Consider the following 72,089-nt stretch of genomic DNA (forward strand, 5'->3'; position numbering starts at 1 on the left):
CCTCTAGGGCCTACATGAGGTCAATATTTGGTGTGAATGGTTTTGATCAACTATTGGATAGATATATAGATATGTGTGTGTGTGTGTGTGTGTGTGTGTGTGTGTGTGTGTGTGTGTGTGTGTGTGTGTGTGTGTGTGTGTGTGTGTGTGTGTGTGTGTGTGTGTGTGTGTGTGTGTGTGTGTGTGTGTGTGTGTGTGTGTGACAGGGTGATGGAAAAGAGTGCCAGGGAGCACTGTATCTCATCTTCTGGACAAGTCCTTAATCTGTGTGACCCAGCAAGGGATTATGGGGGTTCTAGGAGAAAAAAACAGGACTTGAAACTCACCCTTCAAGCCTTAATAACTCACAGAGTGTTTTTGCGTGTTTATGTACGTGTGTAATTCATTGTTATAGTTCTTCCTGCAGATCCGGAATTATGCCATTTACACCTGCCTTATTCTTCTTTATCCACAAGGAAAGAGTCTCATTGTGTGGGCTTTCATTATAGTGGCACCAATCATGCAGCTATTTTGATAATTAAGTAATTAAGCCCTATACTTTCTGTCTTATGTGATAACAAATTTAATATCTTTAGTCTCAAAATGTTGGTCGAACAAAACATGCAAACTGATACCATGATCGTGGATTTTAGGAAATAGCCATGGCCATTTTTCACATTTTCTTTTTACATTTTATCAGTTAACTGAGAAAAAACTGGCAGTTCAACCGACAATTAAAGTAATCGTTAGTTGCAGTCCTAATGCCTATGATAACATGCCAAAACACCAGTTTGTTATATGGACAGTTTTTAAACTCTTAAACTGCCATTATATGTCCTTTCAGGTTCACACCTGGCTCCCCAGAACTGCACTCAAACTGTTTTCATAGAAGCAGACTTTAAACATTCATTTATGCAGCTGATCAGGTTTCCTCATAGCTCAATATCAGAAAACTATTCACATGTCAAAAAGTCAGTGTGATGGATGACCAAGCATATGGTGCAGACTGGGTGTTAATTTCAGCCCTCAGGGTAAATGGATCCACTAATTGTCATATATGTCATGTTAGCTGTTCTGGTGTGTTTTGTTGGATGAAAACCTCAGGGGTTGGTGGGGTCACCTTTGACTGCAGTCAGGGTGGGGGTGGTTCCTGGACTTTTGTTTGGGCTGAGCTTTGTCTAAAACAGGGCCACGTGGGCCAGAATTAAAACCTTATTTAAGAGGATTCAGGACAGATGGCATCCCATTGTTTCAGGATATTATAAGATAATGGGGTGAATGATGGAAACAACCCCCCCCCCACACACACACACACACACACACACACACACACACACACACACACCTCTGAATAAACACACTCCACCCACATTCAAGCATCTCACAGGGATTCAAGGACTCACCTTGCTAGATTTTTTTTATTGGATTGTGGCTTCTTGCACTCAGCCAATCAGCATCCTCGGAGGCAAACAAAGGGCCCCCTCTAATGAAGCCAGACACTGACTGTTTAGCAGTTAAGAAGCTCTGATTGGTCAAAGGTGATCCAATCAATCTGTTTTTAATCAAGCTGTTTTTCAATGGGAGACCAAGGAAAGTGTACTGAAGTTACACACACAATGTTAAAGTAGGAAACCGAGTATCTTTCTCTGACTGTGTTTTATGGGAATAATATCTTGACAGCGTTGGATCTTGCTGGCTTGTTGTGACTTAAACGTCATCATACACAACCACAACCACACCACTGTGCTTATTGGATGCTTAAGAAACACCCAAAAGTGTTAAATGAACTATGATGGGTGTTGCACAGGCCATTTTGATGTGTGAGAGAAAACCTAAAAACACAATCAGTCCTTTCCCCCACCTCTCACTTTTATAGTGCACTAGATCGTCTTATTTCCCTCCCATCCTCTCTTCCTCTCCTTCCTCCCGCCTGACTCTCTGACTTTCTTTCTCAACTCACCAGATGGAGAGGGGGTGGTTAGTGTGTGTGTGTGTGTGTGTGTGTGTGTGTGTGTGTGTGTGTGTGTATTCGTGTATTCATGCATGCATGGTTACTCATGAGTTTGCATGTTACATGTTGTGTATATCCTCCTCTGCTCCACTGAAGCAAAGAATATCAATATATATATTTGATATTCTTTACTTCAGTGATATATATATATATAAAAGATTAGTCAGTTTCACCTGCAGACCAAAAGATAGAGGAAACCATTGATGAAACAAAATTACATTTATTGAAAATAAATAAAGTGAATGAACATCATTTTATCCACAGTCGAGAGAGGTTTTATGGGCCAAACGCGTTATCTGGCATCATTTTGGGGCTGCTAATCCGCATGTGCGAGCAAAATCCAATCTGACAGCGCATTTGCATCTTGAGACTGGATTGTTAATATAGCCTACATAGAGACACAGTGCTACGCTTTAACAGAGGGAGAGAGAGAGAGAGAGAGAGAGAGAGAGAGAGAGAGAGAGAGAGAGAGAGAGAGAGAGAGAGAGAGCATCAAGTCACCAGGATAGGCTCCACCATCCACAGACTGTTAGGTACAAGTGACACAAGGAGACTATATTCCTCTAAAATAATGGATGGGACAAAGCCGGCCATGGAGTCCAACGCGGAGGAGACTCAAGACGAGGGACAAGAGAGCAAAGGTACGCTCAATCAGCCGCTGACATTTGCGCGTTTTTGTGTATTTTCTCTGGAGACATTTGCGTCTGCGCCAGCCAGAGCGGTTTAACCTACTTGCAATGGCTTCTCGTTTGTGCGCGAGACAATAGCGATGTTTTTTTTCTTCTTCTTCTTTGGCCTCTCACCTATTTATTTGATTGAGATTTGGAATGCTGCAGATGACCGATATTATTCCTACAATGCCGAGCGCAATTTGACGTTTTTTTGTGTGTGTCATTTGGCGCCTTTCAAAGAGATTTGGAGGCAGATGGAGGAGAATAAGAGGGATGGGCGGGTTGATGGGTTGTGAAAGGCGCACAGTCTGGTTTTATGGTGCATATATTAATGCCAATTTGCTTTTACATTGCTGCACTATTATGAGCTCATTTCTGCCTAATGAGCGGCTGATAAAGAGGCTGTGGAGGCGGTGCGCTGCGCTCTGTGCACGGCTGCATTGTCTCCCGTCAGGTGTGGAGCAGCAGCTTCATGATCCTCCCGCTGCAGCCGCTTCGATTATTATCTGCGATTCCCCCACAGAGGGTCGGTGTCTGATCTGTCAGCAGCAGCGTGATTAGTCGACGGCGCTGCAACATATGAAGAGTGTGTTCTGTATTAGACCGCAGTATTCGGTTCTTTTGGTGGAGGCGGAGCAGGAGGATGGCGCACCATTGATGGTTGTGTCCATCAGTTACACCGCTCAGCCATGTAAAGCCTCTTTAGGGTGCAGACCTTCAATTCTGGCTCTATAAAATATGCTCTATGTGACTCTGCAATAAGCACCTTACTATATCATTAGCAAAAAAAACCAACTCTTTAAGCCCATAATGATGAGTGTCTTTTCAATTTGCATGCAAAAAAGAAATTCAGATGTAAATCGTAGGGTAATATATTGTGTTTTACATGTACACCAAAGTCCAGCCATAAATTAGTGGATTTTGTCCAACCAAACTGTTGCTATTACTAATTATATGTGTTGGAATAGTGTAGGTGTGTCTTTGGGCATTGGAGGACTCAATGCCCTACAGAGTGGATGTGACTGATTTGTTTTCATTGTGGCTTGGTGGAAAAATCACATCCTTCAGTTTGGAGACAGCAGTGTTGTTAGTGAAGACACAACAGGCCATCTGGAATATGACTATACAGATTACCCACAGTTTTGTCTGACATGTAAATAAGGAGGATGGAAACATTAATGATGAGCTTTTTTATTTACAAATCAGTGCAGTCAGTGCTGCAGCTCATCTGGTGTGATGCCTCTTTGCCCTGTTGGCTGTTAGAGAGCAGGTTAGATGATACCAAGTCAGAGCGCATCGGCCTGAGGGGGTTTTACGCACACTCACCACACAGAAACATTCAGTGTTTCCCCTGTTTTATTCCCTCTTGTGCTTGCAGGTTATTTCCGTTTTCATGTGTGCAGATGCAAAATGAAGGGTTTGTGTTTGAAAAACATTTTTGAAGTGACTTATCTTCAGCACATACAAAATGGAATTCATTTTAACTATTATCTAAGCAAATATTCAGATTTTTAGCATCAGCGTTCCAAAATGTTCTTTTCTTGGAGTCAAAAAGTCAGATTTTAACATCAGCGTTAAAAAAATGTTCCTTTCTTGGAGTCAAATAGTCCGATTTTTAGCTTCAGCGTTACAACATTTTACTATTTTTAAATAGTCAGATTTTAAGCCTCAGCGTTACAAAAGGATACTATTTTGGAGTTAAATATTAAAATAACTTGCTTAACGTTACAAAATGGCATGAAATGTTACTATTTCGGAAGCAAATATTCAGATTTTTAACTTTGCCATACCATAACTACTTCTAGAGTTCTGGAAATTAAATTTTTTTTGTCACTTGAAAAAACTATATTTGTAGTTCCTGCAGCACTTCTTGGACCCTGCCACAGAAATATTGCTGGGTCACAGTCTCTCTCAATGACATATGGTGCAGAAGAGTGGGGTGTCCCTCAACAGTGATGTTTTAAAAAAAGACATCACATCATCCTCTCCTGAGGCATGCTACTACGCACGAGCCAGTGTCCAATGAGAGCCATGCCACTTCAGTTGATAGAGTGGGCGAGTCTGTTTAAAGACCCTGAGGAGAGTTGAGCAGAAGGGCGGCCATATTTATAGTTAGAAATTAACCCTCTGAATTCTTTAATCACCATTGTCAGTTGAAGCTGGGAAATAAGCAGCCAGTTCACCAGCCTGGACTGTTGTGCTCCAGGTGTGGTTGTGTTGCGCAACTGAGTCCACCCACACCCTCTTACCAAAATAGACTGGATTGCAGGATGGCCTATTTGTTGGTGTAATCATTTGTGTGTGCCTTTGACATCTGGAATGTTACCATAAGCTTAAAGCATCCGTTAAGAAGCTGGAGATTTACAGTTTGGGGCAAGAAGGCGAGAGCTGTCATGTAAGGAGCTTGTGTTTATGTGTGCCAGCGCTGCCTCTTCCTCTTCGGTTCAACACGTTGATAATTTGGACAGCAGATGTAGGAAGTTTTAATACTTATATTTTACAAAACTCCCAGATGTGTGACGTGACAGTCAAACGTTTTGTGTGAAACGATCCAATGGAGAATCATCTCGGATTTCCTGCAACATCTGAACCTTTTATCTGACAAGTCCTGAGTATATAAAGGTCAAAAACCAATCAAGCCAGATGTATTCGCTTCACATCTAACAAAAAACAATATCATGTTCATTTCAGTTAAAAATATTGGTAACAAAACTGTGACTTGAGTCCCCACCTCACACCACTTATGTAAGCTATCGTTACTAATCAATGGTCCGTCCCTATACATTGTCCATTATTAGCAAATTGGATAAATCTCCGAAAACAACATATGTGTAGGCCAATAAATAACTAGACATTTCAGGGAAAAAAATGGCTAAAAGATGTTTGAGTTCATTTAGAAACACTGTCTTCATTCCACAATTTGTCCACCAAAGAGCACTGATAAGTTTGTTAATTATTATTATTATAGTGGCGTTCAAATCCTTGTATCAGTCAGGCAATATTGTAATAATGTTACATTAAAAGTATAGTTTTGACACTTTTTTAGTTTCTATGAAGCTTAGCTTAGCATACAGACTTGAAACAGCTAGCTTTCACGTTACATGTTCAAGCCATAATTGTTAGCAAAATATTTTGTCTAAAATGTATTAAATAATATAAAAATGGAAACTGAAGACAAATTTAAACCACATACAACTTATTTTAGATGAACTGTCTTCACACCATGCATTAGCATCAGGTACCCTGTTCACAGTTGTAAAGAGCATGTTGATTAGCTGTGACTACCTTAATTATGGTAAACAGTTCATGTTCCTGATTGCACAACCATTGTGTCTATGCATTATATTGGGCTGAGAGTAATTACAAATAAACACAGGACACAGGCAAGGTTTATAATCCGTGGTGGTGTTTGTGCGTATGCATTGATCTTTTTGCTTGATTGCGTCCTATAATCTCTAATCTGTATGTCTGTGGAGGTACACTGTGCTCAGGACTCGGATAATGAGACATCAACCACGCTCTCTGAGGTATGATTATATCTGATTTCATTGGGTTGAGACAGTTTGATTAGAGAAAGCAGCTCCCATGTGACATTTTTATTTAATGTGGCTCCTAAAGCGGCCTAAAGTGGCTCTGAGTGCATTTCAAATTCCTCCTCGTCTGTCCGTCCTCCCCTTTGTTGCAAATGATTGGCCTATTCACACACCTTGCTTCCTTCCTGTGTGTGTGTGTGTGTGTGTGTGTGTGTGTGTGTGTGTGTGTGTGTGTGTGTGTGTGTGTGTGTGTGTGTGCGTGCCTGCTCTTGCATAACGCGTCGCTGGCTCGCCGCCTTTGGTTATGATGTTCAGATCAGAACCAAAAGAGATTACATCATCGTCTGGAGGGGTGCAGGTTTTGTTACATTTTCTGCATGGAAGGGCAGAGCTTTGATGCAGCATCTGAAGCACAAAGAGAGCTCCTTTTTTATCAGCCTTTCAAGTTCACAAATCTGTGATGTTTGACCCGAGCAGAGGAGGACATTAAGATTCTGAGCTGGAGAGGTAATGCAAGATGCTTTCAGACTGATTTAAAGTCCGGTAAAGGAGAGCAATGTTTGAAGGAATAGTTTGACGTCCTTGGGAATACGCATTTTGCCAAGCAACCAGCTTGAAACCCAACCAAGAGATAACGAATTGTCATTTTTACGCTTCAGCTTTTGTACGGATTAAACAGACAAGATATAATGTGTTAATTAGTGAGCTTTAGAGGTGCTGGTAGGTGGATTTTGTTACATTTGGACTGAGCCAGGCTTGCTGTTTCCCCCTGTTTCCAGCCTTTACGCTAAGCTAAGCTAACCGGCTGCTGGCTGTCACATTTAACATACAGACGTGAGATACGTGGTATCAATCTTCAATCTTATCTAACTCTGCAGAAAGCAAGCAAATAAGCATGTTTCCCAAAATGTCAAACAATTCTTTTAACTGCATCCCATTATCAAATTGAAAGTCAAACTGGTCACCTACTACTTACCATTTAAACCAGTATATGACTCTAAAATAGCGCTTGATCGCATTACTTTATATCATGTTTACATTACGGGAGTGGTTGGTTGATTGAGAGGACTTAATGACTGGTTTTCTTAAATTATTTGATTGGTTTTATTGCTATAACTCACATAGAGTTTAGTTGATTAATGGATTCATCCAGTAATACCCAAGCTCCAAATCTGGAGAGTCAAGATGGTGAAATGTACAAGAAATAAAATAAAACTGATTTCGCCATTTTCTTCTATTTGTTGCTCTTTTTTTGATGAAATACTGGATACATTTACCTCTTAAGGTTTTTGAAAATCCTTCAAATGAAACGATCTATAACAAAATAAGCCAAGCTAAAAATGATAGGATCCACTGAATAAGTCCATTGACAGGTGCAAGATTTTTCACAGCAAAAATGCCTAAATTATTCTCTGGATCCAGCTCCTCAAATGTGAAAATGTGCATATTTCTTAGCCTTCTATCAAGCGAATATCTGCTGTCAGATAAAATAAGAAAACCTGAAGGTGAAACTGTGATGGTCGTTTTTTTTTAACTATTTCCTGACATTTTTTGACCAACTCACCAGAACAAAACCTCCAATGAGTGACAATGATGTTACAAGATGAAAAATAATAAACCAGGAGAGCTTTCTGATATCGCCAGAGCCAGGAAGATACAACGGTCATTTGAGAAAAAAAAAAAAAAAACTAACTGCCAGCTGAGCCCAGGTTGAGGTTGAATCTAAAGGCCAACCCCTGTTTGATGATCGTGAGTCGGGCAAGGAGCTGGACTGTCCTCCCTGCTGGTGCTGACATTTTTAGTTTGTGTGTTGCCGGTAAATATTGAAAAGGTTCCTAACCCTGCTTTCTTGACCTTACACTAGATCAAACACACAATGTTACACAAAACATTTTAATCCTTCATGGATCATTGCTGCTGTTGTGATAAATTGTTAGATATTCAATTTTGATGAAAGTGTACATTGAATATTAGATTGTTGCCTGCGTTGTTATGCCTTGTAATCCACTTAACTAGCCGAGGCAAATCACTACTGCCACACACACACACACACACACACACACACAAATCCTAAGAAGCTTCTTCACACATTTTTTAAAGAGCGTGAGCAGAAAGTCAGTGTGATAACTTTAGGGCATAAAACGGGTAAAAATAATAGTGAGGCTACACACATTTGGCATGGCTGATGCTGATGTGATGTGAGAAGTAGATTTGACTCATAATAAAAGTCGATATATTGATACTTATATGACCTTTTGTAACCACATGGCGTGTTTGGGCCACGCTAACAAGCATCAATTGGGATATATTTGATAACTTGACAACTTGACTTGATGCCTAAACAATGTCCAACTAAGTAAAGTATCAGCCACCTGATTGTTTACCTGGTCACTATTTGCCATTTTGCATGTCAATCCAGGACCAATACTTTTGACCACCAGAATGAAAGCTGCCTGTGTAGTAGCTGATATGGACTACTATCCACAACTATCATTTTGCTGCTGCATCGGTCTCTCTCACACACCCACATACACTCTAATGTGTGCTTTTGCTGTTATTGGCATCCGTCTCCTACTTGTCTTTGTTACACATAACCACCTCTCACTTAGGCTCTCTCCAGTTTAAAAAAAAATCACTTTATGGCAGTTTTTCAATGACAATATCAAGAAGAAAAAAAGGCTTCCACACACGCCATTGATGCTTGTACAACTATGATGTTTCGACATTACGTCTTCATCAAGAAGGTCCATGTATAGACTTCACCTGATTAAACGCAGGTGTGAAGCCCAGGTGGAATCAAGTAACTCAATTAGTTTGGCATTGAAACCCATATTAAGTAGGTAGTAGGAGCAATTTCAAATATAAGCACACAGAGAAACATACTTTTTTTTTTTTACCACAAAGTCCTGACTGTTAAAACATTGATTACACTCATGATTATCTCCTTGCATGCTCTCAAAACAATCACAAATCTGCCTGTAGACAGATTGATTTGTTGCAATTTAACCACCACAATGCTCCTTTTTGTTTCCTCTGTTCTCTTATCTTGCCCTCCTTTCCTCCCTGTCTTGTCCTGATTCTCCTGCTTATCTCTCTCTCCCACCCACCCACACACACACACACACACACACACACACACACACACACACACACACACACACACACACACACACACACACACACACACACACATAGTGCGTTTCACTATCTTTGTGGGGACCCGTCATTGACAACATGCATTCCTTAGCCCCTTACCCTAACCTTAACCATCACAGCTAAATGCCTAACCTTAACCCTTACCCTCACCCTAACCATAAACTATTTCTAACCCTAATCCTAAAACCAAGTCTTAACCCTCAAACAGTCCTTTAAAGTTGTGGGGTCCAGCATTTTGGCCCCACAAAGCTGTCCGAACCCCACAAGTATACTGTATTCCCGTTTTTTGGACCCCACGAACATAGTTAAACAAGAACACACACACACACACACACACACCATTCACCTATTCCCTTCTCGCCCTGGAGGCGTGTGAGGTTGTGAAGCATGTGAGAGCCGTCACACAGGAAGAGGTTCATGTGTTCCTCATTTGAAGCCATTTGCCCAAAGCATGCTGTCAGCCTCCATCTGGATATGTGTGTGTATGTATGTCAGTGTGTGTGCTTGTATGTGTTTACGTGTCAATGACCAGGAGTGGTTTAGGGGAATGTCTGTGTCGGTGCTTTGCTTGCACTAAAAGAAAAGCTCTATTTTAGTGTGCACATACGTGGTCGAGACGTGTGGTACACCGTTGTTTTCCTATTCAGCCCTCTCAGTCCCCACACTGTGGTCACATTTATATCTAAGTGTTCTTTCTCGCTTGCATGTTCATAAAACAAGCAGTATTTAGTATGGATGTGTATTGTTGCCATTTCCTTTCTGCAGGAATGCTGGCATTGTTGGGGGAAATCACTTAAAAGTAGCTTTTTTTGGTTTGTTTCTTTTTTTTTTTTATCTCAAAAAGCTACTGCCTATTGTATATAAAGCAATAAGTCATACCATTTTGATTAATATGAAAAACATCAGAGCTGAAAGAAGTTGACTGGTTGACAGAAATTAATCCGCAACAATTTTAGTAATCTATCATTTCAAGTGAGTCTTCGTGCCTTTTGCTAGCTAGCAGTCCCTCAAAAAGATGAATGTGCTAATTCATATAGTTTCACTTAAAGTCACTAAAGCAAAAATGCCTCAACATTCACTAGTGTCAGCTTCTCAAATGTGAGGATTCGCTGCTTTTCCCTGTTTTACATGATTGTAAATGTAATAACTTGTTGGTAAGAAAAAACAAGACATTTGAAGAAGTCACCTTGGGCTTAGGGAAATTATTATATGCATTTTTCACTATTATCTGATGATTTATAGACTAAATGATTAAAAATGAAGAAAAAAAAAAGGAGCAAAAGATTACAAGAATTTGGAAACAAATGCACAAGCTAAACCACCATCACTCTCCAACACACTGCATCTATGTTTGAACCCCAGTCTGCAGTGGGTATAGGAATAGCAGCAAGTGGCAGGTTGGCACAGCATGCCTTGTTCCTGAGTGATGCCAACCTCCTCTGGCTTTCCTCCATCACCCACTGAAGCCCAATCTGCTCCTCTCATCCGCAGCCCATAAAGTGCCTGATGCCGCTTAAGCACCCGTCATGGTTAGCCATGACCGACATCGATAAGTGACAAGGGTCTGTATGATGTGTGGGGCATTCTGGGTCTCAGTTTCAGGCCATGGTCTGTGGTCTGTGGCCCTGCTTTAAGTGCCGAATTACTGTATATACATTCAGACGTTGGTCTCTTTTATCTTAATGTTCATGATAACTATGTGTCGTCAGCATTCACAGAAAGTGTATCTGTGTTACAGTAAATGTAGTCTATATTGACAACGTTCCACTTCTGGGGTTGTTCAGGTGCTGCCGGAAATTCCGTCGGATGTCCCTCTTTTTAGGCTGGATATCCGTTTCCTTCCGCTTTCTTTGTGGTGTAATTTTAAACTCCGGTGGATATATGAGGACTATGGTTTGCAGCGCTGTGGAAGAAGGTCTGGCAATGTGAGAATACAGTAATGAGACTCTTTAGTAATTTATATTTGAGAGTACATGCTAAGTTGGGCCCTTCTGCAACCCCCCCCCCCCCTTTCTCTCACACACACACATACCAGGCCACACACAGTGTGTGTGTAGCCCCTGAGGCTGCTGGAAAGTGAATCTTCATAATCACATCAGGGGAGGAGGGTGGAGTAGAGTGGAGTGGTGTAGAGTGGAGTTGAGGCGAAGGGGCCAGGGGAGGGCCACTGACTTCTTTGACATCTCAAAAGTGACATTAGCCAAGTTGGTTGCATAACCGCTGAGCCATTCAGTTCGATGGCACGCCACTTCTGGCCGGAGGGGCCATTTTACATTTTAGTGGAACAAGACATAAAATAATAGAGCTCACTCCGCTCGGCTGAGCCGCCACACGGCAGCTCGGGACAGGTAATCCTGCTTCTGCTATTCACAAGATTATAGACAAGAGAGAGCTGTTGGGAGAGTTTTCACATAGGCGGTCAGTGGACTATCTGCCATCTCTGTTCAGGTCCTACTGTCACTGCACCCTGCAGCCGGGCACTTTTAATAAACCCATATCATGATCTGCTTTTAATTGTACTTGCCTCATTACACAAAATAGCCCCCAAGGAAACAAGTACGGCTTTCTTGCATCATATTATGTGATAATACACTCCAAATTATGAGATTGCCTGAAGATAAACCAGGATTCCTAAACTTTCTTCGTAACTTGAGCACCTCATCTCATACAGACCTATGGAAACTAATTTGCACCAAAAAAAGACAAAAAGAATAGATAATAATAATCATAATAATTGTGAATTATTATATCATTTTTAATCACTTTCTCATTGTTTTGATCTAGTAAGTCAAATTTTGGGCTTATTATCTAATTATTTTGATTACCTCATTCTTAAAATTATAAGAAAGTCAAAAGTTTGACTTACTGTTCCATAGTTTTAACTGACATGTAGTCGATATCTTGACTTGCCATGATCATTTTTATTTTATCATGACTACATTTTTTCATCTTTTTTCCTTGTCCTTATTTTGGAAATGGGTGTCCATATTTCATGTGTGTATATATATATATATACACATTCATATGTATTTCATATCTCACTAAACATAGCAGGCTTTTCACTTTTCATTTTGGTCACCCCGGTGCTTTTTGAGCCTCAGTTTGTTCCAATTTTGTCCTGCATGGTTCTCTTCTTGCCTTAAAATTGCCACAGAAAAACAGTGAAAAAAACTACTACACTAACAAATATTTGATCCAGGTCTTAGTGGTGGAAGCAACTGGATTATACATTAAAAAAAACACTTTCACAGTACTTATCAGGAGGAAACTAAACGCGAGTGGGAAGGCACTCCAGCTGCAGCTCATTTCACAAGCAAGGGACAAACTTAAGCACCTTAACTGACCAGGAGAGCAGATGAATATTTGATGTTTAAGAGTGTGCGAGCACAATGTAGCTATATGTGACGTTAACATTCCTCTGGTGTGCTTGAACATGTGATTAATTCCTGTGTTTTTCTAATATTTAATTGCTTGTACATTTTGTTTTGTGTCAGTGCTAAACATGCTAGTTCTAACAAGCTGATTGTAATTTACACCAGATGATGATGACAAGATGATGTTTGTGTGCATCTGTGAGCATCCGCTCTCATGTGTGCCCCATCTGTGTATGACTTTCTGTACAGTATATATATATATTTATAAATTATTTTTTGTACATTGAACATGGGGGGTTTGTTGTGTGTCTTGGGAGTTTAGTCCCAGTCCTTTAGTCCCAGAAAGAGAGAAGTAGAAGGGCCCCAACACCCAGCAGATCAGCGGGATAAAAGTATTGATCACACAGCAGAGCGCCGACAACAGGATTTGAGAGTCCATCAAGCTCAATTACGCCCGGCCAGATGCTGACCTCGTGGCATTCATAATGCTGGCATAACCAGCCAAGGGTTTCTCACAAACAGAAGATTAGGGTCAGTTAATTACGTTTAGGAATGGTGATGGCAGCTGGCGTCCTCCTCTTACTGTACCTGGCTCAGAGCATATTGTGTCCTCTCGATCAACGCTGCAAACAAGCAGATTACTGAAAACATTTGCATTGATAATGTGTTGGTTATCAGATGAATGTGAGATGATTTTTAAAAATTTTAACAGCGAATGAAACAATTTGCATATTCTGAAGTTGTTGTTTTTACATAAATTACGGGCTGCAAAAGGTGAATCTACACATGCAACAACTGCTAGCTTTTGAAAGATAATTCCAGTTTATCACAACTTAGTTTGGCTCCTATTGGTAATAATAACACCACTAAGTTGATTGCTAACAATTAGTTGATCAGTCGATTGACAGAAAATTCATCTGCCGCTATTTTGATCATAGATTAGTCGTTTGATTTTTTCAGAATCTAAATTTTGAGGATTTTCTGCTCGCCTCATGCGTACACACTGATGCTGCTGCCCTGCTAATGTGCTGCGTTCACTACACTTCCTGCAGACAAGTTGTAATTCCGATAAAGCTATGGGAAAGTTCACTATTTTCTGAAATTTTATAGACAAAATTATTTTTGACAACTTTGTGCAATTAGGGCTCATTACCTTAGATTAACATTGAGTCTGAGTCCTGAGATATTTAAGCAATTACTTTGGTGTCTCAACGGATCGAAAACAATGACAAAAACTACAAGAATAAGACCCAAGTTGTAATTAAGTGTAATTAGGAGCTAAGCTTTGTTTTTGCCTCCATGACGATGTGGTTTTGATGTTCTCTTGTGGTTTTAGTCCTTCAACTCAAGTGGAAATACGGAAATCTCCCAAGCTGAATTTATGAGGTTAAAAGTGTATGTGTGTGTGTGTGTGTGTGTGTGTGTGTGTGTGTGTGTGTGTGTGTGTGTGTGTGTGTGTGTGTGTGTGTGTGTGTGTGTGTGTGTGTGTTGTGGCTGAAGTCTGCTGTCATCAAACAGATGGGGATCTTTTCCATCTCAACCAGAGGAGACAGCTTTACTGTCCCACACCTTCTCTCTCTCTCTCTCTCTCTCTCTCTCTCTCTCTCTCAGGTCCTCCTCATCTCTTGTGGGAATCTACCCATAATGCATTGTGAGAGAATAATGCCCCATAATGAATACAGCGCTTGTAAATTGGAGTACAGTCGCAGGCAGAGACCAGACCGGCCGCTGAAATATTCACAAAGCTTTATTAACGCTGTTATTCGTGGCAGATGCACTGTGCGTACCAACAGTTGGCGATAATCATGCAGTGCCACTGGTTTGTACAGTTTATGGCAAATTATTAGGAATGTGGATATAATCTGCTCTCAGTTCATATTTAAATCTGCTTTATTGTCATGGCAGCAAAAGACACTGTTGCCAGAGAAATACAGCACATAAATTCAGGCAATATTATCTGCAGATGGCAGATGAAAGCAGCTACTAAAAGAGAATAGTTATTTTGCATGCTGTATCTACATATTCTTTTTTTGTAATGCAAACGCTACAAATTTAAACCTAGTGATGATGTGACAATGACGTTTGTGGGGCGATGTATTTGAGGGATTATTTCACTTTTTCGTGTCGTGGGTGTCAAGTGATTGACAGGAAGCGGAGCATAATCACAAAGAACATCAGCAATCGGTGACAAGTTCTGTCTCCAACCGTGTCCACTCTGTGCCACGCCTCGTTCATCCAACCAAAGAGCCTGGAACGTTCTCTTGTCTAATGAGAAGACTGAGAATATGAATGTGATGAAAAAAAGGGCAAACCCAAATGAGGGTTCTGTATTGACTGTGTAGATTATCGGCTGCTGTGGAAGATGTTTTTTAGATGACACAAACTACTTTGTACAGAAAACCAGGAATAAAGACTGGTAAACTGGACAACTCATTAACTGCCTGCAGTCGTGTAATGTGGCATGTCACTGCAATTGCGTAATCACATCATCATCAAGTAGAGTAAAAAAAGATTTAAACCAAAAGAAGCAAGTGTGTCTTGGTGATTGTATCTTAAACTTAAAGCTGCTATAAATAATATTTTTTATATTAACAAGGGATGAAATGACTAACGTGAAAGAGATCATAGACTCTTTGGTTCACTCTCAGCGTACTACTGGCCCACTAGCGACAAGCTGGTGAACATAGTGGAACGTTTAAAAGATCAAGAGCCAGCTTTTTCCACTCGGGAGTTGGTAGAGACCAAAACAAAGCTAAAAACAGAGTGAATATTGGATTCACATTCATCGGGTGCACATAAACACAACTCAAATGAATGCTAATGTTGCTATGTGAAGGATGTCGGTGTCGTAGCTTGTTTCTGTCGCCGCCCAAGTGGCCCAAAGACAATCAATGAATGCAGGTTTACCACAGCAAATTAGTTGTACATCTGACACAGCATTCAAGCTTGATGAAATTCTATTATTGCGTATCGATGGTTTGTTGTATTAGCTAGTAGTTGCAGTAATTCTTTAAGTACATGCAGAGCTGATAAAATAAAGCAATCTTTTCTCTCCCCCATCTCTCTCTTTCATGTCAAACACTACAATATCTGTTTGACCTATTTCCCAAAACCTAACCAGTAAATTATTGAAGACGATATTTTGCATTTCTCTCCTTCCATATATCTTGTTCAGTTGCTGTAACATCCCTTGCTGTTTGTTATTTTTGGTTCAAATTTCACACCGTTGTCACTATTTAGCACCGATTTTTTTTTAATTGAGGTTACATCACTCTACATCGGTGCGTGTGTGGAGCGGCTGCGAAGGACTACCCTACCGCTGAACTGGGTCGTGGGTAACACGTTGCCATGGCAACTGCTATTTGCCAGCCTCAGGGCCTAGAACAGCTTTTTCGCTTACGCTTTCTCTCTCTCTCTCTCTCTCTCTCTCTCTCTCCATCTCTGTTTCTTTCTATGTTCTTCTTTGCTCGCTCTGCCTCTTTCTTCACCTCCTTCTCTCTTTTTCCTCTTCCCTTTGTTACTCTGCTCGCTCTCTATCGATTTCTCTGACTGGCTCTTCCTCTGCTTTCCTTTTCTCTCTTGCATACTCGTCGCTCATGCCACCATTGCTTCTCATTTTTCCTGTATCTCCTTCTCTCATCCCTTCCCTTTGTCTTTGGAAAATACAAACAAAGAGCGAGCATCTCTCTCTCTAACTGTCATTCTATGCTTCAAATTTTAAAATCGGAATTTAAGTACGGGTACTAGTACTAGGTACAGTTTCTAGTTTTGTCCTGCAGGCTGCAGCAGAGGAAGAACAAGTAAGATTTAACAGCAGGGGGTGTTATCCTTAATTGCCGCTCTAATCCGTTAAATTATTTGCTGTTATGTCGCTCGACAAAAGGAACAGAGAATACCAAATCTTACGTGCTTTCATATTGGCGAGCCAGGCGCCTTCACTGACAGCCTGTACAACGTTCCCACAAACTGATGCATCGTCCTTGGTCTGAGATTGTTGAAATGATATATGATACAGCATCGTAAGCAGGAGCGTAACATATTGTCTAAGCGATTAACTCCAGCTGGCTCACTGTAAGTACAGCGTGGGCATGCAGCCATATTTCAGAGACAGTGAGCAGAGAAGAAGACAAGCAGGGCAGAGACGAGAGGTAGCGAGATGCAGCGAGGTAGAAAATGAGAGCAATGAGGCGGCCTCGGTGTGTCACCTAAATTCTGATCTAATGAATAGTCCATTGATTTCCATTAGGGGTGGCTGGAGCTGACCACTCTGGCCTGTCTGTTTCCCATTAGCGCACTTTAAAACTGAGGCTGACAAACAGTCATAGCCACAGGCGGGCCGGATGAGGAGCCTGCTCAGTGTTTAAAAGAAACCTGTGAATTCATCCATGAAGCTGCATGGAGGCAGGGAGAAGATAGAGTTAACAGCAGGAATTATATGAGCCTAAAATACCGGTCATGCACTCTCAAACTTAAGGATTTTTCTTAAAAAAAGAGCAAAATCTGCAAATCGGCTCCTTTCCCCACCTTGAATGGAGGTATAGTCAAAGTCCATGAATATCGAGATAATAACACCTGGAAATAGTTCATTTGCATTTGAAAAAGCAGGATTATCATGTCTCACTGGCAGGGTTTATTCTCTTCTCTAAATAAAAAAGACAGGACTAATATTAAATTACCTGTTGAGATTGGCCTTTTATAGCAGGGTGGAGTGTCAGTGCAGAGCAGCTTTTAAACAGCCTCCAGGTCCTCATCGTATCGACCAGTGAGTCCATTGCAGCCCCCCCCTCGAGGCCTGGCCTGTTTGTCGGCTCAGGATTTTAGAGCCATCCAGCCTTATCAGCTCCACCTCTCCATCAGCCCGCTTCCTTCATTAACATTAATAGGATTTGGATCTATTATGCAACGAGCCTCCGCTTCGTTACGCAACACAGGCAGCAGCACACTTTGGAGGGGGGCCGTCGCATCTTAGATTCATGGCTTGGTTTTTTTTCATTCACTACATTTACACGTGGCCGGCTATTTTCATAAACGGACATTTCACCCTCTCCGTTTTCAAAAATAACATGGTGCACACCTGTCAGTTTTCAGAAAAGTGTTCATTTACATGAACCCGTGTATATATGCCGTCAAGAGCATGCTAAACCTGTAGGCGGCAGTGTAACGAGAAGCTCAAGCCCACGTTAGCCAATCACAATCCCGAAAATAGCAACAACAGCAACAAATCACTTCCTCTTTCTCTTTTGAACAAAGATGAAACCTCCACTTTCTGGATTAAGACTGATAAAAAAAAAAGTATGATAGTACCAAATGGAAGCACATTAGCTTCACAAATCATTTATTAAAGTTTATGTAAATTACCAGCTGTTTGTTAATCATAAGATGGTTAATCATAAATCATAAAATCTGGTGACTGGTTCTACAAGTTAAGTTACAAACGTTAGTTTGTGAAGTTGCTAAAATGATCTAATTTTGTGAAAACAAATTCAAAAATTATAAGTTTCTTTATAGAGTAGTGTCATATATTTTATCTTGTTTTGTCCGTTTTATGAAATTTTGCAAAACTGTCCAGTTGAGCCGAAAAAGTTTTCCCAAAATCCACTTACCTTTTCCTTTGATGCACAAGAAACCACAGCTCTGTGAGACTGGACTTCAGTCTGCGTGCTTACATGATGCTGATCAACAGGTATAATGTTTACCATGCTAACATTTGCTAATTAGCACTAAACACAATGCACAGCTAAGACTGATAGAAATGCCACTAGTTTTGCAGGTAGTTTTAAACCAAAGTATTGTACAGAGTATATTTGGATCAGATGATATCACTAGGGTTAGGGTTAGGGTTAGAAAATCACCACAGTCATTAGGATTCATCCTCTGGGAACCATGATCTTTACCAATATTTATGATAATCCATTTAATAGTTTTTGAGACACTGCATTCTGGAGTGGTGAGTCAACCAACTTTTCCCAGCGGTGATGCTATCGCTGATTCCTCCTCTCAGTGGGGCTGAAATCAATCTGCTCTTTTAAGCTAATCAATAACAACTTGTAACACTACCTGGCCTGAATGAAGTACAGTGTTTTTGGTGCAGTTTCACAGATGTAATACAGTCAATCATAGATTTAAAGGTCCAATGTGTGGGAATTTCTCCCATCTAGCGTTGAGATCATATATCACAATCAACTCGCTCGCGCCACAAAGTTCGAAGTACGTTTTACATCTACGGTAGACTTCACGCTTTTTTCTGATGACACCGGTCTCTTGCTCTTTTCAATATCCTTTTTCTTTTTCTGGGCAAAGAAGACTCCTGCTCATGAAATTTGGATTTTGAATATGTGTGGTCCTCCATGTTTCCTTCTTCAAACTTGCCGGGGGCCGGGAAGCTACGATACCCATTAGCAGCATTAGCAGCACCTGTGAGTTTGTCATGTGACAGCGAAAACATGAAAGGCGGAGCAGTGTGTCCTGTATGTCCCTTACCGGCTAACATATTTCAAGATGGAGCATGAATATGGAGCGTCTACCCCAGTTCATGCAAATGCAAATGTCAAATTTCAAGCCAATAGGGATACTTGGAATTGATGGTGGTGGTAAATATTCATGAAAAAGGACAAGTTTGTGAACGTTACACACTGGACCTTTAAGGCTTTACAAACAGAAATGTCTGAACATAAAATAATGATGCTTCAGAGTTGTCAATTGGAGCAGGTTGTCATGGAAACAGCAAAGTGGCACACACAAGACAGTTCATTTTGTCTCTCCTTTTTTTCTCTCAGAGTAACTTCCTGCTTTGCTGAAAGAGCTATTTTTAACGGGTGTTATATAAGATGCGACTCTTGTGCTCAATGCAATGTGTTATTGTCCCTTCTTTTTATTCCTCTTTATCCTCTTGACTGTGATGGGAGCAGAAAGCACCGCATTTCCCGTACCTGTATCTCCTGAGTGAGTTATGAGCTTCACGCTCTGCTACAGTTAATGGAAAACAAATGTACTAATTTGTCATCATCATCATTCTGTAGAAACTGCACGAGCACAAGGGATAATTGTCCATCATTCATCATCATTTAGGAGTTGTGAAAAATGAGAAAAATGCCGGAGAAAGATGAAAATATATGCAAGGTGTGCAGGCCAATTTTAGCATCGTTCAGTTTCTCATGTCATATTTGTCGTTTGCATTGGATTTGTAACTGCATTGAAACCAAAAGTAAATGAAGCAAAACATCAGCGTTATTTTCACTTTCCTCTGCAAGAGTATCACCATCTGAAAGCAAAGCCACCTTTAGTATTTTTGAGGTACGACTCGAAACAAGTACCACTTAAATGTCACCTCTCTGATGCCCTTTTATTTTGAAATAATTTATTTAGGTCGTAAGTTATTCATGCATAAGAAAGAAAAAAAAAAATTTTTTTTTAAATGTTTCTTTAAAGACAAAAGGGAGATGAAGTTGTTTTTTTTTAGCAGTGTAGGTTGTGAGCATGTAGCACAGCATACTTGTAATATTTAGCTCTCCCAGCTGAGCTGTAGTGTAAGTGAACTATGCTCAACGTGCCTTACAGGGGATAGGGTTTGTTCTTTTCTTTTGACACTCATGCAGCACACACATTGTTGATTCATCCCCAACAGTATGAACGTCCACGTAGGTCTCTGCACATGAGTAATGTCTAAAAAGCAGCGGGCAAAAGGCCGTCGAGTGTTGCTGTGAGTGTCATCACCGGAGCCGATTGAGCCACTTTATGAAGTGTCGTGTTGCAGCAGCTTACTCTGTTTGCTCGTGTTTGGTTTAAAGCACTGGTTTGGTTTTGCACATTTAAATCCGTCAGATGAGAAAGCCTCAGAGGCAATTTTCTTACAGCTAACTTCAACAAGAAAGCTTTGTATCAATGCATTAATCCTGCTCGCTCTTTCTCCCTCCGCAGGATGTTTCGAGTGCTGCATCAAGTGTCTGGGCGGGGTGCCCTACGCCTCCCTGGTGGCCACCATCCTCTGCTTCTCAGGCGTGGCTCTGTTCTGTGGCTGCGGCCACGTGGCTCTGACCGGCACCCTGACCATGCTGGAGAACCACTTCTCCAGGGTCACCACGGACCACGCCACCCTTGCATTGGTGTAAGTCCTCAGTGTGGTTCAGTTGGCAGACAACAGCTGTCACTACGCTATCCATAATCTTTCTTTATCAGTGAAATCAGGCACCATAGCACTATAACACATACTGGAATAAGGTGTTCTGCTAACAGGCTTCACACTAAGTTTTCATGAAGACTAAATGAGCATGATGAATCATTGATGAGCTCTTGGCACCATTAATGCTTTCAGTAGAAAGTCTTGAAACAACAGTGAATATAGGCTACTGGTACTACTAAATCTGCCAAGGAGAGCCACCCACATTATCTGCCATGATTCAGAATTTCAATACCCTGAAACTTGTAAATGTAAATGTCTCTTAACCCAAGTGAGTTAGCATTAACAGAAAGAGTATAGATATTCTGAATGGAGATGTTTACATTTCATTTGTCACAGTGTTTACGAAAAGTATATTTAATGATACACTGTTAAAGGGTTACTTTGCCGATATAAAACCAACGTTGTAACATAATAATGTTGAAAGTATGTGTAAATGAACTATGGTAAACTTCCCTCCATTTTACCAGTGCACAGATCTCCCTACTCACAGGCCAGAAGAAAAACCTACAAGTGACTGCTGCTGGCCCTAGGGCCTGTTGTTTGAACTACAGGTGTACCTCCGCATGTGGACACAAAGAGTATAGAGAGAGACAGCCAACCCCCTCCTCTTTCTCAAACTCAGACCAAACTCAGAAAAAAAACTAGGCATTGCTGATTAAATACAGAGCAAGATTCTGTTACTGCATTAACTATTTCCCACCTAAGATGTTTTCAGAAACATATTTCAGCTTACCGTTTAACATTATATGAGATTGTTTGTTACCAGCCGGTCGCCATTCTGAACTAGTCTCGCATTGCCAGACCTTGCGGAGGAGGGTCTGGTCCACATAGCATTCGGGGATAGGAGAAAAACATGCTCTGGTTTATTGGCATTTCTTTAAACCAATCACAATCATCTTGGGCGGTGCTAAGCCCCGGACACAATGGCGGTGCTTCTGCAAAATCGCCCCGGGAAGGAACTTGTTTTGGTGGAACGTGTGTACGTTCAAAAGTTGGTTTAGTCGTGCAACAGAAAACTCAGATTGGACAGATAGTCTAGCTAGCTGTCTGGATTTACCCTGCAGAGATCTGAGGAGCAGTTAACCATAGTCCTCAGAAATCCACCGGAGTTTAAAACACAACACAAAGAAAGAGGAAGGTAACGGACATCCGGCCTAAAATGAGGGACATCCGGTGGAATTTCCGGCTGCTCCTGAATAATCCCGGAAGTGGAATGTGGTTCGATATAGACTACCTCCACACATACATTCAAGGCTAGGAGGGGAAAAAAAACAAAAAACGCTCTGGGTTGTTTGCATTTCTGTAACCAATCACAATCGTCTTGGTCGGTGCTAAGCTCCGGACACAGCGACGGTGGCTCTGCAAAATGGTCTCGGAAGGGAACTTGTTTTGGTGGAACATTTGCACCCCGCAAAAGAAAATGCCACATACAATATTAAATGAAGTTAAATGTTCATACATTACAGTAACGTGAGTTATATAAATTAGCTGGATAATCGTAATTAGTAATTTGCTCTTACCGGTGTATCGCTGTGTGTATTTTGGCCATAACAAATCCCCGCCAATTGGTCCCAAAATGTCCCAGTTAGATACTAAACACCGTAAACATATTCTTTGTAAATCTTTACAATCATTCCCCCAAAGAACCATTATTGCACGGTCCAAATTTTCCTTAAAACTTTCAATGGATGTTCCGGCGATTATCCTGGAAATGAACTGTCGTTGATCCATACTAATACAAACAAGCCCAACAAGCTCGCGTTATGTCACCCACCAGTGGGAGCATTTATTGGTCTGGTGTGGGTGCATTGCATTCTACCTCTTTAGTGAAAGGGAATATCACAGCTTTTTCTCTATGGCCATGTTTCCAGCACCAATTTCAAAAATGATTGCGCCATTCTACTGCATACTATACCATAAGCTATTGGTCATATCTCTAAACATAGCTAACATAAGCTATAGTACTGATCATACCAGAACATGTAAGGTTATTGCAGTAAATTGATTGAGTGTATTGAATTGAGCACTTAGTCTTGCTTTGATTAATTTAATATTACACCTATTATATCAACCTAAACACACACAAAAAATGGGATTACAATTACTGATTGTGTGTGTTCAGGATCCAGATCTTTCAGTACATCATCTACGGCATCGCCTCCTTCTTCTTCGTCTACGCCATCATCCTGCTGGCTGAGGGCTTTTACACCACCAGCGCCGTCAAGAAGGAGCTGCAGAGCGACTTTAAGACCACCGTCTGTGGACGCTGCATCACTGCCTTCGTATGTCAAGACACACACACACACACACACACACACACACACACACACACACCTTCTGCAAATCATCACACCCACTGACCCAGATACACTCCAAATAAAAGCCTCTAAATAAGATTGAATTGCTCTGATGTGTATCTTATAATGTATTTTTATATAGAAATAAATCGTGTTTACAGGCTTATAAAAATGAACACAAAACAGTCATTAATTTTGTCAGTCACGAAAGTCTTGCGGAGGCATAATCACACACACTGACACATGGGAAAGACAGACATGCAAACACTTGTGCGCAAGAACACATGCACACACACACACAATCTCACTTGAGGGTAACTCTGGCACAGTTTGTCCTTTCTAGCCTGATTACTCTAATTGCTGCAGATGTCAAGTAACATTAGCTGAAACACTGACTCTGAATGTGTGTGTGTGGTGGGTGGAGGTGTTCAGGGAATAATATTACCCCAGTTCTCCTAATGCAAACTTTGGGGGGGAAAAAAATCATACCGGAAAGAAATTAATCTCTTGTTTCTTTTCTCCTCTCCTCAGTTCATGTTCCTGACCTACATCCTCGCTCTGGCCTTCTTCGCCATCTTCGGCTTCACGGCAATACCCGTTTTCCTCTTCTTCAATATGTGGAATACCTGCGCTGCCATGAAGTCTCCTGACGCCAACATCACCTCACCTGACTCCATCTGTGTGGACGTCAGGCAGTACGGTAAGTTGTCCCACCTTCATCCCACTACAGTAATTGACATGGTTTGTGGCTTTTAGTGCATGCTTACATTACTTCCTCTGACTACCATGTTTCCTCAACCCGTCTCATTTAATTTAGTTAGTGATTTCCCAGGGTAACGTTTGACAAAAACATCAGTTGTGGCTTATGTCAGCAGGTGGATTTAGTCCATCTGCTTCTAATACAAGTGGTTTCCTGATATAAAAAAGCTGACAATTATCATTGTCAGGTTCAAGAGCTGTTTCTGAAACAATGATGAAGTAGTAGAGGGTGGGTTTTCCCCTCAGTGCCATTAAATGTTTTTTTTATTCTATTCTAATAAATACCACAAGCCACTGTTAGGAAGATTGGCAGCCTCTAAGCTGTGTTTCTCAGCTCATCCTCGAGTCATCCAGGCCAGCCTGTCCTTTATATTTCTGCTCCTGCTCTGTTTCTGCACACCTGATCTAATTAGGGATGGCACATTTTCATTACAGTTTAATTGGATCAGGTGTGCAGGAGAGGAACTTGTAGGACAGGTGGGCTTTGATAACTGGGTTTATAAACCCAGTTTTACTGTTCTCTGGAAATGTTTTCTCTTTAAAATGTTTTCAGAAACACGTTTTGGTGAACTATTTTAGTACAATATGAGATCGTATTCTGAACAAGCCGCCATGACAGTCTTTGAATTTCCGGAGAAACCAGACCCACGTGATGTGTTCGTCCAGTCAGCTGCCGGTTTTCATTTTTGGACGACAATACAGATTAGCGCCGCCTGCGGTTATGGAGACGTGTTACGTCTCGTCGCTTTGGTGTGTTCCGAGGGACTTTTTTGACCAATTTGGGGAGACTGATCAGCCCAACTGCCTTTTCTGCCGACGTTTGGCCGTCGGCTCTGTGTGTCTGGGCCAGAGACCTGCTAAAGAGATTTTCCTGTCTCAAATTGTGTAATTTGAATCATTGAGTCCTAAAGTGGTAAATTTATTTCACACTAGCTATTTATTTTTTAAATTGTCTGCCAAAACATAATTATAGAAGCAATCCCCCCAGGTATTTTGATTTGCAGCTGAAGTAAAAACAAAAAAAATAGATCAGATTGCATGCTGTATTACATGTCTTCAAAGTTCAAGAGAAATTCCCCTGTTCAAGGCAAGTGAGCTCAAAACATGCCGGCCAGCCTCGGCAATAAGAGCTTTTAACTTTGCACATAAGAGAACATCACAATAATATAGAAACATTTTTCAAACTAATCCAAAAGGCTTACACTATAAACATCACATATTTATCTCCTAGTCCGGTTTGCTTTAAATGTCATTTTCTATATAGGAAGAGGTCAAAAAATACATTTAGATTATTGAGAGCCTGATTGGATCTCTATGAAACTCCACCTTCCTGCAGTATTACAGCACAGTAACGCTCTCCTATGATTGCATATCTGTCTGACGGCCTAATGTACAGTATGTGACCCACATCTGAAGGACAGCTGGCCCGCTTGAAGATTAAGATGAGGATCACATATGCTTCATTGGCAGTCGTACTTTACTACAATGTATAAAATATTTACCCCAATTACTGTCAGTCATCAAATTTTCAAGTTTTTTAATAAAGCTCTTGTTTGATCTTATTTATAATGATAGTATTAATGCAAACAATTCAAAGTAAAGGAAGAATATATAGCCTATAATATTAGCCAGTTTTCAGAAGGAAGGAAGGAAGTCAAATAAATGGCCCATATTATTCCTGTAAGAGACAGCAGCAGCCCTGTTTCCTTTAATCTTTATCCGAGCCTGATTCATAATGCCTTCAATCACGGGGGGGGGGGGAGCTTCTCGTCTCAGATGAGAAAGCGGCAGTCCTGTGATGTTTTATCTCTCTGATCCTGCAGGTATTATTCCCTGGAACGCCACTCCGGGAAAAGCTTGTGGAGCCACACTGGGAGACATCTGTAACACCAGCGAGGTGAGAGGACACTGACCTACCTGTTCTTTTCTATTGGATCTTTCCTCCACTCTAACTCTCTCTTTCCATCCACAGTTCTACCTGTCCTACCACCTCTACATCGTTGCGTTCGCCGGCGCCGGTGCCACCGTCATCGCATTGGTAAGCCGCTCATGATCCCATTGATAATGAGCCTCTCAAAATATGCACGTTGTCATGGCGTGCCTATCTGTTGCCATAGCAACCCCCCCTCTCACACGTTTTGTCAGTATGTCATCCTATCGGTTGGAATCCAACCCCTCAGCCTGCCTCTGCTGCGTGAGTGTGTGTGTGTGTGTGTGTGTGTGTGTGTGTGTGTGTGTGTGTGTGTGTGTGTGGGGGGTCAGTGTTTCACTCTGCTGCGGAGGCGGACTGCTTTGTTTTATGTCCAGGGAAATGGAGATACTAAAAAAGAAAATGTTCATCATGTTTTCCAGCCAACCTTTTTGTGGAGGTAGGAAGAGATACAAAATATTCAAAGACAAGAAAAAAGCATCTGAGCAAAAAAAAAAGTGCCAGGAGTACCATTAAATGTGTATTTAAACCTTTTAAGATTCTTTTCTTTCTGTTTTAATTACTATTTTGCTAAACCTGACTTGTATTTTCATCCTGCCACGTGATTTCACTAACGACTACCACTTATTGAAATCACCTGTTGTCTTTTGGCTGTAATTAAAATCTGTCTTACTGACGCTCAGTCAGTAAGACAATGCTGTACCATTAAGCATTTATTTTAACCTTTTTCTTCTCATTGGAAAAAGTGTCAAAATGACGTTTACACAAAAAAACATTAGATTTTTGTACACGATTGTCCCACGATTCACACAGCTGCAGATATGTTTTGTTTCTGTTTTTCTGGAGTACTTCTGGAGCTGTCTCACTACCATCCACAGACAGTCTTCCGTTTCCTTTGTGCACTGCATTGCGGGAGAACAGTTTCCAACAACAGCATAAACAAAAGAGTCAAGCATTTTTCAAGTATAAATACTGTTTTTTAGAATGCTTAATTTTGTCTGAACACACATACTTGATACTTGCCTAAAATGAGTATGTCGATGTCAATTTTATTTATATAGCACCATTCATTACAAGTAAACCTAAAGTGCTTTACATTAAAAACACCATACAGGTTAAAACAAAGCATGAATAGAAATAAGAATGCAATAAACACAACAGGATAATCAACAAAACAAACAGAACATACATGTGCGACTATGCACACACACACACACACACGCCGGACCCTACGCTGTAGCCCGACGTGCATCCTCTCGAAAAAATGCAACTACACCTCGCGGCCGTGGCTCGGTAGCGTTGCATTTCCCCCCCTACTCATTTCCGAGTTCTCCTTCTTCATAAACAACATGGAATCACTTTTTCCTGCTACGGATTTCCGACCATAGTCAGAAAGCACGGGGAGAGACTTTTTGTTTCTCCCACTACGCCTCTAGAGTCGGTACTCCCTCCGAAGCTAATCACCGTCACTCTCTCACTCGCTCTACCACACACATCCCACGGGCACACGCATTCCGGCCCTGCTATTCTCTTAAAGAGATCGTCGCACACACCAATGCACGAATATAAACTTCAGGCCACTTACGTAGGTTTCGGCGAAAGCTCTGCGTGGAGCCTTCGGAGAACCATATGTCACGCTTAATTCTGGGCACAGCTAGAAGACCTCTCCCTGGTCACCTGAGAGGCCTGATAGGGTTGTGATCAATGAGCAAGTCAGAGATGTATTGAGGAGCTAAACCGTTTAGTGCTTTGTAGACTGTGTAGTATATGTAGTAAATGAAGAAAACATGTCTGCTTCTCTTTAGATCCATTATCTGATGATTTTGGCGGCCAACTGGGCCTACCTGAGGAGCGCCGTCTCCACGCATGAGTACCAGGACATCAAGACCAAGGACGACCAGGATGTGGAGGCCGAGGCGCGCTCCAAGGAGGGCCAGAACTCCTACTCATAAGGACAAGCGATCCTCTCCCGCCGCCAACCATCTCCTCTCCACACCTCAACACCCCCCCCCCCCACCCTGTAACACCCAGCGCCCACCCCTCCCTCCGTTAAAACAAACCACCTCTGTCATGTTCGATAGTCCCCCAACCTCCTGATTCTCCATCCTCTTCCTGTCCATGATGCTTATTGCTTATATGCTTATTATAAGAGTTGTGAGCTCACACCAAAAGGGAAGAGAATTAAGGATCAGGAGAAGTGGCAGGCCCAGATGGAGGCAGATGCTTCAGAACGGGGAGAGCTCGCCCGCCGGGTTCGAGCTCAGGTAGGCTACGTTACATCAGTTCAGAAGTGTCTCCTCCCCCCCTGCTTGTGGGCGGCGGCTCGTGAACGTGGCCCGGCTGTGATGGCTTCGCGCCCTGAGCCAGCACAGCCTCTCAACACACAGTTCCTAACAGCCTAAAAAGAAAAACATTGCTCACTGTCAGCTTCAGCCACAGGGAAGCCAGGCAGCGACCAACTTCCTCTGTTTTTTGGTGTTTTATATGCATATATATATGAATATGAATATATTGTGCGAATGTGTACGAATGTTGGTGTTTTTTTTAATACTCTCTGAACAGTATGCCAGGTACTATTACGATCTTTCTTCTTCTTCTTTACGTTTTTTGGGCTCATAGGTTTTTTTCTCCTTCCATTTTAGACTTTTTATTGCTAATGTTCGATACGTTGTTGCACTATTACGAAACAAAAAAATAAGGGGGAATGAGAATCCCGTAAAAACACACAAAGCATCCCAGCCCCCCCCCCTCTTTCATAGAAACACCTAAAAGAATCAAATCATAAAAAGGTATCTCAAGGATTGTTTTGCATTTACATGATCATAGCTTATTTATCTGCCAAGGTATTAGCCGTTTATTTAAGACCAGAGGTGTAGCAAAGTTTTATTGAAGGAATAGTTTTGGGAAAAACGCTTATTTCTTGACAAGGGTTAGATGAGAAGATGGAGACCAACAGCCAGCTAGCTCAGGCTAGCATAGAGACTGTAGCCTTGCTCTGTTTAGACGCAACAAAATCTGCCTACCAGCACTTCTAAAGCTCACTAATTAACATGGTCTATCTCGGGGGAGGGAGGGGGGTTTATTCACACAAACAAAAAAAGTGTAGAAACAAGTTGTGGTTTTACGAGGCCAGACCAATCCCTCTTTGGCTGGTGCAGCGACTTCCTAGAGGCTCCTCTAACCATAACCACCACATAAAATCAGAACTTGTTGTTTTTACACTTTGGTTTTTGTGTGAATTAAACAAACAAGATATTCCGTATTAATGAATGAGCTTGGTACGCTGATTTTGTTTCTTTCAGGACAAAGCCAGAGGCTGTTGCTAGCTGTTTAGTCTAAACTACTGTGAGCTAACCCGGCTCCTGGCGTTAGCTTGATATTTACCATACGAACATGAAAGTGGTATCAATGCTCCTATCTAACTTTTGGCAAGAAAGCAAATAAGCATATTAAGACCTTTACAGTTTTGCTACACTCACTAGCGGCAGCTGAAATCACAGATAAATCCATCTGGGTCTTTTAACACAAAAAAGACACACACCTCAGGTATCAAACCAAAAATCGATTTTGGCCAGTTGTGTTCTTTTCCAAAGCTTCACCGTTTAAAACCTAACCCTTACCAGACTGGTACGCTATCCTGTGTGAATTATACAGGAAGAACTGGTTCTATCATTTTCTAAAATTCCTCCTTTTGTGAATGAAGTTCACCTGTAAATAGCTGAACCACCCTAAAAGATCTCGATTTACACTTCTCTAGAAAACAGGGAGAACACAATCAGTGTTTTGCCATGCTCTTCTATTAATGTTTTCCACACATATATGTAAATGTACCCTTTGGAATATGTGTTTAGCACTCAAATACTAGTTCTGCATTTGATATAATAATTGTAATTTGACATCTTAAATGATATGTCGTGAGACGGATACAGTGCAGTTATGATATGATGGATTGAGGTGCTTGTGACGTATACATTTTAAAATGTGAAGAAAAAAAATATATGGAAATTGATTTTTAATGTTTTATCAGTTTAAGGCAGCTGAGTTCTTCTTCTGTTTTCAGTATTAATGATTTTATGGAACTTGTTTGTGCTTATTCTTTTCCGATAGCCAGCCAAACGAGTGACTCATCAACATGTGAGTTGAGGAAAAAGTCACTTGTTCTTTTCTTTTTCTTTTTTTAACGTCATGCCTCTCAGATGAGCCACAAAGACTGTTTTGGATGTTTACACTCTGAATTAAACAAGTCAGGAATTTTCATACATTCATTTTATAATCAGATATTGTTTAACAATCATGGACTATATTCTACATCAGTCATAACTGGTTAGTTTACCCTAAAAAATAAAATAAAATAAAAAACACTGAAGAAGACAAATAATTGAACTTTGATGAGATGAAGCATGTCAGTATCGTCCATGTGTGCAGCTGTCTATTCTGTATAAAAAAGGACTATATTGCCATGTGTGTTATGTTTGATAAATATACGTGCTTTGCCACCAGGTTGATGTAAAGGCAAACTTCAATTTCCTATAAGACGATGCGTGTCAGGGTGTTGTTGTTTCCTCGTTATTTGCATGAAGGAGACATGACTGTGTCTTCGCAGTTTTTTCAGGTGATGTGTAGTCATTTGTACTGACAACTATGGTAGGCGGCGTTTGCCCCCCCCCCACCCTCTACACTCCCCCTTCCCTTTCCACCTACTCTTTTCTAAAGAAAACTCCATTGTACTTTGATGGCATTGTAGTCCCTGTAGGTGTTTCATTATGGTTTTATTTTTTAAGTTGGAAATAGTTCTACGACTCCTATATAGTGATGATTTTTGTAACCTTCTCTAGTAAAACCGATATTTTTTATTATCGTGACACCATCGCCTCCTGTCTCGTTCTTGTGTCAGGGTCTCCCTTTTTGTTTTGTTTTTGCACTTCCTGTTTATGGTAACGAACTCATATCTAATGCATTTGTTTATCGTATCTAATGCAAAAAACCCATCTTAAAAATAGTGATAAATACCAATGAAAATTCCCCAGAGGTGACTTCGTCAAATTGATTTTCTTTTGCTCAACCAACAGTCCAAATATATTCACTTTACCATCGTGAACAATAGTGTAAGGCAGCAAAACATTACATGCAAGAGGAACATTGACAAATATTTGCAAATTAAATATTTTTGCCAAATGCATCAATGTATTTAAACCTTATTTGTAATTATACTACAGTATTAGTTGACAAATGTTTAAATTGTAACACTAGTAAATAAAAAAGCTAGAGAAATCCTACCTTTCTAAGGTTGGAAGGGTTTGTGTGCTGTAATCAAGAAGTAACTCCTGCAACAGGTGAAGTTAATCTTTTAACTAATAGATATCAGCATGAAACTTCCCTAGTTGATTACTGACATTAAGACAAATATTTTTTTGTATTATAAGTTTTTAGAATATTTATGTTTAAATATGCAAATTAGGTATTATCTCATTAAATATGCACTATTTTGCATATATTTCCAGAAGAGAAATCTGAACATTGGATAAAGCCAGATTCAAAAATCTTGTTTCATTTTGTTGACATATTAGAGTCAAAGATTTTTACAGAGGGGATCTCTTTTTATCACTCCATTAATCTGAAAAAAACAGCCATAAAAACAAAAATCCATTTTTGCCCCGTTTTTAGGTATGAAATGGTGTATAAATCAGACTCTGAATAATATATGAACAAACCCCTCTGTAAAAACCTTAAAAATATAAATAGGAATACAACTGGAAAGTTTGGTGTATGTAAGTAGCCTCCTGCTGAAGTGGAGTTCACCAATGTTACTGTGACGCCACAAACTTCTGATATATGGGCGCCACCTTGCGGGCAAAGAGGGCACTGCTCTTAAAAAAAAAAGACGTGAAGAACGCACACAAGTTTAATTGCCGGCTGTTGTTTTATTTCCAGTGTAAAAAAAAATTAAAATTTAAAAAAAAATTAATAAAATGATGGGAGTCATGTGATCTGAAGAAGGCATTGCTAATAAAGATTACATAGGCCACAGTGTTACATAGAGTCATTTTAATCTTATCTAACATTTTAAGATTCAGCAGTGTGCTCCACTTTCCATAGTGACAGGAGGGGTAGTGATCAATACATACTTAAATACAGGATATTATAACTCCAGCAATAACTACAGGTATCTTATGTTCTTCCTTAGGGAGACACTAAATTCCATCATAGCATCACTGGTACTACCAAAAGCCTGGATTTTCAAAACAACAACATATTTAATATCATCCGGACAGAACAGCAAATATTGTATCTGGAAAAGATGATTAAATCAACTATTGAATCTAGTTCAACATGTGATTAACTCTATAATAATCTGTAAAAAAAAAATCATTTTGATTAACCACATCCATTTGAATTACTTGCAATGCTGTATGTCAAGAGTTTGAGTTGTAGATGGGAAATTAGAATGTTGGTTTATCTGTTTTCTAAATGGTAGTTTGTTTATCAAAAGATATATTCGGGAGTATAGGTTACTGAGCCGTTTAAGAACAATCAGGGCTATGTCGCCATATATTTTAGCTGTAAATGTGGTTGTCTCTGCTTCTAGAGGCAGATAATGATCTCTGGACTTCTCTTTTTGTGGGCTAAAACTTGCAGCCACAGGTCCATCAGTGACATCAAAACATTAGTTTAGAGAACTGCTTGTACTTTAGAGGTGATGTAGTTCAGCTTTTATCACAGAAACGCAGCTCAAGTTACAATCACTCCCTATAGGCCCTTTAAAATTTGGGTATGAGCCAGTTATGTCCACCTCTGATACAATTGAGGTTCATCACTGACCACAAATAAATCTATAAAACATGCCCCAGAGTTGAGAAATGGTGGGTGGAGAGGTTATGTCTCTTGTGTGGTGAAAATGTTGAATATTGGCACAATATGTTCAGTTTTTGGTCCAAAAGAATATCAGTATTTGCTTACAAATGCGTGATCCTGGTCCCAAGTTTATCTGAGGGCATCACATACAGTACAACAGCTACTGAGCAAACACCAGTTCCTCTTTGTGCAGAGTCACATGAAGGTTTGCTGCATTCAGCATTCCGCTCAGCAACAGCTGGGGTCAGGGTGACTCTTCCTCTGCAGGTCCACTGTGTTGTTGTGAATGAGGTGATCAGCTCGATCGTCCAACGCCAGAATGCGACGTACCGCCTCCTCAAAGGCCGATGCTACATTTGTAGCATCCTTAGCACTTGTCTCAAAGTACGGGTGACCGCCGTTCTCGCGGCACCACTGCCGTGCATCCTCTCCTGACACCTGGCGCTCGGGCACATCCAGTTTGTTGCCCAGCACCACAAAGGGGAAGTTGTCAGGGTCCTTTACGTCAGCGTAATAAGTGAACTCCTTCTTCCAGTTGGACAGGTTTCGGAAGCTCTGTCCGTCGTCCACGCTGAAGGTGAGCAGGCAGCAGTCGGAGCCGCGGTAGAAAGGCGTGCGGAGGCTGCGGAAACGCTCCTGACCCGCCGTGTCCCAGATCTGCAGAGTGGCGTGGTGGCCGTCCACCTCCAGCTCTTTGTTGAGGAACTCCACGCCTATAGTGTGGAATAGGTGAGAGTCAAACTTGTTGGTGACGTAGCGGTTCATGAGGGATGACTTGCCGACACCGCCGTCACCCAGAAGGATCACCTTCAGCATGGCTGACTTGGATATCATGGCTGCAGAGAGCCGGCTCAGGACGATCTTGGTTCTCACAAGTCCGCGCCAAGCGAACTGCACGGGAGGTTTGGAGACACCAACGATAGAAAAAGCAGCTCCACCTGAGTAGCACGAAAACATTATCTTAACTTAGAAAGCAGAGAGCATAACAACAGCCACACTTTACAGTAGCTGTGTTCACACTGCTATCAGGTTCTAGTGTGTAATACTGAGGAACAGTGCAGTGTGTAGCCTACTGTAGTAGGGCTGCAGTAAGCTGTGAGAAATATTCTTTTTTTTTTTAAGATTCTTTTTGGACCATTTTTAGTCTTTATTTTGATAGGACAGCAGAAGACTTGAAAGGGGAAAGAGAGGGGGGAATGACATGCAGCAAAGGGCCGCAGGTCGGAGTCGAACCCTGGCCCACTGCGTCAAGGAGTAAACCTCTATATATGGGCACCCGCTCTACCAACTGAGCTATCCGGGCACCCCAAGCCGTGAGAAATACTTGTGAACTTTTCACTATTTTCTGACCTTTTATAGACCAAATGATGAATCGATTAATGGAAAAAAATAATTGATAATGAAAATTATAGTTAGTTGCAGCCCCACCATTGTCACGCTACAAAAAGTACCAGAGATGACTTTAGTTATTTCTATCCTTTGTCACTTGAAATTGTTAAAAGATGAACCTAAATAGTTTTAATAAACAATTCGACCATGACAGGCCTAAATCAGTCAGTGTCGATATTCCTTCAGGAAAGACTTTATTGATTTCTACCTTTGGCCTCACAGATAAAGTTGTGCTTGAGATAAGAACAAACTGCTCGTTAATCAGCTTTCACTTAATCACACACACAGCCTGTAAGGAAGTACCCTCACAGAGAAGAACTGATTGAAGTCAATCGACTAGCTAATCCTATTAAAAACAGCCGCAGCCTACACATTACACTACGCGACTAATCAACTTCCTACACTGTTTGTAACATGTTATGCATGAAATGACCCATGCTGTTAATCACATTCACACTGATCACAGGACCATTGAGTCATCCACGATTTAATTAACAACCGAAAAACAAGTTTAAAACTCACTTTTATATCAGCACAAATGCATGTTCTCAACAATCTGTAAGAAAGAGTACTACTACTAAACAGATCACCAAGTGGCCAAGTTTGGCCGAGTTTTACCCAGTCACAGGCTCGACTGTAGAGAGAAGTGACTAATAAGGGTTTAAGCACACATTTAATCACACAGTTTAAGCTAAAGTGCAATCATTCCACCCACATACCAGGACAAATCTGTGAGATTAAAAGGGGGAAATCTCAGCAAGAGCAGGTTTAAATGGGAGCGAGAAGGAGCTCTGTGACGCAAACAAGATCACCTCCTCCATCCCAGTTAAGATTGAGCTGGCTGGCTGTCACAGTATCAACAAGTGGGTTTGAGTACTTAGGTTAGTATCTGGATGACAAATAACTTTCATATAGTATTTGTGTTCTGTCAAGTTTACAGCAACCAGTGTGCAGACAAAGCCTTTAAAATGAATACTCCACCAAATATCTATCTAGTGAGTATAAAATCCCCTTAGATGTGGCATTAATTCAATAATTTGTCCATAAAACTTCCCATTACAATTTCCCGCAGCTCAAGTAAATGATTTGTTTTGTTATTCGAAACAACAGTCCCAAACCCAAAGATTATTCCGTTTCTTGTCATAGAATGACAAAGAAATTCGCATTTGAGAAGCTGGAACCAGTGAACACTTTGCACTTTAGCTTAAGAACTAACTGATCAATTAACCTAACAATTATTGGACAATCAAAATAGTAGGCGATCCATTTTCTAACATAATACAATACAAGCCTATATTACAATATCTACAGTACTACCGCTACTACTGTCGCAACATCCAACAGGAGTGGACATGCAGCCAATTCCAGCAGGACAAAATTGGCCAAATCCCCTGCTTGTTAGGCGAAGTTAGCCTACTTTGCAGAGTTTAAATGCAGGAATAAAGCCAGGAGATAAACTCTATGGTCTACACTGTCACATGAACTGGCACCAATAAGCATATTCAGCCCAATAACCAAAATTGGGTCAATAATGTCTTTGTCCTGGGACCTTTAAACACAGACTGCAGTGCTGCTCCTGCTATTTCTTCTGGAGAAACATTAACATTTTATAAAAATAAAAAAAAAATTAAAAAAAAAGCAGCAATGCAATAGGAGCAGGAATGAATGGACACAGTCACACACACACAGGAGTCATGTGCTTCATTCAGCAGAATGTTACTATTTAAAATGAAGGCTGCTCTTTAGATTATTTCCAATAAAGTCATGAATATTTCCGAGTACTGATATTTCCTCCAGGCAACCATCCACATTTTTTTTTTTTTTTTCCAGAGCCAATATGCTCAATCAGCAGGGTAATAGCCTACTTCCCCCATTCATTCAGAGACCTGCCGAGAGAGCAGCTGGGTGTGAGCGAATTACATATTTACTATCAATAAACCAGATTTATAACACTAACAACACGGGAATAAACAACTGTCAGAGGTGGTAGGCCTATATAGCAGTCGAAAACAGCATTTTACAGTCCACAGTCCACTCTGCAAACATACAGTGATGAGTAGCCTACAGAGCATGTTTACACTTTTAAAATGATTAAATAATAATGAATGGAGATACTCGTACAAAACCGGAAGATTCGCCTCGCCGATTCCAGTCATCTAGTAGCCTAAAACATATAAAAACATATGTTTATCACTTGGAAACGAGCGTACAATATTGGAAACTGCTTACTTGTACGGGTGATACGTGCTGTGCCGAGGCTTCGGAGCGTGTGCCAACTCTAATCCATCAAGTTTTCCGTGCAAGCGCGTATCGACCTTTTATATGCTATCAAGGCTTGTAGGCTATCGTTTGAGACCAATGACGTCATTGACGAGGCCCGAAGCCCTATATCACAGTTGAGAAATGATAGTTTCTCAGTAACACGAATCGAGTCTCCCCTCTACATCATTTTCCTAGTTACGGACGCACATTCACTGTCCTCCAACTGCCACTTTCCAGTTTTAGACACTATTCCTCATGCCAGTAATACAACCATTATTTAAAGGATTGATTAAATCCATTTCATGCATTACTCACATAATATACAGTTATGTTATGTTGTGTTATACAATCATAGGCCTAATCAGAAAATAGACATTATGATAGGATATGGATTAGGCTACATCGTAATTAATCCACCCACCATTATAAAAAAAACAAAAAAAACAGTAGGCCTAGATCACAGATGGTTCAGATCATCTGTAATATATATATATATATATATATATATATATATATATATATATATATATATATATAGGATATATACATATATATATATACATATATATATATATATATAGGATATATACATATATATATATACATATACATATATATATATATATATATATATATATATATATATATATATATGCCTGTTTTACACTCTTTGGCCAACAGGTTGTTTTGTGTGCACATGCAGCCTCGAGAAATGAACCGTTTTTGCGAACAAATTAGTTGGGAAGCCTCAATGCTTCCCGAAGCGTCATCTCGCCGTCACTACTTGTGTTTAGTCGCCGTCAATATTTCCAGAAACTTAATGGAGAGCAGAAGCAAAGGTGTGTCCGATAACGGAAGCTTTGCCATAAACTGCGACGGTAGCCGTGTCCGCAGTTTCACACTCACGCGACTTTAATGAGCGATTTAAACGACCGAAAGTGACCAATTTTTCAAACTAGAATTTTCAAGTTTTGACATCTCAGTAACTGTGGGCTACCTGTCGGTGTGTGTCGGTCACAGCCCGGCTTCTGCGTTTAAATCCCCCTCCTCCATTCCGGGCAGGGTGCTGCTGTCGGCCGGTGACATGGCGCTGGTGTCCCCGTTGCTCTGCTCTCTTGGCCCCGGCTGGAGCAGCTGATGACGCTCACATGACCCGGGAGTGTCACGCCTCCTCATCATGCGCTCTCCTGGATGTCAGTGCATCCACGTTTCATTGTAGGCCTTTCTTTCCATCTTTTTGTCTGTCCTTTATCGCATAATGTGAGATCTGTTTTCTGTAACATTTAACATGAAAAATACTTTAACCCTCTTCTCAGAACCAACCCAGCAAAAAAAACAAAAAAAAAACACATTCATTCCCATGGCAATAACCCAATTAAATAAGATGTGGGGAGGGGTATGACTGGGGGAGGAATATATGTGAAGTATTGTGCAGTAGTTTCATTTATTTATGACATTAGGCCTTTTAGGGAAGTGCAACATACTCTTTTTTAATGTATTCTATTTGTTGATGTGTGTACCAGTAGTAGGCCTACTGTAGATGTCTGGTTCAATGTTTGCGATGTGGATTATGTGTCAATATGCCTGTACTGTACAACAAATTGCCTCTCGGAGACATTAAAGCTTTCTAAGTCTAAGTCTCCGAAGGGAACATAAATAGAGGGGTCCCAAGATGATTAAAGTTATAAGAAAGACGTATTATTGTATTATGTTGATTTCTTTCCTGCCTTTTGTATTTTTTCTAAAAACACAGGATGACCTACTTTCCCCCACTTCAGACACACAAATGTGTTTAAGGGGAAGTAACAAGTGGGACAAAAATGTTGGAAACCACTGGGATAAAGGACCCGACAGCCTACTGCAACCTAGGAAATATAACCTGCTGCATATTGTCATACCCACTGCACACATAAATGAGCAAATGTCAGGATTTATGCATTTCTGCAGGGTTGCAAGCACTTTTACAGTTGGATTGTGATTTCCAAAAGAAGCCCAAACAAGTCTCACCCCTGTCTGCAGTGCGTTTGTCTGTTTGTATCTGCATGTGTGTGTGACGGAGAGAAAATATATAAATGGCTACTGAGCACTGATTTAACAGGCCACCCACGACTGAAAGGGTGGAATCCATCACCAAACACAACACGCCAAAGATAGGGAGCATCTGAAAGGAGACAGCCACACTCCTTCTGTATCTGCCTGACAAGAGACTGCACCACCAATATCTATGATATCTAATGAGAAGCATGAGAAGAGGCATGTTTATCTCTGGACATCCCAGATATTTCTTTTTAAAACCAAGTGAGCCTGCCGCAAAGAACAGAAAGGTTGTGTTGAGCCAGGAAATGTACATCTCGCTCACTTTCGGCTCAGACATTTAAAGGGTTTTTAATAAAAACAAAAAGAAGATATTAACAGTTTTCTGAAGCCTTCAGCCTGTACAGTAAAGGCCCGTGGATGTGATGTCACGATGATGTGTAAACGAGTCATTGTGCCACGTCGACTGAGTCAAGGACCATGGGATATCCACCCCTGAGGCTGATCGGGAGGGCAGATTACGGACTCACATGCTCACCGTGCTCACGTCTCATGCACTGAAGCTCTAGATGAATGGGATATTGTAGGAAGCTATAGGGGCATGTTTTCCCCTTCTACTTTTGAGCATTCATATCAAGTGTGACTTACAATAACTGCAACAGAATACACTTTTCTTTTCAAGAAAATTACATTAATGAGGCCACCATGGTCAAGGCCATGGTGGCTTTACATCATTCCTTTGACCAGAAAATGTTCAAGTAAGAAAGAGGAGCCAGGAAAAGCAGTTACATGAGTTACTGGAAGTATGTAATAACTGGAGGAGACAGTAAAGGATTCAGCGGGAAGAAGATGACGAGAGCTACTTCTTTAAAAGTTGTGGTTTTAGTCTGTAATAGGCCTGGCTTTCTTAGCCTGTAGTAGAGGTAGAAAGGTAATTGCACAGTGTTGGGCTTTTAGTTATGGATTTTACTGGTGAATGCACATGCAAATTAAAGGATACATCCTCAAAATATCTTGTTCAGACCACGAGTATGCGCTCCATCTTGCGAGAACGCTCTCTATCCATTGTTTCAACTCTGCATTCCTCTGACCATTCCTTCCCATTTCAGTGTTAAAGAAAAAAAAATCTTGAGGCATTTAACGAATGCGGGAAAATGTTTTGTCTCATTATGGTGTTTTCGCATTTGGCAAATCTTTCAGCTTTTTCAAGAGACAAGACGACGGAACCACAACACAATGTTTTCAACTCGTTCCAACTTGTTTTGAAAAGTTAGAAAAGTTTCCCAATCCATACGGAATCAAGAAATCATTCAAGTGAGGCGAAAAACAGGAAAACCAACATGAGGGCGGGTTCACGCAATGACACACAACAGCGGAGCTAACATGATCAAATCAATGGCAGTTTATGACATTTTATCAAGTGATACTATTTCAGTTCCTCAAAAATTCAGTGTTGAATGATAGTAAACTGAATCTTTTTGTGGTTTTGGACTGTTGGTCAAACACAACGAGCAATATTCAAAAGGCTTATGTGAACTTGGGCTCTGAGAAATGGTCTGGCAATGCGAGACTATCTAGGGCTTAACCAACAAGTATTTTAATGACTGAGTCATCTGTTTATCATTTTCTCAATTAATCATGCACGTATGTTTGGACCAAAAAAAAAAATCCTCAGGCAGTATTGAAAACTAATTTTCCAAGAACCCAAATATCTTGTTTTGTCCAACTCACACTCCACAACCCAAAGGTATTTTGTTTACAATCACAGAAAACAAAAACCCAGCAAATATTCTCATACAAACAAGCACATTCTTGTTATTCTTGCTCAAAAAATGATGCATTCATATTATTATCAAAATTGTTGCGGATTCATTGACTGTGACTGATTCATCGTCAGACTGAATGATTCATCTGATACTTGTTCATCAGAGGCAGACCCAGCTGCTGTGGTACCACTGCTGCCCACACTCGCTGCAGGTCACAAAAGTCATTGCGTCTTCATCGGGGCCGCTCTGCCTCACCCACGCAGGCAAGAAGAGGGCACCCCTGGACACCTGCGTCACCCGACAGTCTGACCCCCCACATCGTTTGCATCTTATCTTCTGCGTCTGCGTTCCTTCTATCCCTTGAGGAAGCTGCCTTTCGCTCACACCCCGGGACGAGTACTCCTCTCTCAGTTTACGGAGCTCTGCGCTGGCCATCTCCTCTGGAGACATCCGGGCGAAGGCCTCGGATGACAGCGAGCCGCTCAGGAGGCCCTGGCGTAGATGCCTGTTTTTAGGATTTCTCAAGTTGGCCACCTTGCTCCTCACGCAGGCTTTGTATTTGCCCTGGCTGGATTTGTGGAGCTCATGGACGTGCTGCTCGATATGTGCAGCCAGCTCTGTAGCCTTGTCTTGATCAGGAAGTTCGGGGCAGAGGGCAGCAAGAAGGAGCTGAACACATTTAGATCGTACAGATGAGAAACTACAGGATGCGGATGTGCTCTCTGCAGTGAAAGAAAGGCCATCGCTTGCCTCGGAGGATGAGGCTTCCTGCTCTGCACACTTCACCTTACTGCCACATGTGTGTGCAGAACCAGTGTGGGAATCCCCGTGCTTGGAAACTCCTCCATCGCCTGCCTCATCTGGTAGAGGAGCGCTGCGAGAGAGCTCAGGATCCCCCGTGCATTTCACACCTCGTGTATCTTTGCAGTACTGCCTCTTCCACTTAGACAACAGGCTCTTCGCTGTCTTCTTCACGCTGACATCAGAGCAGCTCTTCAGGAGCCTGTAGAGTACTCGAACAATGTCTGTCGTTTCCAGCTGCTCTGCTGTGATGTGCAACTTATCAAGGTCACCAAGGAGGGTCAAGATGTTCCCATAGCTTCTGTCTGCAAGGGATCTCTCTATCTGCACAGCACAGTGGACTATTTCTTTTGCATCCATGGTGGCTGCAGAGAGAGAGAGAGAGAGAGAGAGAGAGAGAGAGAGAGAGAGAGAGGTAGTAGTAAAATAACACCTAACAGTACCAATAACGATACATAACTTCATACACAAGCCTCTGCAGTATGCACCATTCAACATATTGAAATATTACTTTCTGTGTGTTTGTGTTGGTTTACCTGAAAATCCCTCATGGTTTGCAGCTACTTCACACAAGCAGTTCGCCTTGAAAACGTCTACAAAGGAGCAGCCATGTTGGATCGGTCTTTAAAACAGGAAGTTGCCTGAATTCACCTCTAGATGGTGCTGTAGCCTCACAGAATTAGATACTCAAGACACTGAGCATGTAATGACACCTTCAAATCGATTTCAACCCCCCCTGTTGTCCTCTGGTCAAATTTGACGTGCCCAAATATGACATGAATGGTTCCAAAAAACCAGTAACGATATACTGACTACACTTTGACATACAGTAAACCCGTCCTGGATTATCCACTCCACATCCTCTGAGTTTAACAATTAGTCAAAATCATTCATAATTTCCGTTTTTTTTTAACTCAGAAATTGGGTATAAGTTCATATAAATGAGGTTTGTTGACTTTGATTTCCAACAAGAAGTGTAAAACTAGTGGAATGAAGTTGGCTCAGAAGATGTAGGCCTAATGCAGAATTGGGAGATAAGCAGGTGAAACAGACGGAGGACAACATAAGGGTTAAAGATGTTTTGATCTAGACATCATTTTCCTAGAAAATGGAGGTTATTGCAATTTTTCAAATGTGAGCCTGAGTGAAAGGAGTGTGTTCCTGAATTCTCTGACTTTGTGGCATGTTGAATCTGTTATTGTATCACAATAATGTTTTTTTTTATTAGGCCTTTATAGGCCTATAGGCAGTTGTGCTGTGGTTTGTCTGAAATGGATTCAATCTTTCGGATTTAGGTGTGTGCATTTGGCTTTTCAGGTCATTCCCTACATTCAGAAACCAGGTTAGATTTCTGTGCATGATTTTCACAACTCTTTTCTATGCGCTGACAATAACAACAAAGCTGGGTCAAGAATGTTCATTATAACTATACTTTTTTTCTGGATGGTTGCGATGCTGATGGAGGATTTGCACAAGCTTGGATTATAGTGTGCAGAAACATGCAGTCCTTACATACAAACAGCCACCAGACAAGAATTAAGGATTTAAAATCTCACAACAAGATGAGGCACGCCTTTTTAGCTGTTGTGCAATTATAGGTAATGAAGGAAGAAGATGAATGAGTGTATAGGATAATTCATGGTTGTGGGGCTAAGACAAGAAATGCTTCCGTGCGTCAAAACCACCCCAGTGGACAGACGAGTGTGCAGGTAGTTGTTATTATGTTACTATTCAGAGCCAAGGATAGACAGTTTTATATAATCACACACTTAAGAGTGACGTAAGTGGATGAAAATATAGAAACTCTGGGTGGTTGAAAAGTTACACATGTATTAATTTAACATTATTTGAATGGAAAAAGTAATGTGACTGAATATGGCAGCAAAACTGAGTGCAATTTAGGAACTGTTTGAAAGTATTGGAGTGGGGAGGGAGGCTGAAATGAGGGGTTAATGTTTGACTTTTTAAAAATGTGAGACCCTCCTCAGTAATCATTTGTAATGTTTTACCTCTACTCTCTATACACCCTCCTTTTTTCTGACCCCTCCACCTGCCCTGAACACTTTTCTGTCCCTTAGGAGAGATTTGACTCTAAAAGACCCTTTAATTGAATTCTTCTGCCTTCATAGGATGCATTATCTTCACATCTAGTCATTAAGTTTTTGATGGATTTGACAAGAAGAGTTGGAGTCTTAAGAAGAGTTAATCTGTGATACAAATGTCTCTCGGGCATAGCTCCACTGACTGTGAATGGAAAGACGGCATGTCATTGTTTACATGAATCACACATAAACTGGACTAGAGAGTTTTTATATGAAAATGACCTTTTAATTCACATTTGATAGCCTCGCATGAATCAAAGTACTCCCCTGTCAAATTATATTATTCGCACACAAATAGCTCCATGACATATAAATAGATGAGCAGGGTGCCATTAGTATCCTGAGGTATGACATCACCCTCTTAATCTCATATTAAAAATTTGCTTTCAAAATTGATGCAGCTGATGCTAATAGCGGATGGAGGCCCTGAGGGAAAATTGATACGGTGTCTCTTCGCATAATAGCTTTCTGGCTCTCAAAGTCTTCAAACTGCAGCTTTTAAAAAACCCCCAAATGGAAGTGGATGCTTCCAGGAGGCTTTTAGCAGCGTTAATGTTTAACTTTTGTTTCAGAAGACAAGTGTGCTGGTTTAAGGATTTTTCTTTCCGTGAACCCTGCAATGTGCAGCGTTGGACATTCAAGTTTTTGTTTGCGTTGTTGTCATTTCTGGTTGTTGTTTACGTGGATTTTGTGGGCTTAGGGACTCTCAACCGAGTGTTTCTTTTATATATATATATACACGTGTGTGTGTGTGTGTGTGTGTGTGTTGAGATGGGTGGGGTCCGGCAGGGCCTTCAGGAAAGAGACAAAAAAAGAAAGAAGGATCCCCCTTTAGCAGTCGACACGCTGCCGGCTCCCTGGCCTTTCGTTTCTCCAGCCACACATGGCTGAAATTACCGGGGGGGGGGAACACACCCTCGGATCTAATCAAGTAATGTCTCTGCAGCAGCCTTTCTGGACTTGTGTGCTACTTATCTGTGGGAATGGAATTTTACCAGCACGCCGCCACTGTGATGCCCATTCGTCAACAGGTGGCGCTCTCTGCATTTGTGCTGATTTTATTGGAGCTGTGAGAAGAAGTGGAGTCCTGCTGTATCACATCCTGCTTTTGTTGTCTCCGCCTCTCCGTACGCTTGAGCACACACACACACACACACACACACACACACACACACACACACACACACACACACACACACACACACACACACACACACACACACACACACACACACACACACACACACACACACACACACACACAAGCTTGATAAATCCTGAAGAGGAGGAGGAGGGCCTTTCTTGTTAAAGTGATCATTTTCTTCATGGTCAGACATTCATGGCAACATTTGTGTCTCATTCTCAGTGCAACATTCAACCGACTGAGGGACTGTACACAAATTATCAGGGGGGGGGGTTGATGTTAGAAAAGCGGGAGTGTGGTATGTTTTTGCTGAGGGAAGGGTAGAGTAGAACATTTTGTCATTGCACAAAATGGTATTTCTTCATTTCCTCCTTCACTTTCTTTGGACTTCTTTGGAGAACATGAAGTAACAGTAAAAGTTGGCCTTTTGTGGTTTGCGAAAATTGATATGTATAATTTTCACATTGGTGGCCATTGTGAAACATGTTATTCCATAAATATAGTAAGATTTGAATTAGATTAAACCATATTAAATTCTTCATGCGTTGCACTTATAAATGGTGGAAGGAATCGCACAGATGAAATTGTATTGAATTGTTTTCACCAAGTTGTACCAATTAAATATTATTGTTGTATTATTTTGACTTACTGGGCGGAGGGTGTTGTAGTTTTAACAAAGTCAAGGGTGGATCCAAATAAAATATGAATAAATAAAAATGTAACCCCAGTAATTGTAGGTTGGATGCTATTAGATATGATGTTGGTGAGGCTTCTGTGTATGTCGCTGCAAAAACACATCCGTGAGACTGTTAAAGGCTGTCTTTTTGAGAGCAAAGTTGACCTCTTTTTTTGAATCTGTGCCTAATGCTCTTGACAGGGTGTGTGTGTGTGCTCGAGTGAGTTTATGTATGACGGGGAGGGGGGGGGGGGAGGGCTGCCCCTTACCTATCACACCCACCCATCATGACCTTGGGGATGATAACACATGACTGGGGTGGACGTATTTCTCTCTCTTTGTGCTCCCTTTCTCTCTGTTTCTGCCACAGGGTTCATTATGTTTTGACTGACACTGAAAGGTTTCTGTTTCTATTTCAGGGGCTATGAACCAGACAAAGTGCCCCTGTCTTTAGCTTGTTCTTATTAACAGTCAAGCACCGCCTCAGGCAGGAAATGAGACTCCCCCAACATGTAACCAAAAAAAATAAAAACTCAGTGACTGTTATGTCTTCTCTGGTTCATCATAATATTGTCCTTTTCTGCTCAAACTTCTTGTCAAAACCAGAAACAATAAGGAAGTGCAACTGATATCAGCGTGTCTGTGATCTGCTCTACAGGGGACGAATGAGTCAAAACAGAATGACAAGTAGCACAGACGTTTATGTTGCTTCTGGCGTTTCATAACACTTCTTATGATGTGATGCAACACTTTTCTTTGCAAAAGTTCAAAGGATAGTTGCATCCTCCAGCGGTAACTTTATTCCCAACTTAACGAGCTCTGTTAACCCGTGATACTAAAAGCAGTGACCTGAAACCAAATAAATATGAGTATTGATTTTTTTAACACTCAACTCACTCTCATGACTTTGCTCTGAAGGATGTAATGTATACCAATCCTCTGTGGTTACAGCCATGTGTTCCCTCCCATGAAAACACTTTTATCCACATTGAGTCACCACATTTGTTTTTCCCATGAAATCCCCTCATCCACCCACACACACACACATCAACTGGATGCATGCTTTGGCCTTATGGGAAATCCGCCACCCGGGTTACATCCTCCCACGGTGCTCACAGTTGTGCAGCATCTACTGGACAAACATTTGTAATGTGATCACAGCGGAGGGGCGAGGCTCCAAGTGCAAACTGTGCACAGGTGTGAGGGGGCTCTCTAGTTTGGTTCAGCTGTGACAGTAACGGCAATCAAGTGGCACCAAATCACTCCAACTGGAGTCCTTCCAAGTGAGCATTTCTGATCCCATGATGCAAGGATTTATGGGTAAAAATAGACAGTTACAGTATGTTTGGAGAGTAAAGGCATGAGGAAATTAAAGGAAAGCAAACACATTATACAAATATTAATCTATAACATTTGCTTACATTAGCCACAATAAGCTACTGGGCATACCAGTGAGGCTGTAGCAATTTAAAAGAAGTGGCCAGGTTAGCTCAGTTGGTAGAGCAGGTGCACATATAGAGGTTTACTCCTCAACACAGCGGCCATGGGTTTGATTCCAACTTGTGACAGTGAAAAGGCAGAGCAGTACGTCCTGTATGTCCCTTACCGGCTTATGTATTTTAAGATGGCGCATGAATATGGAGTGTCTACCCCAGTTCATGTGAATGCAAATGTAAAATTTCAAGCCAAAAGGAATACTTGGAATTGATGGTGGTGGTAAATATTCATGAAAAAGGACAAGTTTGTGAACAGGCAACACAGATTTTGATAATGAACAACTAAACACGTTACACACTGGACCTTAAACCAAATATTTGGAATCTGAAGCCTAAATCCCAACCTTCAGGCGAGGTGGACCAATCACTGCATTTCTTCTCTGATACCATCCACATATATGCATACAGTATCATCACATGTGCAGTTCATATAAAGTCCAACATAACTTCGCCCCTACCTCAGAAAGTGCTATCTCCACACAGGCAGTGTGCACACACAGTTAAATATCTACCTGTATGATGACATTCAAACAGGTGTGTTCAAGCACGCTGAAGATAAGAGCTCAAGGTGCTTTTGTCTTGAAGGGCGGCACCTTGTGTGTGCAAATGACCACCGTAACAGAAGGCTTTTGTCTAATGTGTCCTCTTATCAACATCACTCTCTCTCTCTCTCTCAGATATGAAGCAGCAGCAGCAATATATCACAGTTTTTGGATTAACTTCCTCTGAAACATAATGTCTGAGATGATTGTGTTGCTCTTCAACATGAGAAAGTCTCCCTGCATGAGATAATGATTCATCTCTCTTCTTTTTTTTTGCATTTTTAAGTTTGAGATGTGAGAATTAGGACTAAGAGGATTCGTCACTGTACAATACAACGACCAACTTGTGGGTTACATTACATTTTCAGCCTGCAATCTCCCCCTTCTCTCCCCCTCACTTCTCTGGTAATTTCCGTTGGGTGATCGGGTCTGAATTCCAGATATCCCACAGTTATGATTCATGGGCCTGCAGTGTTTGAGGACAGGACACTTCTTTATCTCTTCCACCTTTCATTCTTCTCTTCTACCCTCTTCTTTTTTTCACCATCTTCTCTTTCTCCTTCATTTCCTGCTCATTCACCTTTCACTCCTCTCTTTCTCCTCCTCCTACATTCCTCCCCTCCCTCCAACATCCTCCATTTCTCCTCTCGGCGCCTGTCCTCTACTTTCAGCCGTCTGATGGATGCACACTTATGGGAGCTCCGAAAAGGGCTAATATACTGCATGAAAAGAGAGAGTTGAAGGTAGAAAAAAGTGAGAATAAAAATGTGAGGTGAGGTGTGTTTTCAGACACAAGCCATGGAAATGCACACACACACGCATTTAATTGCATGCATGTGTCCATGTGCACGTGCCCACAAATTCCTGCTTGGTCATGTGGCAAAGATATTAACAGCCAACTGAGAGCAGGAGTCACCACCTCTCTCTCTCTTTCACTCTTAAGTAATCAATAAAGAGACACACACACACACACACACACACACACACACACACACACACACACACACACACACACACACACACTGTTAAGTTTGAGCCATGAGATGAGAAAGCTGTGAACAGATTAGGTGTCAAAAAGGGTGCAATCACACCTACAGTCGCTTGGTCTGAACAAAAATATGAACACTAAAGAATCTTTGCATTTTTGCATTCCACTCCATCAGCTTTTTAGTGTCAACATGTAGGCAAAGCAGGGTTTAAAGCGAGAATATCACTTTTAAAAAGAAGAAACAACTCAATCTCCCTCTCACAGAAGAATAGTTAAACTTATAAGCAATAAAACACACCCTCGCTCATTTTTATAACACTCGTGATTTTTGCCACAACACCCTAAAGGCCGGTTTACAGTTGACGTAGCCGAGCTCGCGCGCGCCAATGTGACGTCAAAATGACATAGATCTCGCTGGCGCGCTATTTTTTTCAGCGACGCGCGACAAAGCGGAAACAGGAAGCCTGAATGAGCTCGAGAGCAACCGGATGCCAGGACTCTCAGAGTGACTGCAAGTCTCTCTTGTAAACTTACTGGGTTAAGATGAGTTATTTTATGGCGAATGAAAGGCTTGATCCGACAAAGTAGGTCATCGAATCAAATCGAAGCATTGACGGCAATGCTGCTGCCAGTTCTGCCGTTGTTTACCTTTTTCCTCTTCTTCTAGTCCGTAGAAATAGCAAAGTCGGTAGCCTTTCCTCATTAGCGCCACCTCTGTTCAGGAGAAGACTGCAACTAGTGTCGCGACCACCACGCGGGAGTATAAACAGTTACGGCGCTCCCATGACGTCACACTGGCGCTCGACAGCTCGGCTGCGGCGAGTATACCCCACATTTAACTTGGTCTGGTATGACCAGTAGCTTATGTTAGCTACCACCAGCCTGGTCACACACTGCTGTGGGATGGCATCCCACACAGTCATGATCTCAACCCCATTGAACACTTGTGGGATCAGCTGGGACCAACACAACCACGTGGCCTGACTTGCGAAAAATGCTGGTTGAAGAATGGGATGCCATCCCACAGCAGTGTCATCTGCTTTAAAGATGTCATATCTTTAAAGCAGATGACTTAAAAGAATCTTGGGAAATGAAGGCAAATTAAATGTATCGTTAGTCTTGCAATTAGCACTTGTGGCCACAGTGGTTGCTGTTCAGCAGAAGTCATGCAGTCTTGCTTTAAGGACTGAAAAGTAGCATACTTTTAGCCACGCTAGGTGTGTTAGCATGCTTAACTAAGATGGTGACTATGGTAAACATATACATGCTAAACATCACCATGTTAGCATTGTCATTGTGCGCATTTTAGCATACCGACGTTTGGATTTAGCTCAAAGCAAACTGTGCCTACGTACAGCTTCATCGATCTGCCTGCTAGAATGGCTGAAGACTCTTCAATTCTCAGTACTCTTTAGAAGAGTCAAAACAATCCATATAACTTCAGCTAAGAAAGATCCTTCAGCTTCATTTGCTGTAACTTTATCTTCATAAGAGTACAGCATATATTAATAAATACTGTAGCCCGAAAAAGTGCATCATTCATTTTAATTAAAGGAGCGAAAAGTCTGCAGAGAGCTTCAACCTCTCCAAACATGCTCGTTATGAACACACGTCCTAAAATCAGGACTCGTCCAGCTCTGGACATCACACACATTTGATGACAGGCTGTCTGAAAGCTGCTGCTCTCCTCCAGTCCTGGTACTTCTGCTAAAAGTCAACCTCTGAATGAACTGCTAAACGGAGGTGGTGGTCACTGAACTTCAGTCCTTTCTGCCGCCAAAACTCTATTGAGAGGATGAAAGCTGAGATTGGTATGATGAAACACATGAACACACTCGAAGTGGGGACATCTGAAGACAGAGTGCAGGTCATGCTCTTTTTATAGCCCTTGGCTTTGAACTGAAAGCCTTTGTTATTCAGCTGATCTGAGGTAAACCACAGCGCTGCATGGCACTTCCTCGCTTTCAGCCAGCGTGTAGCATTTGTCTCAGTCCAAAAGGGGGAACTTTAAGGTAAAAAAACACACCACACACACACACACACACACACACACACACACACACACACACACACACACACACACACAATGTGCTGCATCACAAATGGTGCTTACTAAAAAATGATCATTGTGAACATTTTTCACAATGGAAGCGACCTCTAGCTCACCCAGTAAGAGTGTGTTCCCCACGTAGGCTGAGTCCTTTGCAGTGGTGTGGGATCGAGTCCGATCTGTGGCTCTTTTCTGCGTGTCATCCCCCATCTCTCTCCCACCTTTCCTGTCTATCCACTGTCACTATCTAATAAAGGGAAGAAAAAAATGCCCCAAAAAATAATAAAAACATTTTTTTCACAACAATCTATAAAAGCAACAAAACGTCATTGATTTTACAAACATTAAGCCTTCCTGTGAGCGTCAGTTACTTCTCGTGCACCCAACTTCCTTCCAAGCTTCGGAGCAAAGACAAATTGATCCTATAACCCTTTTGAAAAGCCAGCACCTACATCAGCAGTTTAGAATGAGTAAATCACCATTTTAGGCCATTTGTTTCTTCATTACCGAAATAAGTGCGGAGACTCTTGGGTTAATTGTACTGTGACACTGACAGTCAGTGAAACACAGCAGCTGTTACCATGGTTGGAAAAGGGGAAATGTTTTCTCAACGCTGGTGCAAAAGCTGGCTGCCTCCACATGGTTACATAACAGTGAACATGTGAAAGCATAAAAGAGGGTAAAGATGGAGGAGAGAGAGAATAAGGGGAGGAGGGAAATAAACTAGATGATGTCATGCATTTCATAGTAAAATAAGATCAGGTCAGCAGGGCAAACACACAAACATCACACTTTTTCTCTCTCATTCTTTTAGTCAGATTGAAGCCAGGAAGCTGAGCGACGGCTATGACCTCAAATTTCTGCACATGTGGCAATCAGGCCTTATTTGGCCTCCAAAGGAAGAAAAAAGGAAGGAAGGAGGCGAGGGCCAAAATTCAACATCAGGTTTTTATTAAATCGAGACTGATGTGGAGTCAGCAACAGCAGCCTTTAAACCACGCTTGTCTGCTACAGTGCTGAATTCAAATGACTGGGGGCTATCAGGTCGGCCATTTTGAGGCTTGAAGTCCTTTCTTTCAAGAAAACAAAAGCACGTCTGGCCTTTAATAGCTTGATGTAGCCTAAGTAATGATTTGGAGCACTCCTGAGCGATGAGAACAAGAGGTGGAAAAACACACATCCAAGCTAATCTCGGAGCTCATGTAGAGATTCCCTCGTCTGTCACTGATTCGGCGTGGCGACCTCAGACACAAACAGTTCATTTTGACACATAAAGCCACATTCAGCCGCTCGCATCTGACAACACAACTAACAGGAAACAGAACAGACACTTCCTTGTCTGCTCTCTGCTCGCTGTTGTCAGAAATAACCGTCCCCCCGCTGTTATCGAGCCTGGCTCACACTTCCTGTCTTTTTGCTGCCACGCAAGGGATTCTGGGAAAGAACTGGAGGTACACAAGCACCACCCCCCCTCTACTTTTACCTCAGCGCTCCCACTTCCTCCTTGGTGCAGAAGAATGCAGAAGTGGGGAGGGTTTAGGTCGGAGAAATGTCGCTCTCAGTTCTCTATCTGAACCTCTTCGTCGTCCTCTTCCTCCCTTTTATCAGCGTTCCCACATACAAGGCTACAGTTATACATCCATTTTGACTTACAAAACTAATAATATTCTGAACCTCTTAAGCAGAAAACATCCAGTTTGTTCTTTTGTGAACCAAAGCTATAGTTTGCTATGTGGGTCACACAGAGGAATGGCAAAGCATTAACTATGACCTTTTGCAATGCTGCCGCAATGCTTTATAACAAAATGTAACATGTATAAAACATAAAACATCTGCAGTAGCATTTGGGTTTTGGTGCCAGCACTCAATAATTCAGACTGCAGTGACGAGAAGATAAACATATATGTATATAAAACGGTGCCTTTTTGAGCAACAAAGAGCAGGAAGTCAACAAGTACAGTAGAAGAAAGGTGAGGCAGGTTGAAGAAAACTGGGTGCACAGAAAGACTACAACACATGTAACTCCCATGACGCACCCAACTCAAGTTTTTGCCTTGACACACATCGTACAGACTTACTTTTGAGCATAACCCACCCTTTAGTCTTCATCCCTGACGTGATGTATGATTGGACTTGAAGACTTTGCTTGACCAGCATCAAATGCGGAGAAAAGAAATAGTTCTTAGTGGCTTTAAATAGCCACCTACTACACTTACTACACTAGTGGTGACCTTTCGAGCACATAATATTACACTTGCCTCAGTTATACAGTAGCGTACAGTATACCAATTGGTCTCGGTGTCAAGCAGGTGTAGCTTTTTAAGCTGCCTGCAAAAACCCAGTAGCATTAAAACTACCTGGAATGTTAATGCGTCCAAACAGTCACAACAAATAGTGTTGTTAGTGTGGAAACGGCACACATTTGGAGGTGTATCTTTTCCCTTTCCTTTGTTTTTATGATATATGATATAAAGTGGGAATATATACAGTGATATTATAGATATATCTTGTGATCAAGGCCTCCAAATATATGGATGGCGGAAAAGAATCCCTGTTTTTGGTATTTTACCTTTATAAAAACAAAAAGTTAGATGCTGCTGAGTGACTGCTGTCCTCGCCTTAATGAACACACCATCCCTCCCACATTCTTGAAACAATGGATGCTCTCTGTACCACAAACAGTGGTTCTTCAGCTCAGGGACGTGTGGTGGAGTAAAAACCTCTTGACGCGGTAACATATTGTCCTTGTAATGAGAAGGTTTTCTGGCTGGTTTCAGTGTAACAGAGGAAGGGACGGCCCACATTCTTTAGAGCTGACATCATGCTTGGAAACCATTATAACTTCCCTAAAAACCAAAAACCAGCTGAGGTTGATATTGAATATGTGTCACAACACACATTAGTACACATAGTTTCTCTAATATCTGCCCCTTGTTTCTTTTCTTTGCCCACAATATCACATTTAACGTGTGTGAGGGATGATAATGAGAGTTCCTCGTTTCTGCAAACAATGGGGTTAGATAAACACATACTGTATTTAACACTGCTTGGAGTTTCTGGGAGCTACAGTATGTGAAATAGAAACATTAATTTCTCACTTTCTTTTCCTCTTTCTCTTCGCAGAAAGATGCTATTACTGTAACTGTAGCTTCGATTACCAGAGATAAGGGGGATAAGGTCCGATTGGGAAATTCCTGCACAGAAAATAGGAGCATGCTAACTTGTGTCCAAATATGGTTGCATGCTGGCACTTGGCAAGAAGCTGAAAATGAGGTAAGAGCGACAGATATGAGCCTGCGTGTGTGTTCTATGTGGACATCCCAGAAGGAAAAAGCTCATTTTTTGGATGCCCGTGCCATGAAAACAAGAGAAGAGACCCCCTGAGTCTCAAAGCAGTGACACTTTAAACAGGGAAAAGCGATGATAAGTCTATGCTCGGTGCACCTGCTGTGCACAAACAGCCGTCTTGTTTTCACTCACAAAGATGCACTCACACATATTTTCTTGCAGTCTCATGCATATTCATTCTCTTCCTCTTTACCTGCCACAGTCAATTCATCACCCATGTATGTGCGCACACGCACACGCACACGCACGCACACGCACACACACACACACACACACACACACACACACACACACACATAGGGTGAACAACAAAGGCTGCTAATGAGCAGGAATGCCCACAGATCAGTGAAACAGCACGACAGCTGTCGCAGTAGGGGGTCCCTCTCATTGGTCGGCTGTTGCCCGCGGCCAACGGCGCCCCCTCCAATCTTACAATGGCACGGCTGGCTTTTCCCGCCACGGGTCTGTTAATACTGTACAGTGAGAGAGAAAAGGACAACGGGCAGAAAGGAGCTGAGGGGGGAGTAGGAGGGGGAAGTGGGTGATGGTTTGGAGGGGTGAGACACTTCAGCTGCCACAAGATGAAACTTTCTCTCCACAGGACCAACGTTACTGATGTATAAGACTGTTGGGGAGCACCATCAATTAAAGAGCACAAAGGCAGGAATGACAGTTCCATTGCACATTGTAGTTTTAAAGGCTACTTCCTGCCGTGGTTTCATCAGGACTGGGTTCAGTTCCAGAGTTAAGTTGAATGTGTAAGAATGGACACACACAACTTTATTTTACGTAGTCAAATGGCATTTAGAGGTAGGAAAAAAAGCCTCTCTGCTAACAGCATGTAAACGTATTCAGAGATTAGTAGCATGCTGACAAATTGGCTTCACATTCACTGTGACCAGAATAATCTATAAAACAATTTTACTGCCATAAGCCCCCTGCTGTATAATAAATAAAGGTGTTACTTTCCACCTATGTATTGTATTGTATCATACTGCACATGCTCATTCATAGCATCCCAAACATCCAGAGATGTATACGTCACTTTTAATTCACATACCATTTTTGTGATGGCATTAATGGAAACACAAGTGGTAACAGTAATTCCTATCTGCTGCTGTGGCTCGGTCTAATGTCTGAGGAATGCACAACAGGAGATGTTGGCTCGGGGAGGAGGAATGTTTGCAATTATGGATGGTCTTAGTGGACTGTGTGTGTGTGTGTGTGTGTGTGTGTGTGTGTGTGTGTGTGTGTGTGTGTGTGTGTGTGTGTGTGTGTGTGTGTGTGTGTGTGTGTGTGCCTACATGAAAACCACTCCTCCACTATTTATCTGCCTTCACTGTGCTGCTAGATGAATGCAGGGATTACATAAGGCGAGGTCTGATTGGCTGCTTCTACTGTATGTAAGACAACGGACTGGATCCCGGTGGATTATGGGTAATATTGAAAAGTTGTGTCATAGGACAGCCTGCTGTCTGTCAGCACTATTGATATTAATGCAATAGACAAAGAAAAACAATGACATTAATCTTTATTTGTGCAGCATATTTAAAAATAAAAGTCCCACAGTGCTTAAGGAAAATATGAGTGATTGACGGTGACAGTATTAGTGATCAAGTTGAGAGATTATATAAGATTACATAAGAGCACAGATGTAAAAATGCTTCTTCTTTTTTTTTTTATAATTTCAGAAGAAGATTGCTTGATTTCCATTTCCAGGTCACCAGAAGTTCAGATGTTTGAATCTTTAACATTAAAGTCAAATTGGAATTTAAATATAGTTTTCAATGATATTGCAGCTATTGTGCATATTTATATTTTCGGAAACTGTTTAAGCTTGGCAAGTTGGTTAACTGTCTGTGGCCGTTGGAATTAAAACAATATTACAAATACAATTGAAATTGCTATATAGTATTTCTTCTAGTGAGTATTCAACATATATATATATATATATATATATATATATATATATATATATATATATATATATTAGATTCAACTTTACCTGAAACAGGTGAGTCACAGACACTCTTTAAATAATAGAAATTTTAGAGCCAAAAGACAATAAACCCTTTGCACTGGGTACGTGGGTAATAGTGGCAGGTCTGTGCATGTTTGTCCCCATCTTACACCACAAACACACAAACACACACACAAACACACACACACGACCAGTGAAACACAAGCTGACAGCGAGTCCTAACACTCTCCCCCTGGGTCTGAAGCAAATCAGCGAATCAGCTAGTTTGAGCCGCAGCCATTGATTTTCTCAAGCCATCTGCTCACTTTTGGGCTCCGGCGAGCATTTCCATGACAACGCAGTGTTGATAAATGGAGGAGAGTCTTATTTAAGTCTGCAATCTGTTCCTCATGTGGTGAAGTTAAATCTCCGCTGCTTCCTTTGTATGTTTATTAAAATGACCGCCGGTGGCCGCTGATATGGCCTGACAAGAGATGAGCTGTAATCCTGGATCAACATTTTCATTTTCAACAGAGTGGAACTCGCTTTTGTTGGGAACATAAACACATATTTCTTTCAGGAATGAAAAAAAAAACTTGTCACTGGACAGCATAGATGTTGTTGTTTTTTTTGAAATTATACTTTTGCCAGGTTTGAAAGGAGCTTGAGGAATAAAACCACATCACATTACCTTTAAAGATTAAGAGGAAGTTTACACAGTGGTTTAGACAATGCCCCCCCCCACCCCCAGGCCCAGCAAACAAAACACAACATCCCCACCGCTGCTTCAGTTCCCATGAAAACAAGTTGCTCGTTTTTTGTCTGCGAGATCCTCTTTCATGTGACCTTTATTTCTTACATTTTAACCACACGTTTTCAATTCCTCTGAGGTTCGTCCACTCTCACTCATGTGTAGCTGCTTTATGTACAGATTACAACTTTCAGTCAAATGTAATAGTGCTGCAACCTGCTAAATGAGATGTTATGAAGGTATCACAGTGAAGGTACTGTATTTGTAAGGTGTTAAATCCCTATCACAAAGCAGCACATATACTGTGCCGTGACTTGAAACGTATCTGACCAGTTTGTGTTAAGATGGAAGATTTGCTTTGTGACAGGTTTTTAAATGGTGTGTTAAGCTATAAGATATCAGAGTCAATACACAGATCTAACAGTGGGGTTTCAGTACTTTCATTTGTTGTTAATTACAGACTGTGTGGCTCCACAGATGAAGTGACAGTTACTAGTTAATGAAATTTAGAAGTCTACTTGTAGTTTAGATGGGTTTGAGGTGCTGAATATGATGCTACAGCCAGGAGACAGTTAGCTTAGCATAAAGACTGGTGGAACAGGTGAAACAGGTGGAAATTGCTAGCTTGGGACCCAAGGAAGCGCAGTGTCGAGTGCAGTGGTGGAAGAAGTATTCAGATCCTTTACTTAAAGTAGTAAAGTCACACTGTAAAAATACTCTGTTACAAGTAAAAGTCCTGCATTGAAAATGTTACTTAAGCACAAGTATGTAAATATCATCAGGAAAATGTACTTAAAGTATTAAAAGTAAAAGTACTCAATGCAGAAAAATCCTCACATTTTAGTGTTTAATCGGCTAATCATTTCAGCCTTCAGACTTGTAGCCCGTTATATTGTTGGGTAGTTTAATTTATAATAAAACATATTTATAAACTACATGTGTTTTGTGTGCAAAAATCTTAATTTGTAAAGTAACTAGTAACTAAAGATGTCAGATCAATGTAGGGGAGTAAAAAGTACCTGAAATGTGTACTTAAGTACAGTACTTGAGTAAATGTACTTAGTTACATTCCACCACTGGTCGAGTGCATGTGTTGTTTGGATGAGTGGTTCTCGAGAAAGTACCAGAGGCCAAGCAATCGGCACTAGTTATTAAAATACAACACATTCTGGATTGCAATGAGACAGAATATATAGCTTTTTAGCAGTGTTTAGCTGCCAATGAGCCAATTTACATAAAAACTTCGAACATTATGCTCTTAAGCTAACCGCTAAAATCTTCTTAGCCATAAAAGCATCCTAAGCTCTTGCTGCTGTCAGGAACATGCATCAGCATGTCCTTTCTATTGAAAGTAATGAGAAAAAAAAGTAAGCCGTCGCTTTGCAGAGAGCTTCCCGACATGCATTCTTACTGTAGCTAGAAGCACCAGTTGTCCTATTTATCGGCACCGAGCCCAGCCTTACAATCCAACTAAAACATTTCACCCCTCTGGCAGCCAGGCGCTCCCTCTGCCGAGCCCTGACATGACATAGATGTGCAAAAGACAGAATTAATTTAGCGGCGCTCTTCCCGTCACTGTGCTAATTGATTAGCTTCTAATGGCTTCAGGTTGTCCACAAGCTGATCTGTCTGGTGAATACAGGAATGTGAGAGGCTGCCAGGCAGTCGCTAACATTAGCCTATTGTTTCCATATCAGATGCTAAAGAGCTGATAGAGACCGCATTGTGGGGAAACATGAGGTTTGACTTGACCACTATCTAATCTCATCACCCTAGTTAGCTCGGTGGAATGTAAATGTGATGTTAAAATGGTTGCATTCCACTGCTTAAAGACCTGTTTTACCTTTTGAGTTTACCTACTTTAGCTCTTGTGTTTGTCTTCATTTGCCGTACCAATGTCAACGCACTTAGCGAGCTGTCTATCGTCGTTCCTTTAGCGAGACGCACATTTCAAACAGCCATGAGATGACACATACAGTATCACTCCTCAAATACATTGTCAACAGTCTGTAGCCAGGGGCGTAGCACAAAATTCTGGACCCTGTACAAAGGCATTCTCTATGGGCCCCTCCCCGCATCCACAGCTATTCATTCTAGCATCTTTTTGGGCCCTCCTCACATGAGGACCCTGTATACTCAGTCCGGTTTTCACCCCCCAGTCCAATGCCTCTGTCTGTAGCTATATGAGTTTCATGGCTCCTCGGGCTTTGAGTGCTCTTATGTTTGGGAATATTTGTTATGGAAAGAGAGAGATCGAGAGTGGGCCTGTTTCTGGGAAGTAACCCCACTCTGACCCATGAGAAGGAGAAGCTGGGGGAGGGCTGTTTAGTCTCAACTTTCTCATTGGAGCTGAGGGCCAGATAATGTTCATAACAAGCCGCAACATGGAGAAATACTCCTTAATCAAATAAAAACCAGAGGGAGATTGAGGAGGGATTTACTGTGTTTGCTCTCGCTGGTGAGTATTTTGGCTGCAGGAGTTTCATTTTACACATCCTCATACTCACAGCACTTTAGGCTTCACTCGGCTGCTTTTATTAGAGTGAAATAATTATTAAAGGAATGTTTTATAAACTGGAGAATTTCTTTTTTTCTGGAGGCCTTAAAGCAGCCTTTAGGGGGAAATATCATCCAACCATCTTGTTCATGGATTTAGTTTTCCCGGGATGGCGGGGCGCTCAAGTTCACAGCTGACATTCCCTCCTCTCTCACATCAGTTATTCCCGCCCACATCCAGCGGGTTCCAAAAAGTACATCGGAATGCTAACCTATTGTGTAACAGATGGGATAAAACCTTGGTTTTCCCCATGCCAATCTAAACATTTACATTCTCATGAGAGCAATGTCTGAAGATGAGGCCTGTATTTGGGTTTTTCACTCCTTCTCTGAGTATTCAGTATTTATAACTGCTAGCAGTTTTTTATTGAACACTTGCTGCTTTTGACACAAATCAGCTGTTGCTGATGAGGCGAGACATGCTCTTGTTGTTTGTTGTACAGTAAAAGGTGGTTGGTAGATGCATGGATGGTGGGATATATTTAGGGGGTTTGGTTTTGGTTATGTGGTGCCCTATTTTGTATTCACCAAACTGCAGATCTCTACTCTTAAAAACATGCTTTAACGTAGATATACAGTACATATGCCATACTTTAGCACACAAAAAAGAAAGGTAATAAAGACATGGTGAGTATTTAATTGTGGGTCTTGCTGCTGTCAAGATATTCTAATCATTTCAAAAGAAAATTTGAGAGATAACAACAATGCCAAAGCGTGCCCACCGAGGCCCGCTCCAATAAAGCAGTTACTGCACACTCATAACACATGAGCACTGACGCCATTATTGTTGTGTCCGTCTTGGCAGGTTGCCTACGCTGGGGTGCAGTGAGTTTTTTAGGGGCCAAAATGGGGCATGGGGAACAATAGGGGCATGGGTGGCGTTTGGAGCTCGGCCCACGGTGCCAGTTGTGAGAGCAGGTCATGTGCCAGATCTGCAGACAAAGAGGGTGAGTCGGTGCTCATCTGGGCAGGAGTCCAGTGGAACTTGGTTTGGGATGGTGGAGGTGGGGGGCGAGGGAATGTAGGCACACGTCTGACTAAAGCCTTTATGTAGGGAGGGGGCCTCAACGGACAAAAAGACACAGGGACCGGCTGTTTCCCCCTGCAAAGCAAAGGGGCACTCAGGCATCTGGGATTCTATTCACCCAGCAACGGCTCAAATCCTGAAACTGAGCGTTTTGGGGGAATTACCGCAGCTTGCTGGAAGTCCTATTTGCTGATTTACAGTACAAGCTCCAGCATTAGCGTGTGTTCTTCACACATCAGCGTCTGATCCTCATTACTCTTCTGTTTGTGTGTAACCTCTTCACATTTTGTCTCTTTGGCTTGTTTTCATGGGAACTATCTACTGTTATAAACAAATGTGCTGCCCAAACCTCCATAATTCATTAATCCAGACCTCATAACAACACGTTTTCACCTTTGTTACTCAGACGGAGGAAACTTGGCAGAACGGAGCGCAGCTGAGCCAAAGTCTTGCACCTAAAAACAGGAAGAGCAATCAGCTCCTTGACTTCCTTGTGCATCCACAACAGAATTATTACTCTAGTGGGTCCTTATTTTTGAGGACAGAGGCCTTTCAGAGTTGGTTTCTTTACACAAACCTCTTCCAAAATTAGAAACTGAAGCTGATTTCTTATTAAGACATATTCATCTGCTGACTCACCTACACAAACACTAATTGAATCCCCTAAGATTGACAGCCTTGATAATAGTTACTGACTGTCATTTAGGTATCGATATCTTTATTGATAGGGTGTTGACCTAAATTACTCACACAATTAGTGAGTCACAGTCTGGGAAGTTTGTTTGCTTTTCAATCATTGGTGACAGTTAAGTCATCTCTTTTGCAATTTGATAAATCAATAAATAGCTGATCTAAAACATGCACCATGGCACAACAACACTTTCCCACTGCTAATCTAGACTTAACAAACGGTTTAAATACAAAGTGAAAGCATCTCGTTGCTGTTGAACAAGTTTCCACATTGGCATATTCATCCCTAACGAGGGAAGCATCAATCCTCTCTAGATGAAAACATTACATGAGATATTGTTATTGTTTATCAGCGAGTATCAAACAGCCACATCATTTTCAGCCACGTATCCATGGCCAGGTTGCATGTCTGTTGCCATGGAGACAGTATATAGACCGTTCTGACTTGAGCCACACGTGATGGAACAGTTAATGATTGTATTAAGTGACTGAAAAAAAGCCTCCTTAGCGTAATGCACTGTTGTTAAAGATTATACATTTTTAATAAAAATGGAGGTGAAACTCTTTTTTTTAAATCATACAAACTAATTCTAAAACTTTGCCAACAAAAGCAGCAACTACAGTAATTACTGATACAGTGAGTGGAAGTAAAGGGCAACTAGACTTCCCTTTTTGAACAGAGCAAGCACACAAAAGGCCTTATTCATTTTTTTCTTCTTTCTAAAAAGCTGGAACGGCATGCTGGGACATTCAGGAGGCCAACGAAGCCGAGCAGATTTTGGCAGCGACCGAGGCTCATTCCTCTACGTGGGGTAAAAAAAACCGGAGGATCCTGAAGTGGACTAAGACAAGAAGAATTGACTTGCAATGTTGCGGGTTTGGATTCAACTCACGACCTTTGGCAACATCAAACTGGATAAAAACCATATCTGACAAACTATCCAGACTGAGTGTGGGTTTGGTGGTTGAGACTCCAAATCAATTTAGCAAAATACTGCGATGATAACAACTCTCAGTCAGTTGATCCCTGTTGGGAAACTGGATTCCAACCACAGCGAGGTCAAAGGTCAGGCTCAGCGATCCAACCTGCAGCTTCCTCACAGAGGGCTCAAGGCATGGAAATCTTTGATGTTTCAAAAAGCCATTTAATATCGCCTTGTTTTTTTTTTGTATTTGGGGGTCATATTCCAACATCCCTTTTCATTGCGATAACATTTGTGTTTTTCCAAAATAAAAGTTCCCAATGAGAGTATTCACTTCCTTTAGACAAAACAACATGTGGTCCAGAATTCCTCGGATGCCTGGAGAGACTGGTAAATTAAGGTTTTGTGTTGGGCACGTCTGTGTTAATGTCCTTGACTGTGTCCTGGATTGTTGACAGCAAAGGCTGCAGCTGACCTCGAGCTCAACAAAATACACACCAGGAATTTCAGCTCGGCTATTGCTTGACAAGAGAAAAAGTAAAACCGATTGATTTAAAGGAAACATCAAGCTTTTTTTTAGGGTTTTCTTTCAAAAACATTGCAAATGCCTTCATGGATATCCAACTTGCCTTCATTGCAGTGGCAAAATAAGCCACGAGATCAATGTGATCATTATATTTCTATGCTCACACCCCCAGCGTCCTGTTCTCAGATGTTAAATCTTTAATGCATCTCAGGATGAGGCCAAACTTTCTGCTAACGAGGGGGAAATTGGCTCTCTGGGTTTTAAAATCTCTTAGCATTCATGAGCGTTTGGGACTGTGGGCGTGAATGCAGGTGTATGTATGTGTGTGTGGGATGCTTTATGTTGTATAATTATTCTCAGCACAGCACACCACAGAGTTGCCTTTCTTTTTCCCGACATACTGTACATTGTTAAGGGTTCATAATGCATTCAGCTCAGATATGCCACATTTCAGTCCATCTTTGAACCCAAATATCTGTAACCACGCCTGTCTTCACTAAATAAAGAGCCCTTACTGTGCTAACACAGAGGTTAACCGTGACCCTGATGAAAAACAACACATGAAGTTGCTATCTTATAAATAAATCGACCTTTTTGGGGGGGAAATGCACTCATTTGCGTTCTTGCTCAGCGTTAGATGAGAAAATTGACACCACTTTCATGTCTGTAAACTAAATATGAAGCTATAGCTATGAGATGGTTAGCTTAGCTTAGCATAAAAACCGCTAGCTCGCGCTTAGTATAGTAACAACAGGACTCCAAACATGATATAATGTGTTAATTAGTTAGGTTTAGAGCTGCTGGACAGAACCAAACTAGCTGTTTCCCTCTACTTACAGTATTTATGCTAAGCTAAGCTAACCAAATGCTGGATGTATAGCTTCATATTTAGTGCACAGACATGAGAGTGGTGTCAACCTGCATATTATCAAAATTTCAAAATATTCCTTTAAAGCATTCTTTTTTTGTCTACTTAATATGAAGTAGACAAAGGTATAATTTTGAAGCTATAGCTAGGAGACTGTTAGCTTAGCCTTTCATAAAGATTTGAAAAGGGGAAACAGCTAGCATGGCTCTTGTCATTGTTACACTCTGCAGCACTTTGTTATATGATTAAACAAATAACATTTAAGATAACATCTCCCACTTAAACAAGAATATAAGTGGGAGCTGTTATCTTGTATACCAGATTTGCACAGCCAATGTTGTTCATTATTAGCTTAGTGTGTCACATTGTTTTTGTAATTTTTTTCCCATCAATATATTTTCTCTAATGGATTCCAGGTAACCAAACAGCATATTCTCTAGATTTTGGGGATATACTTCATTGATAATGTTGATAATTATAGGGTTTTGCTTTGTGCATGCTCCCAACCTCTTGGACGATGGCAGGAGTCCAGCTTCCTTGTTGTCTTACCTTGCGCTGTCAGTAAGTGTGCTGCTTTTCTGTTGTTGACACAGCTTCGAGCAGACCTGGCTCACTGTGACTCACTGCCATGCCAGCAGACGTTATCGCTGCTGGATGGACCTCGCCAACGGGAAATAGAAAATAAACAGTGTGTCAAACGTCTATGAGACGCGAGGTTAAGTGGATTATGGGTGTGGTGTCGACAAAACTGTTTGTGAGATAAAAACAATATTTACAGTAATACAACTCTCTGAGTATGTGCGTGTGCATCTCACACCACATGACTGATTAAAGCTAATGGTGATTGTATCCTGTGTGCATTTCAGACCCCAGCGACGTGTTGCACAATAAAGCCTTTGAGCAACATTGTTTGAGCAAGTCTCATGTCACATACGCCATATGATGTAACACCATGAGGATGCTTTGCTGAAACCCTGAAGAGAGGAAATGACATGAGGAGCAGCATGCTAGGCGGTCTTGAATGCTACTTCGAGCAGCATGAGCATGTCATTAACCCCAGGGCGCTCAAAACAAAGATAATGAGCTGATAGATGGCAACAAGTACATATTACATGCGCTTTACATCCTTTAGGCCATGTGAAGAGAAGAACAGAGAAGTTGTGACAAAGTGCAACTCCACCCTTATGTTACACCCACTGAAAGACACAGTTCATTCCTGGTTTATTTTGCAAGCATCAGCATGAGGCAAACAGCCAGGGACTTCTCTTAATTACAGCATGATTAAAGAGCAACTTTATCAAGCACATGCAGTTGCCCACAGCTCAAGTCAGGACAATGTCCAAAACAGAATCATCAATCAACGTTTGTGGGAACACAAACACTGTGGGTTTTAAAGGTGTCCTTGGGTATTTCACCTGCATATGCAGAGCTGAAGCGTCAAGAACATTATAGAGAAGAACATAATAATAAATAAGTTTGAGTCACAGATACTGCAAGCTGAGGCACATATAGGTTGAAGCATACGTTGAAATCCATCCATGCATTCATCAGTTTTTCACTACCTATCCGGGTGTGGCAACAGGCAAAACAAAGGTACCTACACATCAGGAACATCCGCCTTGTATCTGTTCATATCTGTGTATCGCATTCTTTCAGTCCTAGGTAAGAGTTTGAATGTAACTTCATGTTCTAGAAGGCATGGAAACTTTCCAGTTGCCTCTCTGTCAGCTCGACAAGATTTAAGCTGAATTGTCTATTTTACAAATCTTAGTTGTGCATTCGTGTGGTTGACGGAAGACCCTCATCAGGATCGGGATATCAACTTGCCAGTCTCTAGCCGACTCAGCTAGCCAGCTGGCCAGTCAAATGTAAACATCAGAGTAAACACCGTGGAAAAGATGGAGAAGATAAGCTCAAGCTAGAAAGATTATCTCTGCAGCCATCATGAGTTATGACGAGTCATCATGACTATGAGTCGCTCATCAGGATTGGGAAATCAACGCACCAGTCTCTCCTTGCTCACTATGCTAGCCTTGCCGGTCAAGGTTTTCAAATGTAAACATCAGAGTAAACACAGACGAAAAGGTAAGGATGGCTATCAGCTACCACCTATGGCTACAATTTTCTGAATACGTGGATAAGCAAAACCATCTCTGCGTCCATCTCCATCTCTACATCAGAGGGGGCACCGAAGCAAACGTGGAGGAAGTGAATGCAGGCGTCGGACGGTGAGCCTCCGTGCCTGCATTGGTTTCAAGTGGGATGTCGGGAGCTGTGGTGTACTTTTGCCGATACTTGGCTGGACTCTTTTTCTGTGTGTCTATCTGACAGCCACATTCTGCTTTATGATGAATCATGCACAAGTTGAAGGAGCTGATGGAATAACGTTAGCCTGGCTCCGCCCTCCTACGTACTTCCGCTCAATTTTCATTTTCCTTCAATACGTCATCTGGGTTTGCGGTCTATTCTTGGGTTTTTTCCGGCCAAATCTTTGGCGGTCCAATCAGCGAACTGAGAACGATGACGTTGAGGCCGTGCGCTAGTTTGAGTTGTAGTTTCGTAATGGCGGGGGAGAAAGATGCGAGCGAAGCCATTCGGTCCGTTGTGGCAACGCTGCCGAATATCCAGAAGTTAAAGCCCGAGCAAGAACAGTATTTGCTGAGTTGTGTTGGTGGCCATGATGTTGTGGCCCTCCTCCACACGGGGTTCGGGAAAAGTTAGATTTTCCAGCTCGCTCCATTAGTGGTGAAGGAGTTGGCTAATCTGACGTCACGACCAAACGTCAGCGATTGGTTATGGCAGATCCAGAGTGGCTCTGGGCTGATCCAATAGTTTTAAACTTCAACAGAGTACCCGCCTTCAAGGAAGTTAATACTTGTCAATGGAGAGTGGCCTGACTCTCTGTATAAATGAAATGTACGAGAGTCTGGTAGGACCAGGCTAAGATGAGATATCATTGGTTATATGATTTCATGTGACAAATTTGGAAATAAAATTGACTGATTGGTCGATTGTGGAAGGTAGTTTCCCAACCTTTGCTCTCATGATGATGAAGAAAACTCAAATAAGGACATGACACGACTAAGCTTGTTATTAGCAAGGGGGCAGTAATTAAGCAGCTCCCTACTGGGACGACCAGGGTAATTAACGCTCATGATCAACATTCTTCCAGGGAGCTACTGGGCCTTGGAGAGTTTTTGGGCGCCACACACTCTTCTCAGGTTTCAATTTCATAAAGCAGAACAACTTGATTTACTTCTACTGAGCTTCTTTTTAAACTCACAAAGATTCTGAAAATAAATGTCTGGTCCTTTTAGTCCGTCCAAAGCAGCGTGTGTCTCAATCTTATATTTTGAGAGATGTGAAAAGGGGAAGTTTTCATTTTTTTGTGATGCTGCACAGCGAAGTACAAATAAAAATAATGTTTTAAGGTTCAGGAAATGAGTCATTTTGTAAGGGGGTGGGGGGGGGGGGCGGGGTTGATATGCATTACTTGGAATTTTAAAATGTATTTCTAAATGGACTGCAAATCTTCCAGTTTATTAAAAAAAAAAAGATTCTAACTACAACATAGAAAGCACCACATTTGTTGCTATCAATGGATATTAATTCTTCATTTTGTAAAAGAGAAACCAAAAGTGCCAGGTGTCTGCAGCAGTGATATCATCTCCTGTGAGGAGGAGGAGGAGGAGGAAGAGGAGATGCAGAGAGTGTGTGCCTGAGGCGAGGGAGGGAGCGTCTCGTCTGCGGCATGGCAGCCACCGCCTCTCCACTCAGAAAAAAAATGTCAAGGCTGTCGCTCTGTATAAACCTACGGGCTTCTCTGTGTTCGCACCTCGCGGACGCACCGAGGTGACTCACGCACGTATGAAGGCGAGTCGCACATGCATCTGTTCATAGGATCATGTGTGGTCATGCATGCGCAGCTGTGAGCTGCAGAAGTCACACTCAAGTCTCCTTTGTTCACACCCGCAGTCGTCACCTCCGAGTGGACACTTTCAGGCCCACCTCATCAAGTCACATTGAGTCGAATGGACACACTGTGATGCGCTTTGCTCTGCTGTACATGGATCGATTCTGCGCAATGCGTTTGACTAATGCATTTACAAGCAATATGAAACACCATTTAGAGAGCATTGATCGGGGCTCATCTGGGGCCAGACTAATAGAGCATGTCTGGGATAATCAAACCCAAGCTATAGACAGGCAGCTCAGCCTGCAGCTGCAATGTAGGACCACGCCCAGCGCTCTGCCCCACTGATTCTTAACAAGCCAGCTGTACTTTTATGCATCAGTTTGATGGTGCAATTAGCGGTCATACAACTGTTTAACCGACTTTTACCAATCCTCAGGTTGTGCTGTAATTATCATTTATACAACAGCTAGCACTGACATATAGGTGGTTTTGAGCTGTTTATGTGCTTCCTGTAGCTAACAGTGCATGTCTGCTCTGTCTTCCAAAAAAGCATTGGCTCATGTGTGTGTTTTGCTCTCCTCTGTTTCACCAGACTTTGTGTCTTTGTTTCAGAAAAGTGCTATTAAAAGTTAGTTCCTGCTTCCCGGCTAACTCCGGATGCAGAACAGCACTTATCTGTAAACACATTGCACAAAGAGGACATGACTGGTGACAGATGTTGAGGCCTGTTGCATAAAAAAATAAAACATATCAATGCGTGTACTTAGCATGAGGATCAACATTAACAATGTACTTAAAAGGCAATGAGACAACTGAACAATTTTCCAATACATTGAACCAGTGAACTTTGTTGAACAAACATACTCCCTTTGTTCTGTTTCATAATATCACTTATACTTTGCCCTTCATCATAACTGTCAGGTCTACATTAGACAAGAAAAAAGGAAATCAAGAAAACCATCCTCCAGGACTAATAGATAATATTAATATTTTAAGTTAATGTAGCTCATTGACGCTCATTGACGTCCAGTGAAATACATGCATTTGGAGATTTTGAATTTTCTAGATAAACTAAAGAATTAAGTGTTCCTTTATGGGTATAGAAAACTGGGTAAAAACAAAACAAACATTTAAAAACACAATATATTGAGGAAAAAATGCATTATCGCAACAACTAAAGAGATCGATGGTTTTTATAGGACAATGATGGAGAAAAAAAAAACACAACTGCTTCTATACTTACTGATTTGCTAAAATGGATATCTTTTGCACTACTACCACCTAAGAAAATACAACAGCATTGTGTTGTGTGTATGAAGAAATCGTGGTATGCTATTCTGTTAAGAGCATGATCAGAAAACCCCCCTAAAATCATTCCTTTGCTTAGTTTAGGGTTAAGTTTCATCCATAAGCTGATGTGAGAGTCCCCGAGCGCTTTGATAGATGTATTTAATTACACTCTGAAGTCACATCCTATGAGCTTAAAATACACATGGCCCTCGAGCCTTAACACAAGTCTGTTCATACCATGTATGCTTGTCATTGTCATGTGTCGACTGTACTCAATAACCTTTTAACACGGCTGCAGAGAAGGAACAAATGTTGCATATTTGCAGGGTGCAGCTAATTTGATGTGTGTGTGTGTGTGTGTGTGTGTGTGTGTGTGTGTGTGTGTGTGTGTGTGTGTGTGTGTGTGTGTGTGTGTGTGTGTGTGTTTTTTTAACATCAGTCTGCTGACAGCTGAGATAGCCAGAGCTCAACAATGCCATCACTCTAGAGAGAACTGGTTTTGGACAGGAAACCATAATAATGACACAAAGATACTGCTTTAAACTGTGTTTTCCTGTTTGCTCCCTACTCCCTGTTTGTATCTCTGCAGCCAAAGACACTGCGGCGTTTTAAAGCTAATGTTCAGGTGTTTAACGTGTGACACATCTCCCTCCTTCCCCCCCGTCACTAGCAATGCCAAATGTAGCTCCTGGGTGTGTAGTTGCCATGGAAATCGACAGCAGACGCGGTGTTTGTCTTTGCCAGCGAGTGATAGGAAGATAATTGACTCAGTGGGCCGGCTCTGAGGGAAAGCAACCTGCAGATAATATTTACCACAGATAACAGGACACTTGGCTGTACTGATATGTGGCTGCTCATTTATTTGATTTGAACCCCGTACTGCCTGCTAATGGAGCTTTCACTGTGGCACATGTGCATTCTCTTAACATGAATCAATCAACCAATCAGTCAATCTCTTCGTTAATCAGGACAGTTGCAAAGAAGACGAGGCTGCAGGAGACAGATGGTCAAATATGTCTAAATACAGACAACAGGGCACAATGTGCTGTGTTCATAATCTCTTAACTATGCAACAAATGCCAGCCGGGAAGGTTTAATGACGAGTGCTTTCCCGGGGAGAAACAGTCTCCACGAGGATAACAAGCATCCAACCGCCCAACCCCAGAAAGTGACTCAGCAGCAGCTGTTGCCATGAGTTACCAGGCAGTGCACATAGTGACTCCACCCAATCTGCTGCTCCACCTTAAATCCTGCGTGGAGCCATGCAGCATGCAGAGGGAAGCCGAGGGACGTGCTAATCCCATCTGAGGGAGGACCTGCGAGGCTTTGGCCTAGGCTCCCTGCACTAGCCCACTAACCTCCACATCTCCCCCTCCTACCTCAACGCAGATTAATGCCTTATTGAGAGCACCTGATTTAACACCAATCCACTTACACGTAAGAGTATACTAGACTATAACGAGGCCTGAGATCGATCTTACCATCGGCCTTGGAAGAAATAGCTGAGTAACCTCGATGATGATAAGGAAACACACCGACAAGAGTTAAATACTGCAACGAAGATGCATCTGACATGCTTGAAAATGTCGATTCACGTCCCACGTGACCACACTCCTTGCTGATAGCTTTAGCATTCAAAATGCTACATTCATGCAGACTAAACCTAGGGGGGGGGGGTTGCTCCCTCAAAACCCAGTCACATCTCAATTGAGTGAAAGTACCATCACATATAGGTATTAATGCATGTCGTTTGCAGGACATGTCAGTGATGTCATGCTAATGACATTAAGGATTTGTAGGTGGTGGCTAATTTAGGACGAAGGGTTGAGTAAATCTCCCGCTAAGGATGTACTGTACTGTGGTTCAGGGCACGCTGTCCCATAAGCCACTCACTAATGAATCACACCAGATAACAGATGCATGCACAATGTTACTCATTCACCTTTGTTCCCCTTTTAATGGTTTTTAATAAGTCCTTTGTTCTAAAAAAAAAAAGCATATAGCTAAGGTTAAAAGGTCCACAGTAGGAAGAATCTACTTCCTGGATTGCAGTACTGGTTTCTCTGCAGTAGTCCCTTTAAAATGAGCTGTGTGCTGACCACAACCCCTTGAGAGAAGACCTTTGTGACTAGTGGTCTAACGAGTCGCTTTCATATCCGTGCCTCCTCTCTCTCTCTACACATACAAATTCATCGTCTGTGCTGGTAAATCCCTGCAGGGCTTGAGACATTTAGGCCTTTTAATAGTGCACAGCCTCATCCCTAAAGTAATTCTAAAAAGGATTGTTTGGCATCTGCAGTCTAAGTGTGAAAGGTGGGTTAGACCAAGACGAGCAGCCTAACTGTAAGCTACAATATTAGGTTTGTAAAAGTAAAACGGTACTGTGAGCTAAAAAGGGAGTATGACGACTGTGATGAAACGTGCAGCAATGTGTAAAAAAAAAAAAAAAAAAAAAACACATTTGTGTCAAAAAGCACTCTGCATCACAGATCTTTAGTAACAAATTCTTTTATTATTACAACATTTCATGGTTTCCCCATTTCTGGTAATGGTTTGTGGCAGAGTAACATGACTACTGGAACTCCTACTGTTGCAAACAAATGGAATCAACTGCCGGTATATTTTTCCTCCTTTTCCTCATTTGAGACAATTCAGAAACAGGTTGCAACACAAAAGCTATCCCGAATCACTCGGACAAAAAGGGCGTTACATTTACCGTAAATAAGGTCCGTTTGAGCTTCTCCCAGATCTAGATGGAATCCATTACATTGTTATCCTTGTGTACATGCAAAAAGAAAAAGCATTGTGACAGACACAATCAACTTTTGGGGCATTTACATTTTGGCCAGCGTACAAACAATATTGTGCATTTCCCAAAAATTAGAATACGAAGAAACAAAAAAAAAAAAAAGAAAAGCTTGACGCCTTAGCTTGGGCGAAAAAAGCAGCCACACAGGAAGTTGGGTGATGGGTGTGTGAGACAGTGATGGGCTTCCTGGGATGCAGGCCACGCCCCGTCCCTTAGGCCTCTCTGCTGCGTGCCAAGGTGGTGTCGAAGAGATGTACACCTTCTGCTGTTCCCTCCTCCTCCAAATCATCATCAGAAAGATGAGCAAGAAGGTGGTTAAGGTGGCATTTGTTGAGGGGACGGGGCCGACCGTCCTGACGAAAGCATCATCCCTCCACAAGCTGCGCAGCTTGGTTATTGTCGTAGTTTCATAAATTTCGGTTACAAAGTTATACAGCTAAAAAGAAGTGACTGAAAACAAGGCAATGCGGGAGGAGGGGTGGGGGGGCAGTGTGGGTGGGGGGGGCAGGGGAGGGAGAGAGGGTGTACAGTGCATGACGGGAGGTCTTCACGACGTCTCTGCCTTCTCCTGTTCAATGGCTGTGGAAGAAAAGGAGATGTGAGATTCCTAAACTTAAGACCATACTGTGCCAAGCTCCATTTTCTACACATGTGTCAGCAAAGAGCACAGAAAAGAAAAAAGTGATGCAATGCCCCTCCCCAACAATTTAAGCCTTACTTTCTTTTGTAGGCAGGGGATTCTTCTCCTGCGTCTCTGTCTTCTTCAGCTTGGTCTTGTCGAAGTTGGTCACCTCTGAGATGTCGGGCTTGTCACTCATTGTTGCAGGTAGTCTGTCAGGTCAGAAAAGGAAGCACACTTTAAAACAGAGCACGTGACTGGTACCAAAGCTGAAACTACAGGTAAGCCAGGCCAACAGATTACATCAACATATATATTTATCTAATGTATATTGATGAGGTTGTTCCACAATGTGGAAGCAAAATCCAGAGAACGTGGTCCGCCCTGACTTTTTGATCAGTCTTTAGGGCGTTGCCTAAAATCTCAGTGGCCCACCCAAAAAAAGAAAAACTGTTGTCCAGTTTAACTACATGCGCAACCGCAGACTACTTCTCCCCTCTAATGTGCGTCCGCCTCCCTTTGTTCGTCTACGGATCTACCCAGCGTGATTTGCCTGCCATCCGTCCCGTTATCCAACAGACAGCCCAGGATATACTGCACACAGAGAGACAGACAGGCTGCTCCAGACAATGAAGCCAGTCCAAACCCGACATTTACATAACAACAGGAGTTCTAATGCTGGGCTGACTGAGAGGGGGGGGGAGAAGAGACCACATGCTCGTGTGTAAATATCTTTAAAAAAATCTAGAGGGATTGAACAAAAAAAAAAAAAAAAAAAGGATGTAATCTAGAGGTGAAATATTGATTTATGGGTG

The 72,089-nt window shown here is 41.6% G+C and overlaps 4 protein-coding genes across 6 annotated transcripts in view; 1 reads left to right on the forward strand and 3 right to left on the reverse strand.

The window, feature by feature from the left end:
- The first annotated feature begins 2,408 nt into the window (after positions 1-2,408).
- Positions 2,409-30,751, forward strand: LOC144512653 (neuronal membrane glycoprotein M6-b-like). Its single transcript, XM_078243489.1, has 7 exons — positions 2,409-2,631; positions 20,642-20,828; positions 23,026-23,185; positions 23,732-23,900; positions 25,783-25,856; positions 25,932-25,997; positions 27,695-30,751. Exons 1-7 carry the CDS (start codon positions 2,562-2,564, stop codon positions 27,839-27,841), a joined length of 873 nt encoding a protein of 290 aa, XP_078099615.1. The 5' UTR covers positions 2,409-2,561; the 3' UTR covers positions 27,842-30,751.
- Positions 30,752-32,553: 1,802 nt separating this feature from the next.
- LOC144512654 (ras-related protein Rab-9A-like) lies at positions 32,554-37,524 on the reverse strand. The gene is made up of 2 exons (XM_078243490.1): positions 37,390-37,524; positions 32,554-33,679 (listed from the first exon to the last, which is right to left on the reverse strand). The coding sequence occupies exon 2, from the start codon at positions 33,573-33,575 to the stop codon at positions 32,970-32,972; it is 606 nt and encodes a 201-aa protein (XP_078099616.1). The 5' UTR covers positions 33,576-33,679; positions 37,390-37,524; the 3' UTR covers positions 32,554-32,969.
- A 1,847-nt stretch (positions 37,525-39,371) lies between these two features.
- On the reverse strand, positions 39,372-52,725 carry tceanc (transcription elongation factor A N-terminal and central domain containing). Of its 3 annotated transcripts, none has more exons than XM_078243904.1 (4): positions 52,561-52,725; positions 50,108-50,238; positions 41,530-44,227; positions 39,372-41,358 (listed from the first exon to the last, which is right to left on the reverse strand). In XM_078243904.1, exon 4 carries the CDS (start codon positions 41,351-41,353, stop codon positions 40,352-40,354), a length of 1,002 nt encoding a protein of 333 aa, XP_078100030.1. In that variant the 5' UTR covers positions 41,354-41,358; positions 41,530-44,227; positions 50,108-50,238; positions 52,561-52,725; the 3' UTR covers positions 39,372-40,351. The 3 variants fall into 3 exon arrangements, with proteins under 3 accessions (XP_078100030.1, XP_078100031.1, XP_078100032.1); XM_078243905.1 differs by lacking the exon at positions 52,561-52,725 and adding an exon at positions 50,499-50,583; XM_078243906.1 differs by lacking the exon at positions 52,561-52,725 and adding an exon at positions 50,335-50,476.
- A 17,613-nt stretch (positions 52,726-70,338) lies between these two features.
- The window catches only part of LOC144512561 (thymosin beta-12), a 2,422-nt gene continuing 671 nt past the window's right edge, over positions 70,339-72,089 (reverse strand). Inside the window, exons 2-3 of the mRNA XM_078243337.1 lie at positions 71,374-71,486; positions 70,339-71,234 (exon numbers count right to left, since the gene is read on the reverse strand). Coding sequence (XP_078099463.1) covers positions 71,203-71,234; positions 71,374-71,473 — 132 coding nt within the window. The 5' untranslated portion in view covers positions 71,474-71,486 and the 3' untranslated portion in view covers positions 70,339-71,202. The remainder of the gene's footprint in view (positions 71,235-71,373; positions 71,487-72,089) is intronic.

Source organism: Sander vitreus, chromosome 24 (genome assembly GCF_031162955.1).
Source record: "Sander vitreus isolate 19-12246 chromosome 24, sanVit1, whole genome shotgun sequence".
Classification (NCBI taxonomy): Eukaryota; Metazoa; Chordata; class Actinopteri; order Perciformes; family Percidae; genus Sander; species Sander vitreus.

Coding starts and splice junctions, on each gene's coding strand:
- LOC144512653 (XM_078243489.1), top strand. CDS start 2,562: ATGGATGGGACAAAGCCGGCCATGGAGTCCAACGCGGAGGAGACTCAA. Junction 2,632..20,641: donor CGAGGGACAAGAGAGCAAAG/GTACGCTCAATC, acceptor CTCCCTCCGCAG/GATGTTTCGAGTGCTGCATC. Junction 25,857..25,931: donor ACATCTGTAACACCAGCGAG/GTGAGAGGACAC, acceptor TTCCATCCACAG/TTCTACCTGTCCTACCACCT.
- LOC144512654 (XM_078243490.1), bottom strand. CDS start 33,575: ATGATATCCAAGTCAGCCATGCTGAAGGTGATCCTTCTGGGTGACGGC.
- tceanc (XM_078243904.1), bottom strand. CDS start 41,353: ATGGATGCAAAAGAAATAGTCCACTGTGCTGTGCAGATAGAGAGATCC.